General features: G+C 37.6%; 2 protein-coding genes across 3 annotated transcripts; one reads left to right on the forward strand and one right to left on the reverse strand.

Annotated features, from left to right (window-relative positions):
* Window positions 1-1,904: 1,904 nt before the first annotated feature.
* Window positions 1,905-15,631, forward strand: CLN5 (CLN5 intracellular trafficking protein). Its single transcript, XM_069066840.1, has 4 exons — window positions 1,905-2,193; window positions 6,826-6,991; window positions 9,874-10,099; window positions 12,056-15,631. The coding sequence occupies exons 1-4, from the start codon at window positions 2,045-2,047 to the stop codon at window positions 12,571-12,573; spliced, it is 1,059 nt and encodes a 352-aa protein (XP_068922941.1). The 5' UTR covers window positions 1,905-2,044; the 3' UTR covers window positions 12,574-15,631.
* Window positions 15,435-50,981, reverse strand: FBXL3 (F-box and leucine rich repeat protein 3). 2 transcript variants are annotated; one of them, XM_069066837.1, is made up of 5 exons: window positions 50,848-50,981; window positions 38,687-39,041; window positions 36,309-36,431; window positions 21,595-21,766; window positions 15,435-18,359 (listed from the first exon to the last, which is right to left on the reverse strand). In XM_069066837.1, the coding sequence occupies exons 2-5, from the start codon at window positions 39,038-39,040 to the stop codon at window positions 17,716-17,718; spliced, it is 1,293 nt and encodes a 430-aa protein (XP_068922938.1). In that variant the 5' UTR covers window position 39,041; window positions 50,848-50,981; the 3' UTR covers window positions 15,435-17,715. The 2 variants fall into 2 exon arrangements, with proteins under 2 accessions (XP_068922938.1, XP_068922939.1); XM_069066838.1 differs by lacking the exon at window positions 50,848-50,981 and adding an exon at window positions 42,123-44,656.
* Window positions 50,982-72,089: the final 21,108 nt, after the last annotated feature.

Genomic DNA, 72,089 nt, shown 5'->3' on the forward strand with positions numbered 1-72,089 from the left:
TGACTTTCAGTAAGGAATGTAGTAAAAGGCATATCTTCTGTAGGCAGGAAGGTTAGACCTTTTCAATTCAATTCAATGGGAGGTGAAATGGGTATTTGTGAGAAAATAACTTATAATAACTTCCTGCTTGAAAGGGATTTAGGGACAATATTTAATGTGGAGTCATTCAGTCTGGAATTTCCCCTAAAAGTAAGAGAATTCTTCCTGGGCTTTTAGAGATCCTGTTAACATGTATTATACCACCCTGGATTCTACAAATTTTACGAACTCAGAAAAAAATAGAGACTAGGCAAGAACATGGAGAGATCTGGGATTTCCCTGCTTTTGGAAGTTGAAGAATATATAGCTGATTGATCCCTGAGGGGGGGGAAAAATGGAATGAGATGCCCTGGTAGGGTTGTCCAAAGGGAAAGGATCTGAAAAAGAAAAAAAAGTTCAGTTATGGAAGAGGGCGTTTCCATTCAATTTAAAAAACAGAACTAAGAGCAGAACTGAGAAAGATTAGGATCTCTTTCCCTGTACTTCTGCATGAAAGACCAAAGTCAGCTTTTATGACTTCCCCACTACAAACTACAAAAATCTGTATATTTCTCTTCATTGAAATGTAACCAGGGCTGCAATTTCATTAGCAATGAAAGCTTCTCGAAAGGCCAAAGATTGGCTGTGCATTCGTTTAAGAGACCAGAGGTGCCAGGGAGAAAGAATCACAAACCATCTCCTTTCTGCTGGGAAATTGGGTGAAGGCAATCTACATGTAAGAAAAGGTACTAGCAAGGAGAAAGCAGCAGGGGGAGCAGGATGTCTAGGTCAGGTGTTTCCCAAAGAGTAGAAACGTGTAGTTCCGGGATTGGGTTCAGCAAACTAAGGACTATTTTAAGATGATGAACTTGAGTGTCTGTACTGCTGAGGAGGAATGGACAATACTAAAATGTATATGCCTCTTACTTTATAGATGAAAAAAAAAGTGTTCCAGCCAGGCACCTTTTGTTATGACTTTATTTTAGACTGCTCATTTCTTTCAAATCCAGAATAGAAAGCTGGAAAAAAAAAAGAGAACTAAGTTTACCATATTAGTTCCCCCCCTTTCCTTTCAATTTGGGTTGGCTTTGGGGAAACTAACCTAGCTTTTAATGTTTTAAAGTGATTGCAAGATCTGATTGTTTAAATAAGTTGTTCCCAAAGAATGATCTTCCAGGTTACTGGTACCTGTAGGCTGGTCTTTTGTGCAATAAATGTTTATAAGGGTAATGTCTACACTTGTTTCCAGCCGTCAGAGATGATTTATCTGTCATACTCATCAAAAAAAAAAGCCATACATAGACCGTATATTTAGTGCTAACGGATCTAAAGAGATCATCCACTCCAGTCTGCTCATTTTATAGATAAGAAAATTGAGGCCCCAGAGTTGGAAGAGGACCTCATTAGCTCTTGTTCAAATTAGAGCCATTTACTCCCCTTAATTGGGGTTGGGGGGGGGGCGGGAAGGTGTTGGGTGGCCCCTGGGGTTGTGTCTCCAAAATTATGCACCTCCATTCCTTTCTCTCGCCCTTTTCCCCCACCCCTCAACCCTAATCATTTCAGGGGAATAATTGTATTTCACAGCAATTCCAGAAAAAGCATGTCATCAGGCCCCTAGGACTTGAGGTAGCTGGTACTGTGCAAAACGCACTGGCTCCGGAGTTGGTGGACTTGAATTCAAATCCTAACCCCGAACCCTAAATTTCCACTCTCGGCCTCTATAAAGCTAAGAGGCAGATGGGATCCTTCAGGAGCCACTGGCTCCGCCCACGGCGAAAAGAACCACCAGACACCTCCCTCCCCGCCCATCACGAGGAAACGGGGGCAAGTCCCAGACTGACCAGAAGGGTGTGGGAGGAACACGTGACATAGAAACCTGTACAACGAAGTCAGAAAAGCTCCAGACTGAGCATGCGCCAACTGCTCCTCGCATGCTCCGTCGCTCCGGACGCCTAGAAAATCCTTATCTCAGAGGCCTTAGAAAGCCGAGACTCTTAGGGGGGGTGGTGGTGGCAGCAGCACGGGCATGGGGTCCAGGACTTGGGGCAAAGGGAGAGAGGGCAGCGGCCGGGCTCACTGGGCCCTGGCGTTGCTTTGGCTGACGGTGGCCGCTGATTTGCCCTCAACTCGGGGTAGCAGCGGTCCCCGGCCGCGGCAGTGGCCCGTTCCCTACAGGTGAGTGCGCGTGCGTCCGGGGGAGGCCTGGGGCCTCTGCCGGCGGAGGGGGCGGTCACTTGCGGCTGCGCGCGCACGGCATGGGTAGTCCGAGCTTCGGGCTGGGCACTATTTAAAGCCTTGGGTTGGCGTCTGAACGTAGCTGGGACTCCCGCCCTTCTCCTTCCTAATTTTTATGAGACCGATAGTATCTCGGGTCGTGTTCCTAGCGCCCCTGGCCCAGGGACGGGTTCGATGTGGACTAGGGGGTGTGTGGGGAAAGGAAAAAGCAAAAAAAAAAAAAAAGCCAGAAAATGAAGGGTTTATTTCCTGAGCGCCTGTTCCTTTCGATGGTTAAAAAGGAAAAAAAAAATCATACGGGTAATTGAGAGTAATACCAGGTGTTTGTGCAGGAGGAGGTTAGGAGGGACCTGTGTTCCTCCTTGGAGAAGTTCTGTGGCTCGTTAAGGTGACGCCCTGCCGCCCGTGACAGTTTCCCCAAACTTCGAAATAGACAAACCACACCAAGGGTTTATATGGCCGCTGCACTTAGGGGATTGCGGTGAGGCTTAAATGTATACAAAGTACCTTTCAAGCAATATGCAAACATGTCAGTTACAGTCACAGGAGAAAAAAAAAAGCTGACATGATGAATACACAAATGAATAGTTACATGTTTTCACCCTTCTGGAATTCATGGCTTCCCCGACTGTCTAGGAAGATTACAGTACGTGGCTCGGTGGTTCGAGCACCGGGCCGGAGTCAGGAACACCTGAGCTCAAATCCGACCCGACATTTTCTAGCTGTGTGACCCTAGGCAAGGCACTTCACATCTGTTTGCGGTTAATCCACGGGAGAAGGAAATTGCAGACCTCTCCAGTATCCTTGCCAAATAAAACCCCAGAGTCATACATGACTGAACAACAACTTAATAGATTGCTGTTGAAACCACCGGGCTAGTCCTCGTGTGGAAATGGGGATCGCTAATCTGGATGTAAGGATCCCTACGCTGCATATCTGTGTTTTATTTTTATTATTTTCCAGTTGCATTGTTTTTGACACTTCTCTTCTAGAGTATTGCATACCCAGTTAGGTTGGATGCCCTGTAGTGGGTGTGTACGTGAAGTCTTTAGAGCTGGAAGGGAGCTCATAGGTCACGTACTCCAATGGTGTCAAACTCAAATAGAAATGGAATAGATGTAGAAAACCACACACAAAAAAAAACCCAGCAACCCCATAACATTATGTTGTATTCTTACTAGTTTGTAAAACATTTTTCCCAGTTAAATTTTAATCTGGTTCCTGCCACACTGGAGTTTTGTGGACCTGTGGGTTTGATACCTGTGATCTTTCTGAAGATTTGGTTTTTCACTTTTTATATGTTGTTAACTGGCATGCATTACAGACCTAATGTTGTCATCTGGCCTAACAGGGTCAGGGTGGGTGTCAGGCTAAATATTGATGATTCATGGCATGGTAGTGCTGAAAAGAACTCGGAGCTTTTTTTAGTACAGTCTCTTCAGTCAGTGGATTAGAAAAGAGACAATAAGTAGTAGACCCCTTCTCTTGTCCCTAAAAACAAAGCAGTTGGGAGGGCTGGGTGGGGTGTTTGTGTATTTTACAGCACACAAAACACCTGTGTCCTTAATAAATTAGGGAAAGTGGGGGTGGAGAGATTAATATATCCAAGATACAGTGTCTCTCCCAGGAGATAAAATATCTCAACTTGGGTAGTTTAAGTGAAAGGGAAAAGGAATGAGGGTGAAGTCACCTATAATTCAGTTTCCATTATTTAGGAATCTGTGATTTGTTATTTAGGATCATAGATTTAAAGCTAGAAGGCACTTCAGTGGTCATCTACTTCAACTTTCTCATTTTTCACACAGATACTAAGTGATAAAATAAGAATTCTAACTCAGGTCCTCCATATCCAGATGATTCTCAAGCCAACATTTTTATCATTCTACCACATGAAGACTTACTGAACCAATATACATGATAATCCTTTTGTCTCTTGTTTGATGGTCTTTCTGAGTTGCCACAGACAAAAGTTCACCTACTGATCAGGCTTCTGATAAGCCTATAAATTTAACTTGGCTGGTTATAGATATATATTTCACAAAACCTGTCTTAGCAACTTGGTGTAGAGTTGACCAGGATATGTATTTTTTTAAAAACCTAATGTCAATTAATGATATTTAAGGCCACTATATTTGTTCTTAGAGGCAGCATAGAATAAGTAAAGACCTGACCTGGATTCAGGAAGATCAGCCTCTGATACATCCTAGCTTTGTGACCCTACACAGGTGTCACTATGCTTTGGTATGGGAGGTGCTCAGTGGAGCTCCCTAAATCTATGAATTGAAGGTCCAGTCCATTATTTGTTCTTGGTCTTACCTTCTTGGATCACAGTCAGCAGGCTTTTATTTATTAAGTGCCAGGCACTAGACCAGAGGATATAAGGACTAGAGATATAAACAAAGGCAAAAACATAGTCTCTGTTCTCTAGAAGCTTACATTCTAACAGTATTTTTTTTTAACATTCGAACAGTAAATTTTTTTTTCTGTTTCTATACTTTACTCACAACAACCTTGTGATGCTGGTAGTAGAAACAGGGACTGGACCTCTGGTATCGATATATGGAATTTTTCATTTGAGAAAACTACCTATCAGTTATTCCGGGTCAGAATTTTCTCTGTAACCTATAGTCTTTTATTCAATTTTTTAAAATTAAAATATTTTCTTCCCACCTTCCTCTTCAACCCTCCCCCCATCCCCTGTACTCTGTTGGGAAAACAAAATCCTTGTAACACAAATATATGCATAATGAAGCAAAATATATTCCATCATTGGCCATATCCAAAAATGTATGTCTCATTTTCCACCCTGAGTTAATCACATCTCTGTCAGGAGTTGGGAAATTTGCATCATCATCAGCCCTCTGGAGTTGTGGTTGGTCATTCCTTGAAACCTATAGTCTCAGAGAATTCACTGTAACACTGGAGGTAGATAGAAGCAATATTATACCCATTTTACATAAAAAGAAAGTAAGGCTCATATCAGCTACCCATGGTCACACAGCTATTATGAACTAGAGGTGGGATTGAAGCCCTCATTTTTTGACTTCCACATCCAGCATCTCATGGTGTGTGGATGGAGTACCAGACTTGGAGTCAGGAAGATGTGGCTTTGAATTCTTCCTCTGATACTGTCTTCGTGACCAAGTCAAGAATCATTTATTAAGTGCTTACCATGTACCAGGCATTGTAAAGAATTTGGTCAGATTTGGCAAATCACTTAAACTTCTGAGCTTCAGTTCTTTCATCTGTAAAAAGGAGACACTAGATTGCTATGAAGCTCAGAGAGAATCTATAAAGTTTTTTGCAAATGTTAAAGTACTCTTATCAATGTTAGTTATGTAATCTTTAGTGCTAGGTTTTGTGGGGTAGTGGATAGAGTGCTGGATTTGGAGTCACAAAGACCTGGGGTTCATGTCTAGTCCTTGCTATTTAGTGTCATTATGGGCAAGCTGCTTAAACCTCTCATAGACTATAAATAGGTTGCCTTCTGCCTTTTTGCAGAATCTTCCTCTCTGAAAATCATCCATGGGGGGGGGGGAGAAGGCAGGGCAATTGGGGTTAAGTGACTTGCCCAAGGTCACACGGAAAATCATCCATTTTTGAAGTATTGACAGTTAATAGTCCTATAAAGATCCATGAAAACTATGTTCAGATAATCTCAAAAAGTTGTAAGGAAAATATTTTGGAAAGCTTAAGGTACTATGTAGATGTTTTTATTGTTACTTAATACAATAAACATCTTAGTGACTTCCGTGTTCATTACCCAGCTGTATAAATAGAGCTTCTCTTTAAACATGGGTTAGAACAGGAAGAAATAATTATGAAGGTTGTATTTATAGGCTCTTATATAAAAAATTTATAGGCTCTTATATAAAAATATTCACTATAGGCTTGAAGGTCAAATTTCTCTCAAGTTCTTATGCTGAACAAACTAAGCAATGATGTTGGAATAATTAAGTCTTATTTAGCTTATTTTATTATAGCTATATTAGCTCGTAATAATCATATTTATCAACATAAATTCAGTTGGCATGATTTTTTTTTAATCCTAGTATAATGACATTTTTGGAGAATATACATGTTTTCCCCTTATTTCCCTTAAGGAAATCAAACAAAACTCAGAGTGACCTGAGAGTAGTTGGAAATGATATTTTCTAAAATATATAATTATCAGAAAGTATGAATTTATCAAGATATTTTTGTCATTTTGGTATTATAAAAGTTTTGCTCATTGTTTACCTTTTCTTGCCATTTTATGATGACCAAATCCTTTAATGTGTTGCTTTATTTGACCATCATAACAGCTCTGTAAAGAAAATAGTATAAATGTCCCTATTTTACAATTAAGGAAATTGAGGCTTAGAATAATTAAATGAGCTGCCCAAGGTCACATAGCTGGAGGTGTGTTTTGAACCCCAGATCATTAACCTCTACAGGCTTCAGTTTCCTCATATATAAAGAGAGAAGGTTGAATAGCTTACCTAAAATGAGCTCTGAAGGAAATTTGGATGCTTAAATGTCTAAGGTCGCACTAATTCCTTTGAAGTTGATCATTTCTTTTTCTTAATGAAGGCGTTTTGAATTCCGTCCTACACCAGATCCTTATTGTCAAGCTCAATATACTTTCTGTCCAACTGGTTCTCCTATCCCAGTTATGAAGGATGATGATGTCCTAGAAGTCTTTCGATTACAAGCCCCAGTGTGGGAATTTAAATATGGTGATCTTCTGAGACATTTGGTAAGAATTGACCTTTATTTTGTCATGGCTCTGAATTGTTGAGTGTAGTTTGAGTTTGGGGAAACCAATTAAATTCTGTTGTATATGTGTGTGCGCACACTGATGTGTATGAACATATGCACATTTCCACCTAATTTCTTATTTACATACATGTGTGGATATACATATACATAAATATGTTTTTATTATCTTTATATTTATTCCATTTGTAACAAGTAGTAAAAAGTTGTGAATCAAAATACTATGAAATTAATCATTTTGATGGCCCCAAACATTCTAACTTTTATGGCCTTTTTTAAAACATCCTAACAAATTATGGTTAAATTCAATTATTAACCTTATTTTGAACAATTTAACAAGAGCATTGATACTGTGGTCAACAAAATACAATGTACTAGTTCCAAGAAATTTAAGTTTTGACATTCCTAATGTACTCCTGACAGTATGTACATTATATGTAATTTTCAATACCTTGGGTTTTGTATGTTTATGGTACTTACATTTCTTTGAAGTATTTCTTGTGTGTTGAAGTATAGGGCATTTTAAACAATTTTCTGTTAGTTCAGCAAGTAAGGTACTTTTTCCTACTGGGAGCTGGAGGTGGGTTGTCAAGGCAAGAAACAGCATCGCAGGTAGAATTTTATTTTGCAATTTATTCTTTACTCTTTTCTTGTCCTTCCTATTTTCTTCCTGTGTCATAAGATTGAGGGAGAGGGAAGTAGGGAGAGGGAAAGAAGAGGAGGTCCAGACTGTTGATAGTATTATGAAGTAGAATAGTACTTGGTAGAAGCTTCTGAGATTTTAGTGATTGTTGTATTATAGGTCTTATATTATATGAAAAATATATTTCCTACAGGCTTGAAGGTCAAATTTTTCTGACATTCTTAAATTGCATAAAGTGACTAAGGGTGTTGAAATAATTATATCTTATTAGCTACATAAATTGAGTTAGCATGATTTTTTAAAATCCTAATAAAATTACTTTGGTCAAAAATAAGACCAAAATTTTTAGTCTTTACACAGTACCCACCTAATGAGAATTTTTTTTTTTTAAGTCTCTGGGTGGAAAGGGGAACGATTTTTCTAAGTCAGCCATCTGAGTCAAGAAATTGATGTATTGTTGGGTGGCTCCACCTCCCACTTCTGGGCTTTATCTATCCACCACCACCTAGCATTAAATGCCTACTAGGTGCTCACTCTAGAGATACAGAGAATGAAATGACCCCTACTTTCAAGAAACTTCCATTCTCCTTAAGATCTATGCTACTGTATCAGGGTAGTTATTCTAAGGAATCTCTCTTTGGATTATCCACATTACTTAAGTCCCAACAAAAAGTAAAAGATAGAGAACATTTGAAGGACACTATAAAGACTTTAATATTCTCCAGTATGCCTTTTAAAACTATCATAGATAAATCCTATAAACCAAAGTTATAACTATCATGATGTAATTATTAGCAGTGAAAATAATTGTAAAACCAGAACTTCTGTAGTCTTTTAGCTTTTCTGTAATCACATAAAGTAGGAGTATAGCAGTTCTTAATTCTCCATCATTCAGCCTGGACCCACCATTCTCTTAAGTTGGAAAGAGAACTACTGCATTACCCCCTCCCCACTAAGGGGAGAAGTGTTCAGCACCAAGAGCCCTGTCCAGGAGCAGTATCATGGACAAAGGGTAGGGTTAACCCAGGGAATGAAGACCCACAGCTTAGAGAGCAAGAATGAGAATGTGCAGAAGTAAATGAAATGAAGATAGCTCATGTCTCAAGTGCCTTTGCCAGTCTCATTTATTAAGGCCTAACTATGTGTAATTATTTTTCTAGGTAATGGAAATGTTTTTCAAGGAACTTGTTACACTCTACAGTGACAGAACATGTACACAGATAAGTCAGTCAGTATAGCATAATTTGTGGGAAGGGAGGGAGGGGGGGAAGTAGGTGAAATGAATAAGTAGTATTTGAGGAAGAAGTATCTCTCAGGCACAAAGGACAGTCTATAAAGGTGTTGAGATAGGAGATGGAATGAATAGTTCAGGTAGCAGCTTTCAGCTTGGCTGAAATGTAGACTATGTGAAAGGCAATAATATGAAATTTCTAAAAAGATAGATTGGAGACAGGTTTTCAATGCCTGAAGAGTTTGTGATTTAGCAAAGATTTTTTAGCAAGGGAATGACATACTCAGACTTATACCATTGGAAAATTATTTGAGCAGCTCCATGGAGAGTAGATTAAAGAATAGAGAGGTTAGAAGTACAGAGGCTAATCTGAAGGTTTTTTCAGTAGGTAAGGCCTGGGCTGACATAGTACTTTAGTAGTGATGCTAACGGGAATGGATATGAAAGTTGCTGTGAAGGTACAACTGACAGGGTTTAGATACTGATTAGACATAGTCAGTAAGGAAACAAAGACTCTAAGGCTGCAACCAAAAGGGTGACGATACCCCCAACAGGAGAGACAGTTTAGTGGAGAAAGATCATAACTTACATTTTGGATATTTAAGACATATTAAATTTATAATTTAAGTACGTCAAAGGAAGGGATTGTTTTGAAAGTTTTGTCTTTTACTTTTTTGTCCCCTTACCAACAGAATAGGTTCTTAATAAATGATTGCTATTGAATTTGAAATTATGGTGGCACATTTAGGTGGAGATATGGAGCAAACAGGTAGCTACAGGTCCAGGAAAGGAGTTCTGGAGAGAGATTAAAATTTATAGATTTTGGAGTCCTCTCTGCAGAGATAGATGTTTGAATATGTGGGGACTATAGATCACCAGCAGGCTATTAAAGAGCCCAGAACAAAAGCTTTCAGGGACACCCAACCTTAGAACGCAGGAGAGAGTCTCATTTTACAACTATTTTTTGTATGACATTATTTTTATACAGAATATTATGCATGATGCTATTGGATTCAGAAATACTTTCACAGGCAAGAACTACACCATGGAATGGTATGAACTTTTCCAACTTGGAAACTGCACATTTCCCCATCTCCGACCTGAAATGAATGCACCGTTCTGGTGTAATCAGGGAGCTGCCTGTTTTTTTGAAGGTATTGACGATACTCACTGGAAAGAAAATGGAACCTTGGTTCTGATAGCAACCATATCAGGTAGGTTTTGAAGGCATGATAGCATTTGGCTGACAGCATAAAAAGATATTAAAACTGTCTTTCATTAAGAATAGTTCGTTATTTTTCTTCATAGTTTTAGAAGCCACTAGCTTTTTTTTTTGCCTTTTGGAGGACACTTGGGGTTAAGTAACTTGCCCAAGGTTACACGGCTAGTTGTGTGTGTGTGTGTGTGTGTGTGTGTGTGTGTGTGTGTGTGTGTTAAATGTCTGAGGTCAAAACTGAACTTGGGTCCTCCTGACTCCAGGCCGGCACTTTACTCACTGTGCCACCTAGCTGCCCTGAACCACCAACTCTTAAACCAAAATATTATTCATGTATTATATTGGCACTTACTACTAGAAATTAATAGAAAATTATGGCTCAGTACATGCATATTATAAAAATTTAGTGAAAATGGGCAAATTGTTCTTGAGTCTCTGGAATGCTTTATACTTTCTAGATATGGTATTGGTAAGAATTAGACAAATGGCTTGGATTAAGGCCTTTGTAACTGAGCAAAGCTTCCTGTTAAGCTATTTTAAAATGACAAAACAGTTGTTATATATGTAAAGACTTATTTTTCCCAGCCTCTGAATCCAGAAGGCCCTACTGTTTTCCTTCCCTTTCCTGTCCCTTGGACAAGGAGAATCAAAATTGCAAAGGCTATTTGATTTGGACTCTTGAGAACTTGGGTTTTAATCTTGACTACAGTACCTGAATGGCTACAATACTTGAATAGCTTCACTTCACTGGGCCTCTTGCTTTTATAAAATGACTAGGTTAGATTAAGTGCCCTCTTCCATTTAAATATGTATAATGCAATATGATTACAAGCCCAGGTTCCACAATCATGAATGTTTATTTTGCATTCTTTTTGAAGGAGGGAGAGTAGGTGAATTGAGTCAGTGTACCCAAGTGAAATAGTAAATCACTCTCTGAAAGAACTTTTAGTCACACAATCCATTCTTCTTTCAGAGTATACTACTACCTGACCAAGCCAGGCTTATAAAATGTCTTAAAATGTCAGGGATCATGAAAAAGGTGCAGAGAGCCAGATGAAATTAGCTACTGGATATAATGTGTTCTTATAGTTAATAATGTCCTTGAATAAAACAAATACAGGGGTTTAGAGCTGTAGTAGAAATTCAACAGAAACTATTAAGGTCTTTTGGTTTGGCAAGATTAAACTAATTCAGAATTGATCCTAGTAAAGATCCAATGTGCTTAAAGGTATTTAAAAAAAAAAGTAGAGCTTTGCATCAAACCATTTTTATAAATCTAACTGTACATATAGAATTGGTTAAATCTCTCCATCCTTCACGATATCTTAATTCCTGATCATCTTTCCTGACACCGTTTATTTTTCTGCCTTCTACTTTGTCACTTATGCATCACCTCCCATTCCCCTGGCCAGTTTTTTTCTAATTGGTGCTATTTAATAACATTCAGTTAGTGCTTCAGTTTTTGTGAACTTTATAACTTAAAAGACCTGCTAAATGATATTATCACTAAAGTTCATTTTCCTCCTATATAAAAGGTTGGATTAGATTTCTAAATACCCTTCTAACTTTAAATTCTGAGCTTATAATTATAAAATGAATCAGTAAGGCAGTGTGACCTAATGGATTAGATGTGTGACAACATGCAATGTTACCATGAGCAAGCCAACTAACACGAGTCTGTCTCTTCATTTGTAAAATGGAATTTTATGGTAGTACCAAACATCAGAGTTGTTAGGCTTTTAGAATTGTATGTAAAGTGCTATATATACATTGTTATCATCCTTTTAACCTTTCTTTTGTGAAAGATAATTTGAGATATTGCTTGCTTTGACATAGTTGTGAGCATGTATGATTGGATGAGTTTGAATCCCTGCTATGAAATCCATACATTTTCATTTATTCATGTCTCCTGATATGTTTATATATGATTTAATTATAAATCTTTTTTTAATAGGAAAAATATTTAACCAAATGGCAAATTGGGTGAAACGGGATAATGAAACTGGTATTTATTATGAGACATGGACTGTCCAAGCCAGTCCAAAAAAAGAGTCAACAACATGGTTTGAATCTTATGACTGTTCCAAATTTGTATTAAGAACATATGAGAAGTTGGCTGAACTTGGGGCTAAGTTTAAGAAGATAGAAACCAACTATACCAGAATATTTCTCTACAGTGGAGAACCTACATATGTGGGAAATGAAACCTCAATTTTTGGACCTGAAGGAAACAAGACTCTTGCTACAGCTATAAAGAGATTTTATTACCCATTTAGACCTCATTTGTCAGCTAAAGAATTTTTGTTAAGTCTTGTGCAAATTTTTGATGTGGTGCTTGTCCACAGAGAGTTTTATTTGTTTTATAACTTTGAGTATTGGTTTTTACCTATGAAGCCCCCCTTTATAAAGATAACATATGAAGAAATTCCTTTGCCAAACAAAACAGTGGTTTCTAAAACACTGGGACTTTGAGGAGGGAAATGTCTATCTTTTGGGGTATCCAGGGAGTGATTTGGTCCCATTGGTTTTTAAGGGTTAAGGAGGTGAAACTCAAATCAACAAGTCATTTTGCCTGTTAACATCTCTTAGAAGCTGGGTAGAGAGATGTTAATACAGTATTATACTGGCAAATTATAGCCTCTTGGATTATCTGGATTTCAAAGCTGCATTAACTTGGAAGAAGAATCACAATATGTAGGCTATATTAAACAGACTATGTTATGGTGCCTTATTCACAGTAGGTGCTTAATAAACATTTGAATTGAACTATATATAACTACAGTACAAAGGTGACATCTGTTTTGTTCTGCATACCACTGAAGACCTTTAAGTACTATTCTGTGTTGTAATACTTTTACATTCAGGTGTCCTGAATGAGTCCTTACTGTAGTTTCTAAGACTTTTTTTCTCTTTTAAACATGGCAAATGTGAGTTTTTCCTTTCAGTGACAAAGTGCTCATTTATCGCTCACCTCAGACTAAGCTTCAGAATTTCCTGGGGTTTTCAATCATCAAATTTTTAACTGAGTATATAGTGCTTCATAGTTTTGTCATTAGGCATCTGAATACCCTTGGGCACAGCTAATCCTCAAATGTTTTACTAGTTTTATTTTCCCTCTAGCTAGCATTGATATATAGGATAAGTAACAATGTTTGTATTTCTATGTTGTGTTTAACTGTCTGTGTCTGTTGACTCAGATACAGAGAAAAGTCTATACTTGCCATCTTCTGTCACCAATTCACTGGTGCCAAAAATTATTCTTTTCATTCCTTTATCTTGCTCATTAATCAAATTTAACCATAGCCAGTTTTTAAAAAGGTATCCTTGTTAAAAGGGTGGCTGAAAAGTTATTCCACCGGTGGCAAGTGTAAAGCTTATACACAGTTTTTTATTTTTTTTACCAAATGGCACATGTGAAGGAAACAATACACTCTGGGAACATGGTGAAACAAAAAGTTAGCAGACTGCTAGCTCTAAGTAAAGGCATATGTATTATGTACAAGTTGACAATGGAAGGATTATCATTTCATATAAATGAATCAGTTAATTTTATTTTAAATTTATAGTAGGCAAAAAGAAATAGTGTGAAGGAAGGTCACACTGAAGAAAGACTTATAAGTAGTAATAGAAAATCATTTAGATGTATCAGTCATGTACCCTTTAACATGTTGGGAATTCTTGTTTTTAATATTCTATAACTATTATTTGCAAGATATTTGCAAATCCATAATTAATGATTGCCTATTAACTGTGAGATGCTTTTGTGGAGACTGGAGCCATCATTTTAAAATTATTTTTACATTTAAATTTTAACTATTTAAAATATATATACACATACATATATATTTACATATATACATAAAATCTTGAAGAAACAAATTTTTAAAAAAGATTCCTATTTTATGAATTATGTTCTGTAGCATTAATTCTGTTCCGAGGTTTGGTGATTGTACTTCCTTAAAGGGGCATTTGCTTAGAACTAGTTTTGGTAAGTTGGTGGTTAACTGAAAGACCAAGACAAAAATAAGAATGCCATAAGGACTATTACATTTTATAAGCTTAAGAAATAATTCTTTTACTTGCTTCTTCCAAAAGGAAGAAAAAAAGCACAGCTTTTAAATGCCTCAGCAAAGCTTATTTATTACTCTGTTGTGCTACTACAACAAAATCTTAATCTAGTTGTTTGTTTGGTTTATAACTTAACAAATCCTGCATTAGTGGTAGTGCATACCATGTATTTCAGTGGTGACATTCCTACTAAGTAAGATAACTGGGAGAAAAAGATGTCTGTGCAGATTGAGCACATGCAAAGTAGGTGAAACCTGATTTGACAAGTTCAACTGCTTCTCTTAATTTTCTCCCAAGCTGGGACCAAGTGAATTAATTTCTTTTTCTCTCCCTTCTTTAAAAGAAAAGGATTATACCTATTTACACTTGATTGATGTAATACCTTAGTATGAGTGCATTCCATTCAAGGTGATTAAAATCAAACATTTACTTCATAAGCCTTTTTTCTCACTGTAAAATTACAGGCCCTATTAAATTTATTTTAAGTACCAGCAAGTGGGGGGAGGGGATATATTTTGCAAGGATAAAGCCCCTTGTAATTATTATACCTATAAGTTGTAAAGGCACACCTGTGATTTTTTGGTGAGAGGGTGGGAGACACAGGGTTAGTTCACAGTCTGGATAGATTTTTTTTTTTGTGGCATCAAAAACCCAACCCCTGATAGAAAAGATCAAAACCCACTGGATTAGAAGTCTGGAGTTATGTATCCGAATCTTGTTCTGCTTATTACCAGTATGACACTGGATAAGTCAAATTCTATGTGCTTCAGTTTCCTAATATATAAAATAAGTGTGTTGCCACTGAAATACATGGTATACTACCACTTACGTTGGGATTTAAGTTACCAGAACAAAATAAAACCTGAAATACACAGCTGCCCTTTCCCAGAAAATTTAAGATTTTACTATAATAGCAAAATAAGAGTAGTAGGTTTCATAAGGCCTTTAAAAGTTGCAATGATTATGAATAAAAGCAGTGCTAAGTGAGAAAGGTTAATGGTTTATTAATTGAAAGAAATTTTAGGAATGATTTTAATAATGCTTTATACATAAAAATTCTTGTTACAGGTCAAACTGACTATTCTCTAGTTCCCCTAAAAACCTCGAAAAAAATAAAGTAAATGCAGATTGATGGAAATTTATTTTGGAATTATAAACATGAGTAATATAAGTCTTTACAACTGGAGATGAGACTAACATGCTTGAAATGTTTAAGAAGTATGGCATTGCAAAAAGGTGAGAAAGGAAAAAAAATCTTTTAAAGGTACTTCTTACTGATTATTTTATTTAGAGGTTGAATCTTTGCCATTGTCTTTCATATCGCCGTAGGTATCAGTCATTTGTCAATAAATAAGCATTTTTCAAAATAAGAAATTTTTTTTCAAAAATAAGGAATTTTTCTTAAAGTTTTGTATTCATATTAAACTGAGCACATATCAAATAAAATTCCTCCAAACCAAAACCTTATTGAAACTGAGTCTAATTTGAGTTTTAAAGTCAGAAAATAATTTTTAAATGCTGCTTATATAGCTTTTTGATTATGGTAATGTGTCAGAATTTAAAACTGTATTTTCAAATAGAAAAGAGTATTGAGCATATAAAGTATAAGTAAAAATTAATCTTAAATGTTATGTATATTTTTATAAATTGAAATTAAGTATTTCAGAATTATATAAATTAACTTTAACAAAATGTAAACTTCTAAATAGAGCTTTGGTTATTAGAATTTGTTTTGTCAAATCCATTTACTAAAGGTGTTCAAAGAGATTTATGCATCTAATATTTAAAATACCACAAGTACTTAATTCTCATTTCTGTTAAAAGTCAAGCTTATGAATAAAGGGGTATGTGTGTGCACGCAAAATAACCACTATTCACTTGTTATTAATTTTTAAATTTGGGCTATTATATTTTGTGCTTTTTTACATATGGCTGAAGATTAAGTTCTCATCATTTCAAAATCCTAAGGCAAATCAAAATTTTAAACTATTAAATGGCAATCTTATTTTTAAATAGATAAACAGCACCCACAACTGCTAACTGAGATAAACTGTTTCTGAACATTGATGAAGTAATTTCAAGCATTAATTTATAATATCAGGAATAAATTACTTTTTAAAAGTGGATGGATAGTCCCCTTTGAATTTCTCCCAAAGAGGGAAATATTTAGCATTAGTCTCCAAAACCAAAGTTTATATAGAGAGTAGGAATTCAGATATTTGAAGATAAAACAATATTTTTATGAACAATATATCATTACGTTTGTATAGGTGGAGGCAACCTAAAATGACACAATTTTAAAGTGACAAAAAATTCATTTAGAAAATATTAATTTAACTGTGACTGCTAATTACAAGAACCTACTGAAACTTTTTTCTGTCAAAATTGTTCTATCCACTTAGTAATATTCACTCAAAAATATAATTATAAACTTAAATAGATACCTTTTTAATTTATTATAGTTCACCCTAAAAATATGCATTTGGAGTTTCATGTATGATTAATAAAAACCAAAATATCTTACACAATTTAGCTGTACAATCCTAAAAGAAAAATAAGCCACCATTAAGACTCACTACAATCTGATAACCTTTCATAGAATTTATAAACATTTTAGAGTTTACTTTTAATCATAATTTTGATTTGGCTTTTTAAAATAGTTTGCCATTATGAATTTCAGTTACATCATAACCTCAAAACTAGTTTAAACAATATACAAAAACCAAAGAAAATTGGTTAAAATTCCTTACTTCACATACAAATGCCTCAAGTGCAATTTACAGAATAACATATTACAGGATAGACTTTATAAGGTTAGTAGATTACAAAGCAATTTTCAAAATGTAAATCAAATGCTTTTCCTTATACTCCTTGTGCATTTGCCCTGTGGTAGTTTGATCTTGGCTTTAATTTGTTTTCTTATACAACAGCCACTTTGTTAAATTTACTATCTGCCTAAGAAGTATACATATTTTCCCACAAGAAACATGTACAATAAGGAAAAACTGGGCTGTGTAAAAACTGCGAAAATTTGGCCAATCTTCATGGGCAAAACATACCTACACCCTTCTCCCATAAACCTTACCTTCCTGAGCTGTATTTGACACCTTTACAACAGGTGTATGAAGACCCTAAAAATTGTCAAATTTACATTTTAAAAAACTGCATAGAGAACAAAACATTTTTGAAAATCTATTACTAGGATTTCGTAATCTGTAGTAAACAAGTTTCTCAGACTTAACGTGTTTAAACTTTACAACTGTTGAGTATTCTTATATTTGAACCACTACCAATTTTTCTACTGATAATTTGACTGCTACTGGGCTAAAGAAACAGATTTTTCTGACCAAACCTGGCCCATGGGTCTTCCACATTACAATCAATATTTAAGCCCATTTATTAGTCACTGACCGCAAATACCAAATTTCTATGCCACAGTCATATAATTATATGAAATTACATTAAATAAGCTTTTTTTTTTCTTTTTTACAATATGGTATGCTCAAGTTTAAGGTGCTATTAAGATTGCCTTTTGGCATAAGGTCTTTACCAAGTGGGCATCATGTCTGGAAACCAAACTCTACCAAGATGCTTTGATACTTCCCAATGAATCTGCTCCAAACTATACTTCTGGTCAGGAATTAGTACTTCTTCCATAATGGACAGCTGAGATAGACGGCCACCACACAACTTCACAAACTCAACAAAGGCACTGCAAGAAACTTCACATTCACCTAGTCCAATAGCTGACAAATTTTTGCAACGTTCTGCAATGCGAATTAATTCCTCATCCAGTGGTCGTAATCCATTAGCGCACACTACTAGTTCAACTAAACGAGGGCATGTCATTCCAACACGGCCAAGCACATCTTTACTTACTGATCTGCCAAAGTAAAGATGGGTGGCAGGAATCTCATAACGAAAGAATGGGTCAAATTCTTCTTCATACAAAAAAAAATACATCACTAAATTTACTTTAGGTGAATGTCTCACAAAAGCATCCCAGCTGCTCTTCTGAATTGTATGGAAGTGTGTCTGTCCTGGATTTTCACTGACTACATCAATTCGCAAGTGTTCTAATCTGACATGTTTCTCAGAAGACAAAGCGAGAAGCAGCTCATCACTTAAGAGGTGGTAGTTCAAGGCCAGTTCACGTAAGCCATGACATTGGTCAGCCACACAAAGGATACCTTGGAAAAGAAAACAAATTCATCCAATTCACAACTGACATTATACTTTTTATAATGATTTAATTACATCTTTAAAGATTATAAGACAAATCTACAATACTTTAATGTAGTTTTAATGGGACAGAGTATGGGATAGTGGAAAGATCACTGAACTTGGAAGACAAAAGACCTGGGTTCAAATCCCAGCTTGATCACTTACTAGTTATGTGATTTTGGCCTACTTAGTCTTCAACTTCTGTGACTTTCGGTTTTCTAACGTATAAATTGGGACTAACAAATCTTGTACTACCTACCTCACATAGAGTAGTTGCCAGGCACAAATGAGACAACATATATAAAGTATTGTGTAAACCTTAAAAGTACTATTTGTATATCCCATGGCAAAAAGACAGATTCCATATACACTAAAATATTTATAGCAGTTTTTTGTGACAGCAAAGAATTAGAAACAAAGTAGGTATCCATGAATTGGGGAATGGCTAAACAAACAGGCACATGAATGTAATGGAATATTACTGTATTGTAAGAAATGACAAATATGAATGAAAAGCATGGAGAAATGAATATAAAGTGATGCAAATTAAGTAGATCCAGGAAACCATACACACGAGGTACATGGAAAGGACAACCATAAAACAACTGGAAAAAATGTTGTGAGATTATAAATAACAACCTTGGCCCCCCCCCCCCAAAAAAAAAAGAAATATACACCACAGGGTATAAAATAATACTTCAGATTATTTTTTTTTAATGCTGATCAGTTTTGCTAATTTTTCCCCCTTTTAAAAAATAATCTGTTATAAAGATAAGAGAAAATCCAGGCAATGTAAAAGCAAATTGATCAATAAAATCTTTTTTTAAAAGGGCTATTTCAAACTGATCATCAATAATAGGAACATCAACAGTCTAAATATCTTACTAATAAATTTTAAGTAATAGCTTTGAAATCTGATTATTCAATTTAGCTAATCAAATTATAACCTAATTTCAAAGACTAAATTCTAGAAAATAGGAGTTCTTAAACTTCATTTGTCATTGTAAATACATCCAAATATTAAGAATTACAAATTTAAACACTTAGAGAGACCTATGAAAAATATGTTCATGTATCTTTCTATAATACCAATAACGCAGCTACGTGGTACAGTGGATAGGGTGCTGGCCCTGGAGTCAGGACGACCTGAGTTCAAATCCAGCCTCGGTAAGTTAATTAACCTTGTTTGCCTCAGTTTCCTCATGTGTAAAAGGAGGTGGAGAAAGAAATGGCAAACCACTCCATCATCTTTACCAAGAAAACCCTAAATGAAGTCACAAAGAGTTGAACATGCCTAAAAATAATAAAGCTATGGACATTGATTTCACGTATTTTATTTGGAAGAAATCAGAAAAAGCACTTAAATGTAAGATAAGAAGGAAGCCCAGAGTGGTTTGACACCGATTTTCTTTAATTGTGAACATTTTTCACGGCTTGTTGACAGATTCTTTTGGGTTCTAAAACTACCAAAATCCATGTTGGTGATAATGGGGTTACAATTTGCAAGGTCAATTTTACGGGACCACTTTTTAAACTATTGCTGTTAAAAACACATGTGTTTAATGGTAAAGATTTAAATTGTGGGGTCAGAGCATAGTCTTATGAGGATATGCTAATTTATCAATAAATGGAATCTGATTTTTTTTTTCTTTTCACTACCTTTAGGTGGGGAAAGAAGATAATAGGAAAACTAAACATTAGCTGCATTTGTAAACTTAAATTTGGAGAATGAAAAATACTCTCTCCCTACAAAGATATAATATAAAAAATTTAGATCAAGCAAATAAAGGTATGAGTTAGAACCATCTTTAGTATCAAAAACAAAATCTTCTGTGTCTTAATTTTCTTATTGGGGAAACTCAAATGGGTAGACCATTTGGACATGGGATATGAAAGGAAGGTTAGTCTAGGTTTCCCTTAATTCTCACATATTTATTTCCTCACTCGCCTGGAAGCATAAGAACTTGGGCAAAAGATTTATTTGTTATGCTCTCATATCATTCCCTTCCCCTAGCATGGAGCCACACTGGATCTAATCTAATCAGAAGAATGCCTGAAAAAGAATATTATCATCCATCTGAGTTTCTTATTGATGTTCTCTCTTTTTAACTCTGGGCCAACAGCTGAAATGGTACTCTACTCCAACTCAAGAGAAATACCCTACCAAATAAGCAGACATATATATTACAGCTTTATATTACAAATCTGACTTCAGGTTAAGTAAATTTTTTCTATTTTGACAAAAAAAAATCTATTGTCAATATCCTTTAATATGTAATAGCCAGAATTGAACACAATACTGAAGATGTGGCCTGACTAGCATAGTGTCTAATACTGTTTGTTAAAGCCTTCTGTTCCCTTTTTATACCTTCATCAAGAATACCTCTGGAGGCAGCTAGGTGGCGCAGTGAATAGAGCACATGCCCTGGAGTCAGAAGGACCTGAGTTGAAATCCAACCTCAGACACTTAACCTTGGGCAAGTCACTTAACCCTAATTGGCCAAACCTCCCCTCCTCCAAAAAGATAAAAGAATGCCTCTGATACATGAGTATTTAAAAGAAGTTATAGATATGGGAAAATAGGCATGTAAGCTGATAACATTTTCTCAATCACCTTTTTTTCAGTAATAGACCTGTGATTTCACTGATAAAAGCTGCTTCTGATTAGCAGACTCCCTCTCTCAATTCAGACAGGCACCTGCTCTGCAATTTTAGTCTCAGGGAGGTCTGAGAGGCACTGATAAGAGATTTACATGGATCACACAGCCAGGATGTATCAGAAATGATACTTGTACCCAGGCCTTTCTGACTATAAGGACAACTCTCTATTCATGACAGTATGCTGATTCTCCAGCAGTATAAAATAGCACTTAAAAATTTAATTCAGTTACAGCACCTAGATTACAGAAATAGGCCCCCCATAACACACTAGTCCACACCCAGAATACTGTGTTCAATTCTAGGTATCACTGGTAAGGGATACTGTTGACATATTAGCAAAAAAAAGAAGGGTAATATGTTGAGAAGCCATCTCATAAAGAGATTAAAGTGAGAGAACAGTAGCCTTTAAATAGTTGAAAGACTCATACAAGAGCAAGTTTACCTTACCATGTCCAAAAAAAGTGCAGTTTTTGTAATTTGTTGGTTTAATAAAAACAACTTTTATTCAAACTACAATGAGCAAAATATAATACAACATACCTGCTGGAGAGACATGAGGACAACTGCTCATTTTTAACAATTTGAGTGTATCACTGTTGTTAGCCACTAGTACCTTTAGGGATGGATCATCTACAGGTGTATCATCAATCTTAAGTGACGACAGTGATTTGGAGTTTACAAACACAACGGTCAGTGCAGAGATAAAATGAGACTATGGGGAAAAAATTATATCATTATTTAACTTTTTAAAAAATATTCCTATTCCACAATTAATACAATAGCAAATATGTCATTTCAAAACTTATGCTAAATGTGCTACTTCAATGCAGTTGTTGCCATTTAGGAGGAAAGGGGTTAGTGGCTGGTGTTAGGAAATAGGAGATAAAGGGATGCTATTCATTCTCCCCATTTTTTGCTTTCAATTAGTGAAGGGGTACTTGAGAGGGAGAAGGCTCAGACTGAAGTTCTCTTGAAGTCACTGTAGTCACTAGCAGAAAAAATTCTTTCTAGGAACTTATTACTTAAAACATCACAGTACTCTATTTGGTAACCAATGTTATGCTTAATGTAGTAAAAATAGGTTGTATCCTTTTTTGTTAAATTATACTTCAACACTATAACACTATAAAAAACTTCATCTAATTCCTTACTAGTTAAAAGTATTCCAAATATACATAATAGCCAAATTAAAACCAATCAACTTAGAAGCTAGCAGAAACTAGTTTAAAATGCTAGAATTTGCATCTTGTGTAAAATTTGATTCTAAAAATGAAAATCTTATTAATAAGCAAGGTAAGATTAATTCCTAAATTATATCCTACCAACTATAGCTATCTAAAAAGTAGAAAGGAGGGAACTTCAGAAGCTATCAATGAATATCTTCAAAGGCTAAACAACCACTTAGAGATATTACAGAGATTAATATATTCAGGAACAGGTTAGTCTACATAATGAGGTCATTTCCAGTTCTGAGATTAAAAATGTTTAATATATTTTGTATATAAATATAGCTTACTAAATTCCAGTGTTTATAAGATAGCCACACAAACATTTGTTGGACGCAAATAAATCGTGGACAAATGACTGGGTAGGGAGCCAGAGAGTGTACTATAGCCAAAGAATTAATGTACCCAAAAGATTCCAAGACAAGGAATAAAATTCAGAAGATGTAAGCTCAGGTACAGAGAGACTGACAGGTCCTTACATACTTTTTTCCTTAATTATTTTATGCTTCCACTCAGAATCTTTCAAGTCAGAAGTTACCTCAGCCATCTAATCAAATCAGATCTCATCAAGAATCCCCTGCTGGGGTGGCTAGGTGGTGAAGTGAAAGTACACCAGCCATGGAGTCAGGAGGACCTGAGTTTAAAACCGGCCCCAGATACTTGACACACTTACTAGCCAAGTGACTTTGGCCAAGTCACTTAACCCCAATTGCCCTCCAAAAAGAAAAAAAAAAAGAATCCCCTTCTAAAATATGCTCAGCAAGTTAGCATCTGGCTTTCCTTGAAGGCAGCTAATGTGAGAGGAAAACTACTTTCTGAGGAGATCCATTCCACTTTTTCCCCTAGCTCTCTTAAAATTTTTCTCACATGAGCCTAAATCCATTTTCCACAACTTTTCACCTAGTTTGGGCTTTCTGGAGCTAAACAATGCAAGTTTAACACCTCTTCTACGAGACTGTTTTCCAAACAGTTCCTTGAAGACAGTTCTTGTTACCCTCACCAACCTCTGGGATGAATATATCCTCAGTTCCTCCAACTAAGCCCAATCACACTCCTTTATACATTCTCCAGATCTCAATATCCTTTAAATATGATAGTCAGAATCAAATATTCCAGTTATGGTCTGATTAGGGCAAAACACACAACAAGGCCTCACAATGCAGTTTAAGATTACATCAGATTTTTTTTGGCTGCTGATTCACACAGCCTGCAATCTACTAAACTCCCAGATCTTTTTCATATAAATTGCTATCTAGTCATATTTCCCCCATCTTGTTTTTGAGAAATTAACTGTTTCTTTAACCCAACTGTAAGACCACATTTAGCCTTATCACATATCATCAGCTAGTTTTGGCCTAATTCAGTCTAACATTTCTCCACATGTACATCAAAGAAGTCAAAACTATTTGCATAATAACATCAAAACCTTTTAACAAAGTAAATGTTACAACCCACATAAATAAAGGTCTTTGAGGATTCTTCAATATTTTTAAGGGTAAAAGGGTTCTAAGATTTAAAAAAAAGTTTGAGAACCACTGCTCTAATCTAGTCTCTTAAGATTATTTCTAGATCTTGACTAAACATTAACCCATCAAGTTTTGTGTCAACTACAAATCTGCTAATAATCATTCCATTTGTCTTTCTCCAGGTCAGTGATAAAAAATGTTATTAAACAACAGTATAACAACCACAAATCCCTAGGGCAATCCTCTAGATATCTTTAAAGTTAACATCACATCATTAATGACTACTTTTTGGGTCCCAGTATTCAATCAGTTTGTAATCACCCTATCATCTAGCCCATGTCTTGTCCACAATAACATCAGAAACTATCAAAGGCTTTTTTGAAATCTAGATATATTACATCTACAGCCTTCTAATGTCTTTTAAGTCTACTAACCAAATGAAAAAAGGAAATCATCTGAATACAACTCCTCAGACATTTCTCAATTAGGTGAACTTATTTTGACTTATGTGATAGCACTAATTCTGGACTTCTTTGACTTTTCTACCATGTCCCTGGTGTTGGGTACTTTATCCTCCATCAGAGTGTAAGCTCCTTAAAGACAAGGGCTGGCACGTAGTAAGCTCTTAATAAATGTTTCTTGACTGAAATGAACTTAATCTGGTACGACTTGTCTTCAATAAAACTACACTGGCTCTTTGTGTTTGCCACTGCTTGTTCTAGAAGTTGACTAACTATCCCTTTGATAATGCAAGCTTTAATTTTTCTACCCATTGGCTTACAATACACATACTTACCTCTTCCCTTTAAAAAAAAATGGGACTTTTGTGATCCAAGTATACCTCATAGGGCAACAGACATTTTCTGCTCATTTAATTTCTCCTCTCTGGACTGATAGTACAAGCTCTTTTGAGTTAACACAGTTATGGCTGAAGGAAGCCTGTAATGTTCTTGGGGGTTAGTGTAATCAATACAGTATTATCAATTTTAAAATACAATTAGGTACAACCAGGACCTCACCATTTACATGGAGGCCACTTTTCCACTTGGACAGACACTTGGATATTCTCTATAGCAGTGGCAATCACCTTTGGTGATCATAGATTCTCTTGTCTTATGATGAGCTTTGGTATCAAAAAGATTATTTCAATAGTTACTTCTGATTTAATCTACTAAAGAACAGCACTGATCTTAACATATACAGAGATACTCCTTTATTGGATACAAGGGACTTTAGGGCTACATTATATTCTACCAATTCAAATGCCTTTTTGTAATTAAAAATAATGTACTAAAAGCTGAATGAGCAGTGTGATATGGTAGTCAAAAAAGCTAATATGATCTTATGCTGCAGTAAGAAAAGCAAAGCTTCCAGGAAAAGGAAAATAAATCATAATCCTACCATACCCTGCTCCCATCAGAATTCGTTTGCTAAGTTCTCAGCACTGTATTTTAAGAATACCATTAAGTTAGAGAATGTACAGAGGGAAACCAGAATGGGGAAAGGCCTTTATGTCAGTTGATATGAGGATAAACTGAAGTAACTATGCCCATTTAGCCTAGAAAAGATAATATTCTGAGAAACACGATTTCAACTATCATGTTCTTCTCATCTTCAAATATTTGAAAAGTAGCCATGTGGAAAGTTTAAGAACTTATTCTTCTTAGTCCCAAAGGGAAGAACCATCAAGTCAAATTAACAGGTAATTTTTGGATTGTGCTAAACACTGGGAATATAAATATAAACAAAAAGAAAAGGCAGGGGGCGGCCAGGTGGTTCAGCGAGTAAGAGCACCGGCTTCAGTGTTGAGAAGACCTGGAGATTGAATCCCGGGCTCAGACACTTAGCACCCACCCAGAAACACCTGGCCGTGTAACCTTGAGCAAGTTACTTTAACCCCGATTGCTTAGGGGCGGCAGGTGGCTCAGCGAGTAAGAGCACTGGCTCCAGTGTCGGGATGACCTGGATCAAATCCGGGCTCAGATACTCAGCACCACACCCAGAAATAACTGGCTGTGTAACCTTGAGCAAGTTACTTAACCCCGATTGCTTTAAAAAAAAAAAAAAAAGAAAAGAAAAGGCAGTCCCTGCTCTCAAGGGGCTTATGTTTTAACGGAGAAGGCATAAAAGGAAGCTAAAAAGGGGGAGGGAGGAAGGCACCCAATGTGGAAGCATGACAAGATAAGTCCAGAAGCAGATAGAGAGTACAATTTGGTAGGAAATAAAGAGATGAGTGGCCCGAGTACCCTCCTCAAATGGTTTTGGAAGGGGCCCTCCACCTTCCAATCAGAGAAAGGCACAGGGGTGGAGGGTAATTCTGAGGTTATTGAGTTCCAGGACTCAAGTGATCTTCCAGGATGAAAATGTTTCTGGAGCATGCATGATGTAAAAATCTAGTAAAGTATAGCTTCATAGGAGCCTACTAAAAATGTGTGAGTGATCCTTGAGTCTTCTGTCCATAAACAGGCAGACTATCAGAGTTAATATCAGAATTTATAATAAAGAAGAAAAAACAGTAATGAGAAAATAAAAGAAAGCAACAAATGAATGCTGCAGAGGCAGATTAAAGCCCAAAGTCAGGAAAATCTTCACAGAAGTCCTACCTGGATTCTCCATCAAGGCATGGGAGTGACCCTTTGTTCTTAAAGGTTATGGCAGCAACACACAAGCTCTTGCAGATGCTACCATGCTTAAAACCTGTAAAGGTTTTAAGATGGCTTCAGGAAAAACATTTGGTTTCTTTTCCAAGGAAGAGACTAGCTAATTATCAAGAGGCACATTACCAGGAGTCTGGCAACCTGATGATGAAACTTTTTGGTCAAGGCAACCCATAAAATGGGGAAAAAAATTTTTTTAATGACCCTTAGTCCTTTAAGGCTCTTTTCTACTTTCTATACAGATGGTGGAAGATGGTGAGAAAAGGGGCACAGTGGCCTAAGAATCACATAGTTTTTAGACCTATAATAAAACTTTAATTTGACTATTGGTACTCTAAAGTCTGCTATCCTTGTTCAGTGACCAATACTTGAACATTTTGCTGGAAAAGCTGATTCACATAAACCATTATATTCTTGTAATAAATGAAAACTGAAGGAGGAAGTTGCAGCTAAATGGAAGGATCACACACAGGTACTCCTTGGAAAGGCAAATAAGAGAACTGGAGTTGGTTTTACTATATTCTGAAAAGTTACAAGACACATTATTATGGGACATTTGATCTTCATAAATAACAAAGCTAATTCTAAGTATCTGCAATTTTTAAAAAAGACCCATCATTAAAATAACTACAGCTTACACAAAAATACCATTTGCTTAATATGAAAGGATAAAAAGAAATTCAATGGAAAACCTTGCTAAGACTCTCCAAATTAAATCTCTGACACTTGGTGACTTAAATGCAAAAGTGGGAAAAGAATGAGGATGAGGAAAAATCTATAGAAAAGTATTGCCAGACACCTCACACTTATATGTCATGGAACAATTTCTTCAAAAAAAAAAAAAAAAGGTTATTTGCTGGATATGGCAAACACCAAACACCATTAAAAAAAAAAATAAAACTGACATTTTAACAGACACAAAAAGACTCATTAGAAATGTGTGTTATCCTTGCATCTATTGTCTCCACAGACTATAGACTCACTGGAGCTGAGGTCAGAATTTATAATAAACAAGAAAAAACAGTAATGAGAAAAGATATGGTATGCAATTAAGATTAACACTGAATCACTTAAGCTATTGAAAAATTTTAAATGGGTAATGTGCAACAGAAATTAAAGTGATCCTAATGATTGCTACATGGAGACCAAAAGAGCCCAAGAAATAGTAGATTCTACATTTGATTTACTTGCCAAAGATAACAGTTGCTAAAGGAAATAGAATATAACCTCACCTACACAATCTTGCAAAGAAGGATGAAATGACAAGTAGTATTCTTTTTAAATTAAATTTTATTTTTCAGTTAATAAGCATATTTTTTTCTCCCTCACACCCCCTAACTCCTCTCAAAAGAGTAAGAAAAATAAAACTCTTGTTTACTAATTTGCATAGTCAAGCCAAAGAAAAAAATCTTATTTTGCATATTTAGACTGGGACATCTCTGTCAAGTAATGGCCAGCATTCCTTGCCATTGGTCCTCTGGAATCAGCTGATCAATACAATAATAAGAATTTTTAAGTCTTTGAAAATTGTTCATTTTTATGTTTTGGTTAATAGCAAAAATGTTTCTGCTCACTTCACTCTGTTATCAGTTCATACAAGTTTTTCTAGGTGTGGTAGGAGCAACATTTTAATCCCTTCCTCCCTACAGATATGACTAGTTTTTCCTTAAAAGGTGTTGGGATATTCTGATGACACTACTTCCTCATCAACTGAATAGAAAAGAAACCACAAGGAAAAGAAGGGAGAGGGTTCTCAAGAGGTCTGGGTGGTAGATCATGATAAATAACACAGGCTTTGCTCAGCTGGATCAACTCAAAGTGTCCTTAGTGCCTATCCTCATCAAAAATTCTTCCTTAGCTGGGGATAAGTAAATCTCCTTTTTAAAACTGTCAAATGACTTTGTCCTCATTTTGTTAATATTAAATATAAACTACCAGCAGAAGTGCCTATGTCAGACCCAGCCCAGAATTCCAGGTTTCTCCTGAAATTTTCCCTTTCATCATTTCTTATTATATCCATATACCATAAATTGTTCAGATGTTACCCAATTTATGGACACCCCCTTAGTTTCCAGTTCTTATCCACTACAAAAAGAACTGCTACAAATATTTTTTATAAATATAGGACATTTTCCTCTTTCTCAGATCTTTATGAGGCATACACCTAATAATAATATCATGGGTCAAAGGATATACACAGTTTAGCAACTTTGGGGGGCAATGCTCTGACTGTTTTCTAGAATGGCTGGTCCAGTTCACAGCTCCACTAACAATGTATCAATCTGCCTGTTTTCCCACAGCCCTGAGGTTTGTCACTTTTCTTTTTGTCATCTTTGCCAATCTGATGAGTGAGGCAGAACTTCAGAATTGATTTACTTTATGTTCTTCTAGTTCTTCTTTAGTAATATGGAGTATTTTTTCATGTAGCTATAGAAAGATTGGATTTCTTCTTTTGAGGATCATTCTGTTCATATCCTTTGACTGTAAATATCTGGTAAAGCAGAAAGAAGTTCAGTGGATGGTAAAAACAAGCTAGGGGTGGCTAGTTAGTGCAGTGAATAAAGCACTGGCCCTGGAGTCAGGAGGACCTGAGTTCAAATCCAGCCTCAGACACTTGACACACTTACTAGCCATGTGACTTTGGGCAAGTCATTTAACCCCAACTGCCCTGTCCTCTCCCCTCCAAAAAAAAAAAAAAAACCAATCTGATAAAGGTGTGGCAAGACATTCAATGAAGCAGAGTCTTCTCAAGGTATTCAGGGATGAAAATAGAGGGCTACAAAACAGAAGGAAAAGGGGGGAAATTTGCAAAAGTTATTACAGTTATCTCTATTATGGGCAGTGGAACCATCACAATTGTTAAGGTACTAAAAAGAGGAAGTAGAAGTAGTAGCACTGAAGAAAACAAGTATGGGAAAAGTGGCCAGAATGGATCAAGCAGATATATTGAAAGCAGGGATTCTTAACCTGGGGCCATGGATATCATTTGGAGGGGAGGGGTGTCAGTGAAATATTTTTTAACATTTTGATAAGTGTATTTTAATATAATTAGTTTCTCTTGTAATTGTTACGCATTTAAAAACATTTTGCTCATATATCTTACCATATTGCCAAAGGGATCCATGAAATTTAAAAGGCTAAGAATCCTTGATATAGAGGCTATCTGTGCTGAAAGTGATATAATTATTAAGAATATTGCGCCTACCTGTATGACATTGGGCAAGTCACTTAACCCCAATTGCCCTTCAAAAAGCAAAAAAAAAAGAAGAATACTAGGGACCATTTTGCCAAAGAAACCAATTAATACAATACCTTAAGGAGGGGAAGATATCAAAGGTGTAGGAAAAAAAACCCTCAGAAACATCAGCTACCACCAACCTATATACCTGTCCTACCATCTATACAAAATCTTTATAAGGGTAATCTATACATAAACTACAAACATCCTCCATAAGAATATTAGAAAGGAATATAAGCAGGCTTTCTAAAACAATATTCCACAACAGGCCAAATTTACAACTGACTGAAAGATGCAGAGAATAAAAGATTTGTAATATAAATAAATAAAATATATATGCAAATATATATTTATATAAATAAATAAAAGATTTGTTGATTATAGAAAAAGTATTCAACTCAGTAGAACAAAACACCATCACCCAGTGAGCTGTCCCCAAAGTTGAAAAAGAAGAGCAAAAGATGAATCTTATCAGCAAATGCTTATCTTTTCGATACAATTTTATGAGTGTTGCTGTTTGGCATTAAGCTATATGTCCATACCTAGAACATAAATTCTAATAAACTTTATAGTTATTTGTATAAGCATAACAGAGGACAATGGAAAAGTGCATGGTGGACATGAGAAGGCTACCACACATAACTAACGAGAAATTTTTTTAAAAAAGGGAAAAAATAGGAGCAAAGGATGTCATCAGAGAAATGTATAATAGAAAGAGAAAATGAGTTGGTTATGTGGCAAGAATGAGGGATGACAAGTGGACAGGGCCAAAGTGCTCTACTGGTACCTTACAAATATTGGAAAAAAGCATAGAAGACCTCTAGCATATTGAGTGGAACTATTGAGTGAACTTTTAGGGGAACATGAAGTAGTCTTATGGGATAGATGGATTGGAATCTACATCACTGGAGGAAACCCCTGAATGAACAAGATCACAGATCCATTTGAATATCTGAGAGTCAGAAAAACGCTCCCTATTAGGCCTGGGCAAAAATGGAATGGGCTACCTTTAGAAGTGGTGGATTTCCCCTCCGTGGAGGTCTTTAAGAGGCTGGATAACAGCTTATCAGGTATGTTTTCATGAGAATTCCTTTCACTTAAGGGTTAGACTACATGATCACTGAGGTCCTTTCTAATTCTCAAATTCTTTAACTCTGTGAATTGTGTTTTATGATCAATAAATAAGTACAATAAGACCTTATATTTTCTATATCTTTTAGTAAATGCTGTGATGGTAAAGATGTAATCAACTATGAAATACCATTTGTAAAATCCTGCCTGTTTTCTCTAACACCCCCTTTAAGGAGGACCTCAATATATGCAGATGATTCTAATCAAGAGTATATATAGTTAGGAAATCAGGCCTAAGGGCTGATAGCTGTTATTCTGTCCAATTAACTTCTTCCTGTACCAAAAAGTAAGCCTGAGATTTTTTTTCCTTGTCTTTAGTATCTTTTTTTTCTTAAGGTATCTTATGAATCAATCCCTAGACAGCTCACAATGGTGCTGTCTTCCAACACACCTAATTACTGTAGATGCTTTTTCCATCTTTGTTTTCTTTAGTGCCATTTCTACCTCCTAGATAACCATATCCAAGACTTCATTGTCTTCATCGGGACTACTATTAGAATCCAAATATAGTAGAGTTTACTTGGACTGTCCTTGACAGTGAAAAGGTGGCTATGAAAATCTTTGCAGATACTTTCAATGGAAAATGTTTCGTCAATGAGCAGGTGGATTTCAGAAAAACCTGGAAAGACTTATATGAACTGATGCTGAGTGAAGTGAGCAGAACCAGGAAAACATTATACACAGTAACATCAACACTGAAATGATTAACTTTGATAGACTTAGCTCTTCTCAGCAATACAATGATCTAAGACAATTCTAAAAAGACTCATGATGGAAAATGATATCCACATTTAGAGAAAGAACTATGGAGTCTGTATGTAGGTAAAAGCATACCATTTTCACTTTTATTTTTGCTTTCCATGGCTTATCCCTTTTGTTCTATTTCTTCTTTCACAACATGACTAATGGTGGAAATAGGTTTACATGACTACACATGTATAACCTATGTCAGATTGTCTTGGAGAGGGGGTTGGGAGGGAAGGAGAAAAAATCTGGAACTCAAAATTTTATAAAAAATGAATGTTGAAAACTATCATTACATGTAAAATACTATTTCTCCCTCTCCCCACCAAAAATGTTTGCTGTTTGTTGTCTTCCTTCCATTTTCATCTCTTGGGATAACTTTGGTGAATTGGGTCTCTTGCCAAGTTTTCATTAAACTGCTTTTTTGTTTTGTTTGTTTTTTTTGCTTTTGGAGGAGTGGAAGGTAGGGCAATTGGGGTTAAGTGACTTGCCCAAGGTCACATGGCCAGTTTTTTTTGTTAAGTGTCTGAGGCCAGATTTTAACTCAGGTCCTCCTGACTCCCAGACCGGTGCTCTATTCACTGTGCCACCTAGCTGCCCCCTGCTTTTACTTTCTACTGACTACTGCTGTCATAATTTTCCACTGTCCTCTATAAACTAATTTATATTCTTAACTAGTACTGCCCTTTGTCATCTTTTTCTACTTTATGAAGTGTTCGATAACTAAGGCATTTTCAGAACTCTCATAGTCTCCCTATAGGAACTAATTCATATCAGTTAAACTTTACTATATAAACTTACTGTAGTTTCTATCTAGTTCCTTTCTTTGGTCTATTATCTACTTCCCATTATTAATAACAATCTGAATGAATCAGAACTTAATTGTTTCAACTGCAGGTCATATTTTTATTCTTTCTAATTTTGATCCTCCACAAAATTGTATCCCAATACCTCAGTGTTATGGAGTTCTCGAAGACCATGCCAGCAGAGCATAAGTCTTGGCAGGTTCTACAAGGCTGTGACTACAAATATATTCTTGGCAACAGAACAAGTCTGATCTCTGAGGACTGACCAGACTAAGCACGTATGGAAAGGTTCATTACTAGTAGGCCAGATATTTGGTGGTGAGTTCTTTAACGAGGGCAAGTCACATAACAAAGAAAATTACAAAACCGTCCCAATTTCTACTCAACCACTTTCTGCTTGTGCAGTGACAGTGGCAAAAGGGGGAGGGGGGCACGCAGTGGTTTGAAAGAGTGCTAATAATCAACTTTTAGTTTATCAACGAACTTTAGCTTGGTTGTTAGCAACTTTAAATATGAGATCTTTGTCCAATGACTGACCAGTGGAATTACTACTGGAAAAACTGAACTGTATCAATGTTAACATTCTTTCTATAAAAGAAACCAAAGGATCAGTTGCTGTTGTAGCTTAGTAATTTTCAGTTGTGTCTGATTTTTTGTGACCATCCCTTTTGGAATCTTCTTAGTAAAGACACAAGTGGTTTGCCATTTCCTTCTCCAGTTCATTTTATAGATGTGAGGCAAAGAGGGTTAAGAGGGTTAAGAAATTTACCCAAAGTCACAAAGCATGTAAGTGCCTGAAGACTCATTTGAACTCAAGTCTTCCTGACTCCAGGTCTGGTACTCTATCTATCTATACTGTAGCTAAATTGGAAGGACAGTTCACAGAGTTCTTCTTGGGGAGATGAATAAAAAAAAATATAAGTTATTTATAGATAAAACCAGTTTAACATCATTTGCACATTGTAGGGTTCATGATAAATACTGGTAAAAAGATTACCATGAAAATAAAATAAGGTAGCCTATGGACCTGGACCAATATTGTTTCGGTATATGAAGACGTTAAATTGAACAAGGAAATGGATAAGGCCCTCTAAGTAAAATCAACATATACTTTGATACTTGGTGATTTCAATGCAAAGGTGGGAATAGGTAAGGATAACAAGAAATACAGTATGCTGGAAAAACAAACAATCAGGAATGAGAAAAAACCAAAGACTTTCAGACTACACAGAAGCCTCGAAAAGAATCATGTATGGGACATGGCAAGGACTAAGTTAACATTAGAAAATGAAATTGGGGGCAGCTAGGTGGCACAGTGAATAGTGCACCAGCCCTGGAGCACCTGAGTTCAAATCCAGCCTCAGACACTTGACACACTTAGGAGCCATGTGACTTTGGGCAAGTCACTTAACCCCAATTGCCCTCCAAAAAGCAAAAACAACAAAAAAGAAAATGAAATTGATTTTTTTAAAAAAAGGAAATGACTAGTTACTGTTGTAAAAGTCATTTCTGATTCAATGGTCTGTGTACAATCAGACCTCCAACTTTTTAGAACAATCTTCTATGTCTTTTAAAAATAAAAATTGGGTAAAACTAGCCGTGTAATCTTAGGCAAGTTACTTAACCCCAATTGCCCTCCAAAAGGCAAAAACAAACAAACAAAAAATATAAATTGGGGGCAGCTAGGTTTTGCAATGAATAAAGCACCAGCCCTGGAGTCAAGAGGACCTGAGTTCAAATCCAGCCTCAGACACTTGACACACTTACTAGCCGTGTGACCTTGGGCAAGTCACTTAACCCCAACTACCCTGCCCTCCCCTCTCCAAAAAGCAAAAATATGTATGTATATAAAAAAAAAATTGGTCGATAAATTTCTTGAACATCAAGATCCATTTTTTTAAACATTTCCTTCCACTTTATTTCTCATTAGAGTTTTTCACTGTGTACACACTATTTTATTCTTAAGAGCATCCCATCTGCCCTGGACTGAGTTCTCTAGAACTTTAGGCTCATAGGAGTCTACCTATTCTTTCAAAAAAAAAAAACCACTACAAAAACTACTCTCCTAAAATCCAGATTTTCTGTTAAGTCTATGCCTGGCTTTCATATCCTCTCTACAGAAGTCTAAGCTTGGTCACTTACCCACAAGACTATCATCAGTTCTCCTTCCTTCCCCCACCTTTGCTTTCAGAGTGAAGGAGCAAGAAGGCAAACCTTTAACTCGGAGAAATTCACATCATGGTCATGGTTCTCTAACTTATCTTTCCTCCATTTGTCATCACAAAATAACTGGCTAATTATTACATGTTAACAATTTGATTCATAAAAACACTGACTTCTAGTCACAATTTCCCCACTATTAAGTTTGTAGCTACATCACTGCTTTCCTTTGACTCTCCCCAATCCTTTTCATTCTAGTCACTCATCTCATTCATATCCTCTATGTTTTCCCACTATTTTCATAATTTTTTCTTCTTTGACTAGAAAATAAGAGTAAAATCCTACTTAAACCTTCTAGAAAAACCAGAAGACCAAAGCCAAAAAAAAAAAAAAAAGAATTTTCAAACAGCTGTCACAAAGCCTAACAACATTACTAATCTGAAAAGTAATAAATTCATTCTCAGGCTCTGAGTCTACAGATTTAATTGAACAATTACTAAGGTTACTAACAATAAGCTTAGTTATCTAGTTTTCCCTGGTAAACTTTAGTTCTGACTTAGGTTAAAGGCAAACACAAATCAGAAACATCAAGAGAGGTTGCAGAGAGCAACAAGTAAAAGTGGACAGTGAGGGATCCCACTGTCACTTCCAACTCAACAGGTCTAAAATCAAAATCTCCAGTTATCTATTTCTTTCCCCTCTTCTTTATTACCACTCCCACCAGCCTGGCATAGGTTTCCAGTCTTACCTCATGTTTCTCTTCTCTACCTCCTCTGTAACTCTAGTCAAACTGGCAAATAGCTTTACTGTACCCCATATGTGCCCTATGCCTTCCCACTTCACTGTTTTTTGCCATATTGTATCTTTTGCCTGTAATGATCATGTCCTTTCTCCTCTAATGTATTAGAGAATAAGTCCTGTCCTTTTAAGATTAACTCAAATGTCACTTTGAACAAGCTCCATGAAACATTACATGCAACAATGACCTCTTCCTCACTTCATGTGATTGACATAATGATAAATCATTTTAATAAAATGCTTAAACTCATCCATATATAACTTTATGAAGATGGAAAATTCCAACAAACTGTTAAGCTTTTAACTACCTAGGAAAGATTACTGTCTAAAGAAATTCTTAGTATGTATGCAAATTACCCCAGAGTTTCAAATACTAGTTTAGTCCTCAAGTTTTTATCACTTCAAATTTGACCAATTTGCTTATCTGATAATGCCAAAAAGGCAGCTACATTTAATTTTTCATATCTCAAAGAATGGGGATTAGGAATATTCTAATGGCAAAAAAAGGTTGAACAAGTGGGAAACTAACCTTTATTTGGGCCAGTTTTACCATTTTTCCTATTAACTTATCATATTTCTATCTTCTAACTATTTCATCTTCACTTTACATAAATGATTTGTCAGCAGGATACCCCATCCCCCTTGTAAATTCAGTCAGAATTTCATCTATTCGATGTAGAATCACCATCTAGTGGCAAAACAGAATAATTACAACATATAAAGAAGCTTGTTTTAAAAAAATCATTCTATTCAATAACAATTTTCAAGAAAAAGGAGGAACTGGCTGAAGGTCACGCATACTGCTTTTCTTTCATTCCCATCTTATCAAAAAGATAAATACCACAGCTAGTGGTACAGTGAATAGAGCACTGGCCCTGGAGTCAGGAGGACCTGAGTTCAAATCCAGCCTGTCTTTAGACACTTAACATAAAAACTAGCCATGTGACCTTAGGCAAGTCACTTAACCCCAACTGCCCTCCAAAAAGCAAAAAAAAAAATTTCTATCAATAGTCTAAAAAAATAGTTACCTTTGGTAAATCCATAAAGCTTGGTCGAGCAGTAGAAATAAGTCCAAGTGTTTTTAAAGAACAATTTACAAGTTGAGATAAAATATCACAAGCTGCTTCAGCTGATTCCTTGCTGCTATCCACCTAAAGGAAAAAGTTATTTTAGTACAGTTCTTTACATCTGCAAAAGAAATAAATATGATACATTTTGGAACAATACACATTAAAGAATTAGACTCTATTCTTAGAACCTTTCACCTATATATAAAACTTTAGATTTACAAAAGAAGTCCCACTGAAATATTAAAAGAGCAACTATATTAGTTTCTCAGAATGTTGAGACATACTTTATGGTTGAACAATTCAACATTAAACTGATTTATTCTTATATTACAGTGTAATGAAACAGCAACAACAAAAATGGATGCTGGCTTTGAAAGCAATCAGTTTGTTCTGAATATGTATTTAAATATATTTAGACATTTCCATGCTTCTCTATGGTACACATTTCTGTGTACCACAGGAACTGAAATTACCTCAGTATTTTCTGAGAAAGTCAAGCTGATATACAAAGTTAGGAATTAATTACTAAATCTGTACTCATACTTTCCCTGGATAGAATAAGGATCTCCAATCAAGTTGATCATGGGATCTGATCTCAGAAAACAGCTGCTACAATACCATTCTTCTTGTGACCATTTCTAGTGGAGAAGACAATGCTAAGCAAAAAGCCTCCATAGTTATGGCTTTGGACAAATAGTAGCAACTTCCCCCAAAAAGACTACTCCTGTGCTGGCTTTCTTCTAGTGACAGTCATTAAAAATAAATCAACTTAAAAACAAAAAGAAACTATCTACTGTACTAAAGGCACTTTCACTACCAGCTTAAAGGACTCAGGGATCTAAGAGATCCAGGTAGGTGGTTCTAATACCTATTTATGTTAAAAGTCATTAAAGTATACAGGATCTGAGTCAGAAACAAGGGACTACATGAAACCAGTCTTTGGAAGACCAACCATCCAGGAACTGGGACATCTAGGGTGACAACAGAAGCAACAACTACAGTGCTCCTGCCACTGTCTCTTGTCCCAGTGCCTTACTCTTCCCCAAACTTTTACCAACACAATCTTGGAGCTTCTGCAGAGGCGAGAGAAAAAGTAACAAGTTGGAGAAAGAGCTTCCAAGGCCCTCCGCTAAAATTGGAAGTAAAAATTAGAAACAAAGTCTGGAGGATCATGCTTTTCATGTAATTTTCTTGCCCCAACTTGTCATTCTGTGTTCCAAAGCATCCCTCCACTTCTCTTCCAAAAGTCCAGTGAGGTTATTATCTTTTCCCATGGCTAGTTCCCTAAATCTCCCTCCATCATCCCTTTTTATTGCCCCTTCCTTTCCTTTGACCACTTTTCACATTTACTTAATTTGCATTCCTTTTTGCCTGTCCACTTTTCCTCATTAGGATTCATGGACTTAAGAGAACTGGAAGGGAAACTCATGGAAAAATTATCCTAAGACTCTTACAGGTATCTGCATTTTTAGCAGTTGTCCATGTTTATAGTGGACAGGACTAGAGGAAACAAGGAGTAACTAAGATTCTTAAAACTCTTCTTTTCAGATGACAATAATAATAGCACTAAATAATATAGGGCTTTATGGTTTTGAAAGCATTTTCCTCACTTTACACTTTAAGGAAGAGAGTATAAGTATTATCATCTTCCCCATTTTACAAATCAGTGAAGTATTTCTTAGAGTGCCCAAAGTCAAATACCTAGGACTCAAAACCAGGTCTGACAACTCAAGTTCAGGGTTCTTTCTGCCAAGTTTTAAATTAAAAATCAAAGTTTGGAAGAAATTAAAAGGATTCTTCTGAAGTTTATTCTTGTAAGTATGTCAATGCAGTTCTAAAATTCAATGCTTGTTTCATCTTGTTTTTTATAAAAATTAAATAACCTTTTGTTACTGGTACCATTAAGACTAGGCATTTAGAAATAATTTATAAACATGTTACTACAAAGGTACCAAAGTTTTGTTTAAAGTAAAGGGTTCCACTTCTACAAAAAGTATAAAAACCAATCTAGAGTATTTAACTTAAATACTATAAGAAGAGAGAAAAAGACAATATACTTTATGCCTAACCCTATCAAAACATCCATATAAACAAAATTAAAAGCTTGTGAACATCTCATTAATTTTTTATTTGATCACAGCCAACTTTCCAAGATAACCTCAAATTTAATTATCACAAATATTAAGGAAATATTTTCCAAAGGATTTCTTGGAATTAGATAAAACAGAATTCACACAATTATCTCTTTCCTCATTATTTCTCTACTCCAAGCCTATCATCTGCCAAAAAAATCCAAGCATCACTATTTTTAACAGTAACAATTTAAACTATATTACCTTGAAACTGACATACTGTAGATGGTTTGAATGTTTTTTAATAATCTGCTTTATCAGTTCCGGATGTGTAGCTTTCAAATAAGATGTAGCTGGTTGGTTAAGTTCAAACTCAAAACACCTCCACAAGTCAGGCATATGAAATACCTGATTCCAGTTTCGACAAACTTGTGATGCATGAGCTCGATCAAGAAGGGGTAAATATTTAAATATTTGTAGAATAATGTCCTGAAGGAGATTACCCCAATCACATGTTTGAGAATTCTCATCGGTAGTCCTCCGTTTCTTGGATTCTTCTCTATTGTCCTCCTCTGAAGAAGTTTTGGTTACCTCACTCTCTTTCCCACCTCGTTTCATCCTATTAAGAAAAATACGTCAAATGTTTCTTCAGTCCTGTGGAACTGTTAGACAGAAATCCAAATTTTATACTCTTCTTTCAAAATCATTCCCACTAAAATGCACGAGGAAAGATTATGAACAATAATAAAAATAATGGTACAAAAAATCATCTTTTAATGGAGACCAGCTGCCGCTCTAAAAAAAAGTCTTGGTACAATTATAATTATTTTTTAATAGGTAATTTAATACATTTGGGAAAAAGTTTGTATATATTTTCAAATCCGAGTTGATAGATGATATTTTAAAGTAATAATTTACAACCTACATAGGTAATTGAGGGTCAATCAGTATAAAAACTGGGAACTTGTAGTTATATTTTCTAGAATCCTTTAAAATGTCATGAGGAGATTCTTGGTCTCCCAGAACCATATCAAACCATTCCTTTAAATCTTAGTCTTAAGCTTGATCCTTGAAGGGTTAAGTAAGTTTATTTCCCCCCCTTTCGGAGTCTTTGATCCCCCTGCAAATCCCCTTCATATCCCAATAGCCGCAAGAAATCATTTACTGATGAGAAATCCAGCAACCCTTTTAAAAACAAATACATATGTAGCCCATAGTTCATTTCCTTCTCTGGCTATTTATTTTCTTTGTTCAATATAAAATATCTATGTACACTACATATTAGTTTAGGCTGACAGCTATGCTTTTTCTTTATTCTGAACTTAAGAAACACCATATGTAATTAGTATTTTGAAATACAAAGTGAAAGAAGGGAAAAAAAAGACTTTACATGAAAACTATTTTTATGAAGAACTTGTTTTTCCTTTTAATTAAAAACTGAATTCAAAATATTACTCTGAAAGCCATCCTTCTTGTCTGTTTCCATCTGGTTTTTCTTCAGTTCTCTTCAGTGCCTTCTAAAAACATGTTTCAACTACCTCTTTTCTATGTTTTTTTTTTGCAACCCTTTTGCTAAACCTCCCTCCAACCCCCCAAATTGAGAGAAGAGAGGAAAAAGAACTCAAAACAGGGGAAGACGGGAGGAGAAATAAAATAAAAACAAATCCCTTGTTAACATGTGTTAATTACTATTCCTTTTCTTTTTTGCAACTTCTATCCATTACACCTGTTTCTACCTTTCTTAAGCCCAAGACAAGAGTCTAATCCAGGGTGGGGAACTTGTGGCTTTGAGGTCACGTGTGGCTTTAAAAGGATTGGGTACAATCCTTTTTCCTGAGTCCAATTTTTACAGAATGGATCCTTTCATTAAGGGAATTCCTTCTGTGAAGTTTGGATTTAATCAAAGGGCCTCACTTGAGGACCTAGAGGGCCATATATGGCCTCAAGCTCCCCATCCCTGGATTTCTTGAAGTATGACAAATCTTCAAATACTTGAAAATGGCTTGTTCCCCGACAATTTTCTTCATCCAAGCTACACAGATCAGAGATCGAGAGCTGACAGGAATCATGGAGGTCACCTAATCCAAACTCCTCATTTTATAGTTCAGGAAACTGAGACCAAGGAAAGGCAATGATTTATTCAAGGTCATACAGGCTGCTAGAATCACAGCAGGATTTTTACTCAGGTCCTCTGACTCTAAAGCCAGCCTTCTTTCCAATATATTACATTGCCAGGTCTTTTAACCAATCCACATATGGTCTCAAGGTCCTTTGCCATCCTGTATGCTCTCTCCAGGAAAAGTTATCAGTGTCTAAATTGTCACTAAAAAAGTGACACAAAGAATTAAACATAATATCCTAGATATGATCTGACCACAGCAAAGCCCAAGATTCCACCAGCTTTCCAGGCTGCTAGGTCACAACATGGACTTATTATACTAAGTTTCCAATCCACTAAAACTCCTAGATTATTTTCAGACAAACTGCTATGTAATCACACCTGAATCATTCTGTACTTGTGAAACTTAATTTTTGAACCTGAGTGTAATATTTTACTTTGGGGGAGATGGAGAGGGGTAATAAGGAGAGGATCCAGATACTCCTGATTTCATGGTTGAAAAAAAAACTCTGTTGGTCAAAAACTTCCTCTAAGCATTGCATATCAGCAACTGTTCTGCAACTTATACTCTTCAAGAGAATTGCCTAGGGTATCAAGAAGTAAGAATACTTGCCCAGGGTCATACAACCAGTATGGTAAAAGCATGACTTAAAACCCAAGTTGTCCTGACTTCAGGGGCCTTTTCATTTTTCTTTATTAAATTTTATCTTATTAGAGTCAACTAAATATTCAAGACCTTTCTGGATACTATCATCCAATGCGATAGCTATACCTGTCAACTCTGTGTCACAGTGAAATCAGGGACCAGAAGAGGACATGGATAGTGGAGTGATAAGGCTAAATAAATAATGATTAGAATACAAAGGGAGGTGGAAATGATTTTCACCCCTTGGATTTTGTCTTCTGACTTTTATTCTTCCTATATTACTCTGTATATATATATATACTACTATATATATATATACTATAATATACTACTCTGTATGACATCTAGCTTTATACCTATACTTGCAGCAATTTTCTCCTTCCTCTTTCCATTCTGAACACCTCTTGATAAGATTTCAAGACTGGGAAAAAATTCTCACTCTAGCTCTTGTTAGGTGGCCAGAAACTTTTTATTCTTATATTTTAAGCCATGTTCAGAAATTCAAATTCCACTTAAGATACGTAGCCACTTTTTAGGTATATGACATTCTTAACCAGCTGTTCATCTCCCAAACCGGTCTTTTTCTGCTGAAACCCTTGTTTTCAATTGTCAAGGATAATTTTTTTTAACTACCTATACTACTAAGGTCTTCAGTTTCTTGTTCAAGACTTCATGATTCTTAGCAATGTTTACTAATTCCTTCTGGCAGTATCATTTGTGCCCATGTGAAATCACATAAGAAATAAGTATCAGCCATTAGCTTGAAAAGTCTTAAGAGGTTCTCTGTGACATCCTGGTTACATTCCCAAAAGACATCAGACTTTAAGATAGTTGTTATCAGGTCAACAAATTGGTGCCTCAGAACTCCTTATTGAGGAGTCACCAACTACTACTACTCCTCTTCTTCCACTGACCCTTACTGGATGATCTCTCACCTGCCAGTACCTGTGGGTTCACATCATCATTCCTTGAAGGACAAGCAGATTCTTCTTTCTCCTCAGAGCATCCTGATGCTTCTTCCTCAGAGATTCCTTATCTTTTCATGAAGAAAAAATGGATGAAGTAGCCCAATGGGTCTTTTCTTCTTTTTTTTTTTCCTTAAATAGTTCTACTGGCCAAAAAAATTTAAGAACTATTGCCATCAAGCACCACTTAAAAGATCACTCTCTTCTATGTGTAAAAGCAGATAGTTCTAAAAAAGTTGAGTCGTGTAAGAGAAAAAGAATCAACATATTTATGCTTCCAAAGCAACAAGATCATGTATCAACTGCCCAATTTTTAAAGGAAGACAATAAAAGCTGGAGAATACCCCTACCAAATAAAAGGCAGGAGAAAAGAGATATAAATGGAGAGTAATAGAGGAATTCCCTTCAACCAGGGCACCCCCCTGGGACACAACTGGATTTCCTCCTTAAATTAAACAGCAAAAACATACAGGATTTAACTGTTATAAATCATTTGCCTGGGTCCATTATGTTCAAGTTTTACTTATTTTTGCATGTTGAGCTTGGTAACTAGGTTACATTTTAACATCTAACATCAATGAAGAAAAGTTTCATCAAAGAAACATGGCTTAGCAAGATGACCAACAGATTCAAAAGAAAGAAAATGTTTCAGACCCTGAATACCATGGAGTCAGTATGCCAAAACCTCTGGTAAATTCAAAGAGTATAATGTAAGTAACTTTTTTTTTTAAAAGATGCACACCCCAAGGGATAACTCAAAAGATATGAGAAAACACCCCAAACACAACCTTTCATGAATGAGAGGTCCATGGGGGTTACAGAGTGCACAAGTTTTCAGACTTTTTCAATATACCAATCAGTTGGGCTGATGATTTTTTTTACTCTAAAAATGTTCTACAGGCTAGACTCTCTGAGAACAGACATGGATATCAACGAATAACAAGGATAACATAAAAACAGAATACATCAACAAAAACTTTTTTTTAAGTAGTAGGCTAGAATTCTGACTCTTCTGTTATACTAGAAAATAACTTCTTAATCTCAAAATGTAGGAAGGTGAAGAAGGAAGAAGAAAAATGAAGGGTGAAGAGTAAGATGATACCTTGGGCATACTGAAAATACACAAGTCATTGCAGTAAATACTCATTACATGCAAGACACCATTAAGGTAGAAAACGGGTCACAATAACAATACTGTTCAGATTTTCAAAAAAAGGAATACGGTAGAATTTTCAAAGTATAGGACAATGAACTGACAATTCCTGGAAAAATCGTAAAATATATTATTAAAGGAGCAGTCTGTGAAAATGTAAAGGGAAGCAGTAACTTTGGCTTTACCAAGAAGAAATACTAGAGTAACCTCATTTCTTCTTTCAACAAGGTTGAAATCTCCTGATTGATCCATCAGGAGAATGGAACAGACAGAGGATAACAAAATTTCAGCAAAGTCGTTAGTATAGTATCCAATACTATACCAGCTGAAATTAGAGAGTCTTTAACTAATAGGAGATGAATTCAGAACTGGCTAAATAAACTCCCAAAGAGGAGTCATTAGCAAGTTGAAAGCAAGGTGGAGGGAGGTGTGGTATTCCAGGTACCTCCAGGTAATCTGTCCTTTATGATGTGCTGTTTATCAATTTTACCAATTGACTGTATAGCTATCATGGAAGGCTGAGAAAGGCAAGATATCATAAAGATAGAGAACTGACCTTGGAGAAAGAAAGATCTGGGCTAAAGTCCCATCACTGACACATAATGGCTGTGATACTGAACAAGTCACAACCTCTAGATACAGATCTACATTTGGTATAAGATCATCACCAGAGACCCAACAATGACAAAAAGGTCCAGTTGATAAAAGGAAGGTTGTAGGGATAATTCACAATGGTTAACAGTATTGGAATCCAAAAAGATATTTAAAGTCTATAGAATGGGCTGAATTTAGTCAGACAAAATTTAACAGTTCTATATTTGACCTCAATTGTTCTAACTTTCAAGATACATACAGTACAGATTAAAATATCTTCTTATATGAGCCATTTCCCAATTGATACATGGTCAAAGGATATGAACTGACAGATTTCAAAGAAAAAAAATCCAAGCTCTCAATAGCCATACAAAAAAGTTCTCCAAATCATTAATAATTAAAGAAATGCAAATTAAAGAGACTCTGAGGTTCCACTTCACATCTATCAGACTGGCAAAGATGACAAAAAAGAAAAATTACAAAATGTTGTGGAGATTTCAGATAAACAAATAGTGATGCACTGCTGGTAGAACTGTGAACCAGTCCAGTCATTCTGGAAATCAGTATGGAAGAAGGCCCCAAAAGTCACTAAACTATGCATATCCTAGGCTTATATCTCAAAAAGTTTAAAGAAAAAAGGAATGGAGGAGGGAAATTCTATTTACAAAAATATCTTTTTGTACTGGAAAAGTATTAGAAACTAATGGAGTGCTCATAAATTACATAACTGTTAAGCAAATTATGGTATATAAAACCTGGGAAGATTTGTATGAACTGATGCAGAAGAAAGTGTGTAGAAATTAGAACAATTTATACAACAGCAATAACAATGTAAAAGACAATTTTGAAAGATTTAAGAACTTTCCTGGCACTGAAGGGAGCCAAGTTGTAGAATGAGATACACAGTTTTGGGGATGTCCAATTTAGGACTCTGTTTTGCCTGATCATACATATTTGTTCAAGGATTCTCTTTTTCTTTCTTTTTTTTTCCTAGGAAAGGGAGGGCATAAGAGGGAAAAAAAATAAATTCTTATTAACTGAAAAAAATTTTAAGTGATTTCCCAAGTCATGAAAAAAATCAGTTTCATAAATACAGGATAGGAGAGACATGCATAGACAAAAATTCAGCTAAAAAAATAACTGCAGATTTTAATGAAGCGCTAGCTCATTGAGTCAACAGTATGACATAGCAGCCAAAAAAAGCTATTTTAATCTTAGGCTACATTAGAAGAGGCAGTGTGTCCAGAACTAGGGAGGTGATAGTGTTGATAATCTTGTACTCTGCCTTTATCAGACCACTACTAAAGTACCATGTCCATTTCTAGGCATCATATTTAGGTCACTAACAAACTGGAGAGCCTACACAGTAGTGTACACCACTATATAGTCGTTTCCTGCACTCAAAGTAAGATTCAGAAGAATAGAAGGATGGTTTACTAGCAATAGCTACTGAAAAGCAAGATGTGGATGGGGATCACAATGGGACTAACTGCAACATATCTTTTGCTGATGGCATAGACTAAGAAGTCAGAATATCACACACACATACAAGATAAAAATGGAAGGGGCTTCAAATATTCTATACTGACCTCAGAACTTAATTGGATGGGATAATACAAAATCACAAAATATTTACGAACAGATGCAACATAATATCTTCTGAAATTCAAGTAAGAATCTTTCATTTGAAAGCATAAAATATATAGTGCCTACTACTGTCACTTTCAATACTATTTTATTGTGTCAACAGGGTTAAAAAGGGGTTGTAATAACAGTGTCATTATGACCCATTTTCTACTTTAACTCATCTTTCTTTAATTTTAAAATAGAAGATTTGGGTCAAGAAAAAAACAATTTGCTAGAGTGCTTTCAAATTGCTAAAGATTTTGAGAAATTGATAAACTAGAAAAGTTTTTAAATTTTCTACCTATAGTTCTTTTAATAATTTTCTCCAAACATGAAGAATATTATAAAAGAACCAATTACTAAGTCTGAGTTTCAATTACTTGCTTTTCCTGGAGTACCTAGACATGTTTAAAAAAAAAAAAAAGCACATTATAGCCTAATTCTAGGCAATTAATTATATAATATTCTTGTCCTGAAAATGCCCTTCAATTTGTTTTTTTTCCTATTTAGTACTTTTTTTTAAAACAAAAACTTATTTCAAGGCGCTGTGAGTTTCTAAAAAATTACACTTAGAAAAAGCACACAATCACAATACAGTATTTTCCAGAACGTAGGTACAAAAGGGACACATCACGTGTTCATTTGTTGTTGTTCAGTCGATTCAGTTGTGTCCAACTCTTTGTGACCCCATTTGGGATTTTCTTGGCAAAGATACTGTATAGGTTTGCCATTTCCTTCTCCAGCTCATTTTACAGATGAGAAAACGGAGGCAAATTGGGTTAAGTGACTTGCCCAGGATCACACTGTGTCCTGTATGTCTTAGGCTGGTTTTGAGTTTAGGTCTTCCTGACTCCAGGCCCTATATCACATATTACCAGAAAGTATATTTTTAAAGTACTTTTTTCTGTAAGTGAAAAAATATATTGCAACAAGTTTTTTTTTTATTAAGCTGCAAGATGAACCACTAAATTGTAAATACAATGTTAAACACAGTGGCTAATACTAAGTCACTTAAACCAGAGGTGTCAAACACAATGAGGCCCAAAACACTGTCCAGAACCAATATGTAAAGGAAATAAAAATATAATAAAAGAGACAATATTACACTTTAAAACTAAGTCTGTAAGTGATCAACAGGAATGCTTATATTTTGATTAGTCAGTCTGTTCCTATTTGAGTTTAACATCACTGCTTTTAACCATTCTTATTTAGTTAACAAATTTTATTGTGTCCTCTGGGTAAAGAACATGTTGCTAGAAAATTCAGAAAGTACAAAGTTTAGCTAAAACATGGTCCCTGCTACCTTAAAACTTACAATCCCATACAAAGTTGCCACTAAAATAAATACTTAAGTGCATTAGAGATGTTAAATAAAGGCTATGTGAGGGAAGAAAAGGGATGGTTTCCTACAGGAGGTAATATTTGCATGGACTTTAAAGTATGAATAGGAATTTAACAAGGGAAGAGAGGGCAGGAAGACATTTAAGATATGGAGGTGTGGGGCAAGGAAGGACAGGCTATGTTCAGAGGACAGCAGCAGCAATATAGTAGTAATCCAGTGTCCCTCTGTAATACAGCTATCGATGACGGTGAAGTTAAAAAACATGGTCTCTAAAGCTATAGATGATGGAGGTGAGAGAGCAGAGGTGTTTCAAATTATAAAGTGTCTTGAATACTAGTCAAGCGTCTGAACTTTTATTCTGCAGGGTAACGGAGCTAATTTTAACTTCTGAGCAGGAGTGACAAGACAAAATCTATGTGAGGAATATTCGTTTGGCAGTGCCATTGTGGGGGAGAGGGAGGAATTTATTGTTAAAGACAGGAATGAATGCCAGTTATAAGGCTATGCTACAACAGTTCAGACAGGTAGTCAGGAGGGTCTGTGGTAGAAGTGTAGCAGTGGGAAGGATAGACAGAAGAGAAAGATAACTGGCTAAGTATATGAGGGAAAAAACACTCAAGAGTCAACAGAAGAAGGGAAAAATAGTGACTGATGCTAAACAGAATAATTAGTGGTAAAAAAAAAAAAATAGGGGTGGCGAGGTGGTGCAGTGAATAGAGTACCAGCCCTGGAGTAAGGAGGACCTGAGTTCAAATCCAGCCCCAAACATTTCATACTTACTAGCCCTGTGACCTCGGGCAAGTCATTTTGCCCCAACTGCCCTGCCTTCCCTCCTCCAAAAAGAAAAAAAAAAGTGAAACTGACTCAATATGTGTCTTACATGTGACATGGCAGGAAAAAAAAATACTAATGTTTTATTAGGCTGCATTATGAACATACTGTCCAGAATTCAAGTAATGATCCCTTTATATGCTGGCCTGGCCAGACCACATCTAGAATACTGCATTGACTTCTGGTTGCCACATTTTAGGAAGGTAAAGTTAGAGTATTTTTAAGGAGAAGCAACCAGAATACAACCAGGACATAAAACCATGCCACACAATTGTTGGGAGGAATGAGGGATGTTTAGCCTGGAGAAAAAAACAAAAACAAAAAAACTTAGTCAATTAGATAGCTATCTTCAAGTATCTGGAAAGAAATATAATCTGGAAGGATCAATCTTGCTTTTTGCTGGTCTTGGGAGCAGAACTCAGAGCAATGGGTAGAAGTTGGTAAGGTTTTGGCCTTTTGAGCTGGACAGGAAAAGTCATCTAGTCTAACCCCCTTCTTTTACAGATGGTTTTTCCCAACCAAAATGCTCAAATTACTTTTCCAAGGTCACACATATAATAAATGGCAGAGCTATTTCAACTCAGGTTCTCTGCCTCTAAACAACAGTACTCTTTCTACAATACCCTGCTACTTCCTATTTGCAGCAAGAAAATATTGGCTCCAAATAGTCAAGAAGCCTTGATTAAGCATCTACTATTTGGCAGTCACTGGGGCTACAAAGAAAAGGCAAAAACCCTGTTCTCAGTGATCTCACAGTCTACTGGGGAAGATAACAAGCAAACTACCTTGTATAAACAAGGTATCAGAATAATGGGCACTATATTAATTTATAGGAGCAAGGCGAGGTTGTTAATCAATTAAAAAGTCCTATGCCCAGAACTATAATCTAAAGGACCCATATAGCTATTTTAGAGATCAGAGTTAATATCCAACTGAAATCTTTTGCTTTAGTAGCAAAAGTGTAGTCTTTCTTCCAGTCTCTTACTCTATGGTAAAGGGAGATAGCAAAGGTAGTAAAAACAAACCACTCTTCTTTTTCTGGTCATCTACATACATAATATATAGAACTTTCTAACAAGTTTTGAAGCACAAGACTCTTTAAGGATAGACTGGATAATTTATTGGGAATGGAATAGAAATCATTCATGTCAAAGCATGAGTTAGTTAGACTAGATGACTGATTTAGGAAAAAAAAATAAGCATCTGGATTATGGGTGTGTTAACAGCCATACAGCATATAATTAAGCTCTTAGTGTTTTTAAATAAACTTTTGTCAAGTAAACCCAATTTATTAATCTATTTACATACAATAATTCAGATCATCTTCAAAGTTAATTATTTAGCCTAATTTACACACAGATCTGTATTCTACAAACTTATTGATGCTTCAGGGATATTTGCCTGTCTGCAGTTCAGTCAATGAACTATTGATCACCCACTCAAACTGAGAAGAACTTACATATCGGAAGAGAGGGAGAGAACAGAACCGAAGAATAAAAGTCAAGACTTTTCCAGAGTGACAAAAATCAGGCCTCTCCAGGTGGACTTGTTAAATGTCAAGTTACCATAATTTCTAATTACAGATGCTCCAATACAGTGCTTTCTTATATAAATCAAAGTCTTTGGATTTAAACTAAAATCAGCAAGTAAAATACAAGCTAAAGAAAAGGTTTTGCTGTACAAAGAGTTACTGGGCAAAATTCTAACACTCCCCCAAAACTACTGAAACTAGAAAGTTAACTTCATCATCAGCAACAGTACCCAAGACTGGCAAAAGGAATAGCCCTGTGATTTCACTGGTAGAGAACTCCCAGATGGAGCAACCCCAATTTTATTAATGAAGGTTCAAAACTTCTTGAGAACTGCCTAAAGCAGAAGTGTCAAGCTCAGGGCCAGAAAAATCCTTCCAGAGTGCTTTGCCCCTGGAACCAAGTTAAAATGTAATTAGGAAATGTTTAACAAAATACAAATGTAACATGTTAACTTGTGGTTTTCTGGGTCTACATGCAGTGCATAGATGTTTCTACTTGAGTTTGATACCATTAGCCTAAACACTAAAGGTTAACTTTCCATGGTCAGAGAGCCATTATGTGAGAGGCAGGTTAACTCAGTCTTTCTGCCTCACATATACTTCCACTATGACTATAACCCTAACTCTGGACAGAATCTCTCAGACAAAAGCTTCGCAGAGAAGAAAGGTACCGACGTGCTCGGGTAGACGGAGTTTACTCATCCAAAAGTTCTAGATACCTGTTCAATTCAGGTCTGGCACCAGCCCCTAGTCCAATATTAAAATTAGTGCATACTTTCCAAGTGAGAAGATAAGAATAGAAGTGTAACTCAGATGGTGCTAAAAAGAAAAAAAAAAATCCAGATAAAGACACCAAAAGGATAGCCCACACAAAGAAAACTGGTTGACTGTATTTTAATGAACTTTAATGGATAACAGAAAGTGTCAATTTCACAAACAAGAACCAAAGTAAAAATCTGGGCCCTCCCCACCGAAGGCATATTAAACAACGTTTAATTTTGCACCATTTTCCTTACTTTGGAAACATCCCTCACAACTTGTTTGCCAGTCCAGCATAACTGAAACAAAACCAAAGCAGGGCGAAAACCGGGTTATTCGTCATTAGCTAATTTCCGCTTCAATGGACGATCCTCCCCCTACCACCCTGCCCGCCAAATCTCGTGCCTTTCCCAGAAACAGACTGAAACAGCGTGCGTGGGCTCCCGGAGCAGTCCGTGTGGACATCTTTAATGCCACTCACCACTCACTCATTCCAAACTCCACGTTCAGGGGCCCTCCCCCGCCAGCGCGCCCGGGTCCCACTCCTGAACCCTGGACGGGAGTCACCCGGCCGAGCAACAACAACCGGGCCCGCAGCGCAGGGGCGCGGTCAGCGTCCCACGCCTCCCGGCGCACCTGGAGGACGTTTTCAGGGGAGGGGGGAGGGGAGAAGAGGGACGGACAGTAGCGACCCCCCTCCCACTCCCCTCTCCAGCTCTCGGTTCTCAGCCGCCGGGGTCGGCCCCGCGGGGCGCCCCGACTTCCCCTCCCCCAGACCTCGGCAGGCCAGACCCTCCCTCTCGGGGTCGAGGGGAGGTTGGGAGGGCGAGGGGCGGCCGGGACGCCGTGGCTCCGTTACCTGGTGCTGGTGGCGGCTTCCCTCACACGCCACCCCCGGCTCCGGAGGCGGCGGCGGCGGCGGCTACTTCCGCTGCTCTCACGTCAGGCCCGCCGGGGCCCCCTCTCCGCACACCGGCCGCCGCGGCCCCTCGCGCTCCGCCCGCATCCGAGCCCGAGGTTCTGGCGCGGCTGCCCAGGCTGCTCCGCCTCTCCGGACCCCGGGGCCCTCCCCGAAGCCTCTCCGCACCCCACCCTCCGACCCTCCGAGGAAGCCCTGGGCTTTGATCACGCCCACTCCGAGTCTCCCTGGCCTGGCTCCCCTGTCCAAGCTCCGAAAGTCCCCGTCAGACCGCCGCGGCCACAGCCGAGCTTCCCTTCCCTCTCTGTGCCTCTTGGCCGCCCTGACACTCAGTCCAAAATGGCGCTCGCCGTTGCGGTCGCGCGCCTCGACTTCCCCCCACCCCCACTCAGTAGCGCAGGCGGGCGGGCAGGCGCGCGCTCGCCACGGGAGGCCAAGGAGCCTCGGAGCCGAAACAGGCAGTCCGAGGAATACTGGAGGCCCCGCCCCCCAGGCTCGGCGCATGCGCCGTGCTGCGCCGCGGTCTGATCCGAGCTCCTTCCCCGAGCCTTCAGAAAACTCCAGATCACTGGGAGGGAGACGTGTTTACTGGGCTTTTAATTTTCCACGGGGAGGGGAGGAGCCAGCGAGAATCTCTCAGTTTTCTTACCCAGGAAAGAGCAGGCTGATGGTGCGGAGTAAGAAAAGTAATGCTAGCGGAAAGGAGGGAGCCCTTGGCCGGGGTGGGGGCGGGGGCAGTGAGGGACCTCCGGGCTCGGATGACAGGGGCGGGGGGATCAGCTGGGATCTGCTGTCAGTCCTGGGCCCTGGTCTGGATTCTCTACTCTCTCTACCTTCATATGTGCGAAGATAAAAACACTGATGAGGTGACTGTCTAAAAGAGGAAAACCCCGGGCGAGCCACTTCTTAGACAGAGGCTAGCAGGAATTATTCTCAAATTCACCTGCTTTTTTTAAGTTTGCTTCTGGAATTTTCGTAAGGATTGAAAAAGTAACCAAATCATGGCAGAAACATGTACTTGCAAACACAAGGGGCTTCCCCTGAAACAGCTGTAAGACGTTTGGGGAAATGCTGGAACACAATCTCACCAAAAACATCCTTCAGGAAACTGGCAATGGAGCTCACTTGTTTGCGATGTGAGCATCCAAAACCCGTCGTGTAGAAGACGGGAGGTTCAGGAATTGGAGGATTTAATGATTTGTCAGCAGAGTGATGCAGTGTTGGGCCCAACCGTGGGCAGAGAACTTGTAGCCTCGAGTTCGAGTTTTACAGAACAGATCATTTATTAAGTGGATTTGTTCTGTGAAGTTTGCATTCAGTCACTTGAGGTCCCAAGGCCACAGGTTCCCCACCCTTGAGATTCCTAAACAGTTAAACTGAGTCCCCGAAGTAACAATGTTATTTGAACTGCTCCACTGAAACTGGAATATTTTACCAGGTTTTTTTTCTTGAATTTTCCCAAGTGTTAGTACTCCCTCCAGTGATTCAGACTATTATCTTTCCATTCTTTATCAGGTTATCTGGTGATTGAAATCAAACACCTTGGAAATAGGGATTTCTTTTTTTTAATTATTTGTAATCTCAGTGTTTAGTACAGTGACTTGCACATGTTGTCCTTTGTGACCCCATTTGGAGTTACCTTGGCAGAGCTACTGGAGGTGTGTACCATTGCCTTCTCCAGCTCATGTTACAGATGAGGAAACAGAGGCAAATGGGGTTAAGTGGCTAGTTGAGTGTTAAGTGTCTGAGGTCACATTTGAACTCAGGTTCTCCTGACTCTAAGGCTGGTGCTCTATTCACTGCCATCACCTAGCTGTCCCCATGTTGTTTATTCCTTTAAAGCTAGAAGCTAATTCCTGCTGCCCAGAGTCAAAACATAAGTTCTGATTGTCTGATAAAAGAATGAAGAGCTTTAAATACATTTTGGGGCGTTCACAAGTCAGGATGTTTGTGTCCCTCAGATTTATGGTCTCTATATGTGTTTGACTATACCATGACAAAGGAAATTTCTTCTTGAATATAAGTTGTAAATATAAATTGACAAAGTAGTGTCAGTTGGAAAATATAATCCCAGGATATCTGAGTTTCCCCCATATAGCATATGACCCTGGGATACCAAGATGAGAGAAGTCAACCTTATCTGGTCTTTGAAGTTGCTGACACAGGAAAGGGCATTTTTAGAGTAAAGCAAAGCAGTTAGTTTGTTTAGTTCAGGCTTTGGCCCTTATTGGGGTTCAAATGATCTTCAATGATTATCAGTCCTAAAAGCCTGACAATCTATCCAGTGCACCACCCAGCTGCCCCAGCTGGTACATAGTAGGCATTTAATAAATGCTCTGGATGGATGATTAAGTAAACTCCTCCTAAAGCAACTCTTCTGAAAATTAGTTTTAGAAAGTTGTATACAACACTGAAAAGGTAAGTGACTTGCTCAGGGTCATATAATCATTATAAATCCCTATATCCTTGACTCCAAAATCATCTCTCATCTACTACCCCTTGTCACTCTTCACAAAGTAGGTACTCATATATATTGTTGACTAGCTAGCTATTAATGGGGTAGGAATAGGGAAAGGGATAGTGCTAACTATGTGCCAAAAGAACTTTATAAACCTTGTCTCACTTGAGACTCATCACAACAACCCTGTCACATATGTGTTATTTTCCCTATTTTATAGTTAAAGAAAATGAAGCAAACATGTTAAGTGGCTTGCCAGGATCACATGGCTGTTAAATGAGGTTAGATTTAAACTGAAGTCTCTTGACTCTGAGCACTGCACCACTTACTTTTCTTTAATGGAATGGATTGTCTTGTGGAGTACTGAGTACTCACTCATTCTGTGGAAGTATTTAGTCAGAAGTTATTCAAGCCAAAGATCACTTTTCAGGGATGTTCAGAGAATCTTTGACCTGGAAACAACCTTAGAAAACATCTAAACCAGTCCCTTCACTTTATAGATAAGGTAACTAAGGGACACAGTTAAATGTCCAATGTAATGTAACTAATTGACTCTAAAGTTGAAACTAGAATCCAGGTATCTTGATTTCAAGTATGACTTCTAAGGTCACTTCTAGCTCTAGGAGTCTGTAATTTTTTTGTATTAATGTAAGTTGTCAAATCCAAAAAAACAGCTTCCTTCATTTTCATAAGGAGTGTTAATGTTCTTTGTAAGGTAAAAATGTCCAGGTTCACTGAGTGAATTTAATCAGTTTTCATTATTTTTGCTTTTTCTGATCCCCAGAGGTTTAGAAGATTAAGAAAATAACAGCTTTTAGAAATGAAAACATGACTCCTCAGTGAGTTAAATGAAAAAAGGATTACCTCATTGGTTGCCATGGAAAACAACCCTGTTCCTTCATAAAGAATCCATTCCTTGGTTCCTCTGCAGGCTCTTGTGGAACTGGGTGGCCCTAAATTCTAAGATATAGCAATTATTAATTTGGGGTAACATTGTGTAATATCCTGAACTGTTAATTTTGTGACCATAATCTATAATCACTGGAGTAGGAGGATAAAGCCTAAGCCTAAGAGAAACCTAAAAGGATCATAGTATTCACAGTTGGAAGGGACCTGAGAGATCATCTATTGCTCTGGATGAATCCAAGCTCTGCTTTTGCACTTGTATAAGTTGTAGGACTTTGGATGAGTAAGCCTCCCCATACTGAACTACCTTGGGTCTTTTCACCATGCTTGAAGATTCACCATCCTATTGGGATAACCTCCTCATCATCTTGAAAGATATCAACCTTGGTACTCCATTTCATCTCTATCCTTTGCCTCTCTTATTAGATGGTAGAGCCTCTGAATTCAATATTCAGTATGTCCCAAATGTTTAGTATGAATAACTACAAGTATTTAATGCACAAAACTATTGCTCAGTTGTGTACAACTCTTCACGAGCCCAATTGGGGTTTTCTTGGAAGAGATACTAGAATGTATGCCCTTTCCTTCTCCAGCTCATTTTACAGATAAAGAAACTGAGCCAAACAGGGTTATGTAACTTGCCCAGGATCACACAGCTCATAAGTGTCTGAGGTCAGATTTGAACTCAGGAAGAGAAGGCTTCTTGACTCTAGACTTGGCAGTCTATCCACTATATAACACCTAGCTGCCCTATTATCTCAGAATAATGTTTGTTGCCTACATTCAAAATTGAAAGATGCTAAATTCCAAATTTTCTGCCCATCTCTCTCTTTCCCCCTGCCCTATGATGGTACACATTCTGATTACCCTGTTCCCCGATATGCCCTCCCTTCTATCACTCCCCCCCCATTCCCTGCTTCTCTTATTCCCTTCTGTTTTCCTATAGGGCAAGCTAGATTTCTATACCCCATTGCCTGTGTATCTTATTTCCCAGTTGCATGTAAAAACAATTTTAAACATTTGTTTTTTTAAACTTTAAGTTCCAAATTCTCTTCCTTCCTCCCTCTCCACCCACCCTCATTGAGAGGGCAAGCAATTCAATATAGGGTGTACATGTGTAGCCATGCAAAACACTTCCACAATAGTCATATTGTGAAAGACTAACTACATTTCCCTCCATCCTATCCTGCCCCTGCCCCCCTCCCATTTATTTTATTCTCTCTTTTGACCCTTGTCCTTCCTCAAAAATGTTTGCTTTTGATTACCCCTCCCCCAATCTGCTTTTCCTTTTATTCCCCCCTCCCCTTATCCTTTCCCCTCCTACTTAAGATCGATTTCCATACCCAATTGAGTGTGTGTTTTATTACCTCCTTAAGTCAAATATGAGGAGAGTAAGGTTCACTCATTCCCTCCACTGTAAAAGCTTTTTCTTGCCTCTTTTATGTTAGATAATTTACCCCATTCTATCTCCCCCTTTCTCCTTTTCTCAATAATACATTCCTCTCTCACCCCTTAATTTTATTCTTTAGATATCATCCCTTCATATTCAACTCATCTGTGCTCTCTATTTATAGTCCCTCCAACTACCTTAATGTAATGGAAATGGGAATTTGAAGATCTTCCTTGCTCCTTAATAGGCTGAATGTAAACACATGGAGACTGTAATGGGAGGAGTTGGTTGAATGGGTGGAGCAGGAAGGGGTGGGGCAAGAAATGAGTCAGAGCAGTTAGAAGGAGAGGTTTCAGGCAATCAGACAATTAGGATTGTGAATGTGTGTTTGTGGGAAGGTCTGAGGGGAGAAGGCTTTGGGATGGTGTTGCTTCCTACAGTGATAATATGTATTAACTTCTTTGTTGCTATGATGGATTCAGTTTTCTGGTGTTGGGAGTTGGCTTCCTGGTATCCGAATAAATGTTTTGCTTCTGTCTTCTATATGGAAAGTCTGTTATATTTTTCAATTCAGAATATGCCAGTGTATTCATAGTTGCTGTCAGTGCTGTGAATATTGCCTTGGTGATACACCTAATAATGAGAAACGTCTCACAAGTTACAACTATCATCTTTTCATGTAGGAATACAAACAGTTCAACTTTAACAAGTCCCTTATGATTTTTCTTTCCTATTTACCTTTTCATGCTTCTCTTGAGTCTTGTTTTTGAAAGTCAATTTTTAAGGTTTATAAGAAATTTAACCTGAGCATTGGCCAGATTCTTAAGGAATCTGAGCAAGTTAATGGGGGAGCAAGATGTATCTTATATACAGAAAGACTTGTGGGAAGGATCTAGGAGTGACCAAGTAATCTTTTGTGACTGGGAAGTAACAGAGAAGGATCCGGAAGGTCTGGGTACCCCAGGAAAATTGCAGGGACCTTGGCCTCATGGAAGAGTACAGGGTTTTTTTTTCATTTTGGGGGTCAAGATCCCAAAGACGTGATCTTTTCCTTTTAGGGATTCAGATCCCATCCCCATCATTCCCCCCTCAAACAAATGGGACCCAAATTCTTTTGGAATAAGGGACAGAGGTCTTGGCTTCTGAAACTGCTTCCTGCTAGCAAGGGACATAGAGAGGTCCCTGCCTCCAGGGAGTCCCAGAAGAGGTTGATTGGAATCAAACAGAGGCTACATCCAGGGGATGATGGGGGGAACATTGGCTGGTACCAACTGTTTGCTACCAACTGTAGGTGAATGACCTGTAGTCTGGAGGACACAAATCTGACAAGTCTTCAGGGCCCAAATATAGGAAGAAGTAAAAGTGCAAGAGCCCCATTAAAATCATTTACATCTGACCTGTGGATTATCTGATCTTGTTACTTTCTCAAAAGTTTAACACTTTTGCAGGTAGGAGTTTTCCACCCTTGGCCAGGGACTGACTTTTACCCCAATTATAGCAAAAGACTAAGGAGGATACTTAAGTAATGATTAGGTCAAATAGGTTACCTCCCTCTAAGAAAATTGAGTGCATTGAAATTCTCTTCCCCAAACCAAACTGAAGGTGTTTCTGATTTAATTTCGGTTATTTGGGGTATTAAATGACTACACATTCAGGTCAAAACAGCATGATCTCATATACTTGCATTGTGCTTATATCTTTTACTGACTACTTGCTCTGATTATAGAAATTTGCTATAAAAGAATAAAGCAGGGACAAGATTTATACAGGACAAAACATCCTTAGAATTCAGATAATTCACAGTTTTCCAGTCATATAGTATCAATTCTACCTCATAGCCAGATTCAGGAATAGCCAGGTGAGTAACATTCTTTTCAAAGGAATACAATGGGGAAGCTGAATCAGAAGGATCATATCTTAGACTGAGGCTAAAATTGTCTTCTCATCTTTCCCAGATGCAGACCTCCCATCTGTATCACATTCTCTCTGAGTAGTTTATGGCATTTATCTCAGATGGTAGAGTATTGACTATTGACTATGGATGGATTATTAAGATCCATCAGACGACTCAAAATCAATTATGGTCCCAGGAGCTTCTACCTCAAACAGTAAATTTCACTAATCACAAATTAGGGAAAAATTTTCCAGGATTTACCTATCAAATTTAAACTTGTCTTTGTGTAAAAGCCAATCATTAGAGATCATTTCTATATACTTGCAAATTCTCAGCAAGCCAAATTCATTGTTTAGGAACTCCATAACCCAAACAAGCTTGTTGAGAAGCTTACACATTAAAACAATAACCAACAGTATTAAAATTTTAAACTTCAGATGACACCAATGGCATTTCCAGATCATATAAAAATTATTAAGGATGGGTTTACCAGTTGCAGAATCTGCTAAGATGTTTTTAGCTATTCTATCTTTTCACTGTAGTTTTAGCCCGGTCAGAACCAAGACTACAGGAAGAAGAATCTTAATTTTTTTTTTTAATTTTTACAATGTATCTTGGTCCTTTAGATCAGAGAGGCCAGGCACAAAGCTTTCCTTTTCAAGGTCTTGGAGACTGAGCTTTTTCTAGTTCTAACCTAGGGGCAAATCTCAAGAGAAGTCCCACTGAGCCCAGCTTCAAGAGTTGGGTGGCCTGAAAGTGGGAAGAGAAGAGGGATCCTGCAGGTATGGATATGGGGACAGGGGGTCTTGGGGTATAGAGGGAAGGGGGTAGGCCTCAAGAAACCAAAAAGCACCTGAAGTTTTCCCAATTCCCTAGTGCTAAGAGAATTGAGATAATTGGGCATACAATTCCAGATAAGGTTTCCATCCTCTTCCTCTGTGCTTTGTAAGGTGTACCCAGGTCCATGGCTTTCAGCCAAACTACTGGACCTAGAGCCTGAGAGCATCAAGTGGAGTTTGAGACAGCCTTGTAACTGACTGAAAAGCACCTCCAAAGCCTTCCCTGGTACTTGGAGAGCAACCCCAACTGCAGAGTGAGAAAGGGATAGGGAAAGAGCTTACATACCCTCCAATTTTGGCTGGAGAAGAGCTTGAGATTTTCCCTGGTCTCAGGGAACCAAAATGTTGAGGTCTAGAGTTACTGGGGCCCCAAAATTCAAGGGCAAGCAACAGTAGGTCCTGCCTCAAATGAATTCAACCCAAGCCTTCTTTCAGCCAAAGATAAGGTTTATTAGAACACTGGTTGGAGTGGGCGAGATTTTAAGAATCTGCCCTTTTGGCCAGTCTTAAGGAATCTGAACATTTGTGACACTTGAATTGACAAACAGGCCAGATTGAATCTAAGCAATGGCCAGACTTTTAAGGAATTTGACCATTTGTATCACTTAATGCAAACAGGCCAGATTCTTAAGGAATCTGAGCCCCAACTTCACTCTTTAAAAAAAAAATTTTCTGGGTGATTTTGTTTTATATGCATGACTTTATATTGAAGGCAAGGGAACAATGTGGGTTGAATACAAACTAAAAATATGGGGGGAGGGGGGAAAGGAAGGGGAGCCAGAAGACAAATGTAATGATGTCATTCTGCATAAGAGGTCTGCACAAAGAAAGTTTTGTTTTTATCCTCCCAGGAACAGCAATGGGACAGACTAAAAGAATCTTGCCAACTCCCTCAGGAACAGTGGAAGCAATGCTCTCTCTAGGTTCTCTATTGCTTCCCTTATTTAAATAAAAAGCAATTAAAATATCAGAATAAGGCAAACAAATCTATGTTCTATGTTTCCTGAGCCTGCTGTAGTCTATTCCCATTCAACAGACCTGCTGACCTCCAAGAAAATGTGGTTCAGGTGGACTTATGATCCTAGTGCCTGGCCAGTCATCAGTCTCCTTTTCACTATCCCCCTTCCTACATCATCCCTTTCCAGAAATTCTTGGGTTCTAAACCATATCTTCTACCATCTACAAGTGATTAGTGGTAACTTACTGCTCACATGGAAATAACATATAGAATGGAAATCTTGTATAGAGATTTCAAATAAAGTACCTATGTGCTTAAACTAACTTGCCATCTCTTCTCACTTTGGTTTAGGGTTGAGACCACACAGCACTTTAGTATCTTTCCCAAGAAAACCCCAAATGGGGTCATGAAGGGTCAGATAAGACTGAAATCACACAACAATGAACTTATGTAATTTTGCTGGGTCACTTCTCTTTTAATTCCATCTTTATGATCTTGGGTAGAACTTTGACCCGGAAGTACTATCTCCAGGTTTAGTCACCCAGGTTATGATTTTCTTACTGTTAGCCAGACCATTTGACAATTAGGCCTATGATCTACCCAGAGTAAGCTGATCCTCTCAAGTAAAGAAAACAATATTATTGTACCAATAAGAAATGATAAATGTGAACTCCTGTTTTCAGGAAAGTAGAAAAGTATGAGTCAATAGGATTATAGCAAAAATTTGCTGAGTTTGTATGTGGAGAAATTCTTTCAATACATTCATGACTCTGCTTCTTTCATTCTTCTCATTGCTCCTACACGTTCACTCGGGGACAATTCGATGTCTCATGAGTCCCTCAGAAATGTTATCAAGACTTAGGTATGCTTTTCAAGAGCACCACAGGAAACATCATGCCAACCTCACTTAAAATATGTGAATGCTCTCAATAATGAATGTTGTCCATTTGGATAATTTTCCTTGTCTTTTGGTAAAAAGAAGTTAAGTTTATTGGACCATTGTCCATTAGAATGGTAGAAGATCTGCTTCATGTGGGACCTCACAGGGCTGGTATGATGATGAATGAATAAATGTTGTAAATAACTAAGAACTAGTCAGAGCACAAAGTAACTAAAAGCATAAAGGAATATTGTTAAATTTCTTAAGATAAAAAAGGTGGGAAAATTTAGACTCTGCTATGACAGAACAGCCTTCTTTCTCCTTGAGACAGCACTTCCTCCTTGGCTTTCTTACATTAGAAATCCATGCCATTCCTGAAGCCCTTTACTAATTTAAAAGACAATTTTAAAAATAATTATATTTATACTCAGCTATACATTGGTAGATTGACTTCCAGATTTTTACATATTTTGTGGTTATTTTATTTTATTTATTTTTGGAGGGGGGAGGTAAGGCCATCAGGGTTAAGTGGCTTGCCCAAGGTGCACAGCATTGCTTGAAATAATGCTAGAATATGTCAAGTGTCTGAGGTTTGATTTGAACTCAGGTCCTCCTGACTCCTGGGCTGGTGCTTTATTTATAGCACCACCTACCTGCCCCCAGCCTTTTACTATTGATAAGGTAGATGGAGTGGTTGAGGCTGATGGAGCATGCAGGCTTCAATGCATAGTCTTCTTTGATCACTTTTTTATTCTCTGTTCTTGGTTGTGCAGGGCTTGGGGGAGGGGGAGGCAAGAAGGTGAATTTTTACAGATTGACAAAAAATAAAATATAATTAAAAGAAAATTTAAGTCTGACTATGACATTTCCTTACTCAGTAAGCTCCAGGGGTTCTGTATTGACTCCAGAATCAAATATTATTTCAAATTTATCTCATTCTCTGAAACATTTCTCCTTTGTATGTTTTATAATATGATTATAATATAACATATAATTATTAGTATAATAGTATTCTATATAATTTAGAAATCAGTAAATATACATATGTAAGGGGTACATGTCCCCCCAATTTTTATTTATAGGGTAAGTGATCAAAAAAGTTTGGTCTAGGTTATAATATACTATTGATTATGATTGACAACCAACAGAGCTCATTCATCTCCTAGACAAACATTGGAAGATGACAAGAAGTTGGGCCTAGAGTTGAAAAGGACTACCTTTAGTAAAATGCAGAGTCCTATTAATGACCTCAAGCTCTCTGAAACAAAGGCCTATATTTTTAATACCAATATTCTTCAGAGATATTCTGTGGCTATGAATCATGTAACACTACTACTTTCAAAGAAGTGAAGTTGAGGATCACTTAAAAGGCAATGGAGATGGCACATGGTGGGTGGAATTTTCAGAAATACATTAAAAACAAGGAAAAAGAAAAGAGAAAGCATAAAAGTCATCCAGGCACTATACAGTTAAATGAGATAAGCTGTTCACAGTGACACCAGGGACAACTAACTGATAGCTTGCATATTCTTTGGTGTCCTTGGTGTTGGGAGAAGGTGAGGGAGGTCTTCAGAGCATTGGGTAGAGCTCTTATGATGAATACATAGGAGGACAGTGTTACAGAGGATGGGCAGGAGTTGGGTAGCTTGTGATAGTCATCACTGGAGAAAATACCCAATTGAGCAATTCATAGATCTACTAGAATATATTTAAGTACAAGTACCAAGTCATATTCCCTCTAGTAGATTATATGCTACTCTAGGACAGACAGGGACTTAATCATTTTTCATTTTTGGATCCCCCAGACTCAGCACCAGTACCTAATATTATTCCCTTTTGAACTTGTGACCTCAAACTAACCTGCCATGGTTTACTCCAGAAGATGTTGATCTTCTCTTACTGTAAGGGATATTCTTGTATTCTTTACCTTTGCTTACAGACTGATCAGTTTCAGTTTATAAGATGTAGTGGGGAGGAGGAAAAGCTCTGAATTACAGTTCTCCAATTACTAACATTGCTACCATAACCTTCCCCTTCTTTTCTTCAGGCTCGTTTCTTCTCTAGTATTATTGAACAGATGGTTCCCGAGCATTTGGAAAGAGAAATGATGATCCCTAAGAGATTAACTGGTTTCAGCATGGACAAGACAAGCTAAAATTACCAGATTTGTTTCTTCCCTTTAAAAAAAAAAGTTATTAGCCTTGTAGATTAGGAAAACATGGATGATAGAAAGAGAAAACATGTATCAAGTGCTTACTGTGTGCCATGCTAAGTGCTGGGGATCCATATGTGGGTGAAGACACTGGATAACTCTCCCAGAACTAACTCTTCAGTTAATAACTCCCAGAACCTGCTCTTCAAGGTTCTAAGGGACCCTGAGGGGGTTTAGAGTTCTCTCTTCTTTATTGCCATCAGATCAAGCTCTTACAGACCACATTACACTCATTGTTATTAATGCTCTAATTCTATTTAACCATTCAACATCAATTAACTTTCATAAAGGTATATTTACTTGAAAGGTATGGTGCAAACACAAAAACATGTCCGTGCTCACATTATGGGGAATCCTCTCCCCATTATTCCCTCACCTGGGGCAGGGGAAGGGTTTGGGCTCAAAACTTAGCACAGTTGCTATCTAGTGTTAGTTCCACTGAGTTCATGTCTAGATGCAGCATCACTGGTGAATGAGTCCTTGTCTCAGCTTCTGCTGACCAGAGTTGAGAAGGTCACTCCCAAAGATTGCTTTTTGCTCCTTGGGGCATTGATGCTTGGCTGCCTATAAAAATCTGGCCAGGATTTTTACTCCCAGATTACCATTGCTTTCTTTCCTGACCCCTCAAAGCTCACAGTGTCAGAGACTGTGCTCCCTTCACCTAAAATGGCAAAGAATAAACACAGAGGTCAAGGATTAATTCCCATTTCTAAGGACCACATGGTCTCAGTGGGATGGAGGACCAAAGCTTTTCCCCTTACCACATTGTATCTCACTGTAAGTCCTGAGTGGAATCCCACTATGAACAGAAAAGTCAAAGTGACTGAGTAAGAGAGACATGAGTATATTAACTAAGACCTTTTGGACGCTCCCACAGCCAAACAGCTTCCCACTCATCAAGTGATTAACTGACCAGAACTAATCATAGAATGTTTAAGCTTCACAATGTCTCTAAGACCTTTCCCTTACACTGTCATTGTGACTCACTAGGAAGCAAGCTCCTCATTTTAGCCATGTGGAGAAAAGGTGTCCAAGGCACTCTGCTCATGCACCAGACCCTAATTAGAAAAGCAAAACAGATAGTTTAGGGGAAGACAACACATAAAGAAGACAGGATGGGGGAGGGAGTAGTGAAGTAAGGAAGACTAGGAACTGTTATCGTGGCCTTGTTTGCATCTAGAGAAAGTAAAAAAAAATAACTTATCTATATCAACTGAGAGGATTTAGTTTCTGGTGGGGGTAGTAGATATAGCATATCTATATTTCACAGTCTCAGAGGATATTCTTGTGGCTCAGTGCACTTACAAGTTCTGGGGTTACATGGATTAGGTTTGATCTTGGTGGATGACCCTAAAAGACCACCTTCCCTTTGACTTATTATTCTGCTACTCAGTCTTCACTCTGGGAAAATTTCAGAATATGGCTCTACATATTTAAGTAAAAGGGATCTGAGGAAAAGTAATATTGTTTATTACCAGTATTGCTCTGTAACCCATCCAATTCCCCATTTTGTCAAATACCATTTTTTAGCCTAGCACAAAATGAGACCTTTCCCAGGCACAATTGAGGAATGTGATCACTCCTGCCTCCTGGGGCATTGGCTAACCAGTTTGAAGTGGGACCTTTTCTTCTGTTTACTTACACTTTTTTTTTTTTGCCTTTTTGGAGGGCAATTGGAGTTAAGTAACTTGCCCAAGGTTACATGGCTAGTGTGTGTGTGTGTGTGTGTGTGTGTGTGTGTGTGTGTGTGTGTGTGTGTGTGTGTGTGTGTGTGTGTGTGTGTGTGTGTGTTAAGTGTTGGAGGCTGGAACCGACCTCACTTGGGTCCTCCTGACTCCTGGGTTGGCACTTTACTCACTTTGACACCTAGCCGACCCATTCTGCTTACTTACAAACAGAAGAATCAGCCTGCTTGGACTGAGTCTCTCCCCAGGGGATGGCTCTCCTGTCCTTGCTTTCCATGTCAATATCAGGATGTCTCCAAGGAAGGCTAAGAGTGGGAAGGATCCTGATTGGCGTGGCTCTGTTTTTCTAGCCAAGATTACTAGAAGCAGCTGAGTCTCATACAGAAATTAGCATTCCTTATTGTCAGAGAAGGACATGATCCAGTCTACTTTTCCCCAGATGCAGCTAATCATAAGGCTTTTCTACTACCCAAACCTCCTCCCTTGGGGTCTCAAAAATATGATCTTTTCATTTCCTTCAGGGTCCCTGACCTGAGGGGGGACAATTCTACCTATTTTATTTACAGTTATACAGGTCATTGTTAATAAACTGTTATCTTGCCTAGAAAACTTGTCTCTGTTTACCTTTGTTATATTTTTACTCACTACAGACCTAGGTCCCATACAAGAATTGAAGATAGATGCATATATTGGCTACAAGATAGCTTCTATTCTACCCCCAAAACATAAAATGACTCATGTTAGCCCATAAACAATGTAGCAAAATACATAAAAGTCTCATAGTAGCAAAGAAATGACCAACACAATCTTCTTCTCTAGAGTCTCACTTTCTACAGTCACAAAGAATTTTACACATAGGTATGTGCATTTGTGGCACCTAGGTGACACAGTGAATAAAGTGCTGGGCCTGAAGTCAGGAAGACTCTTCATAAATTCAAATCTGGTGTCAGACACTAGCTGTTTGACCCTGAGCAAGTCACTTAACCTGTTTGCCCCAATTTCTCATCTGTAAAATGATCTGGAGAAGGAAATGGCAGACCACTCCTGTATCTCTGGCAAGAAACCCCAAATGGGGTCCAGAAGAGTCAGACATGATAGAAAAATGGAAAAAAAAAACAACAAATATGCATTTCTGCAACTCATTGTGTCACATTGTGTTTTGGAGTGCCCTCAGAAACAAAATAAACTTGGGGTTGCTAGACAGTCAACACTGCAACATATAATGAGCTTCACTTTCACTCTATAGAGATCCACGTAGGCAATTAACCTCATGGTATTACTCTGAGAGCTTGGCCTCACCTTAAAAGTGAAATGGACTTGGGACTGCTGGACCAGCAACCAACTCCCATAAAACCTACATCATCCAAATAATTCACAATAATAGCAGAGCACAAATTACAGAGCCCTTGCCCCCTCATGTTGTACCTTTAGCTTATTGATGTTCTTGGCACTGGTCACCATGTATGTGATTCTGTTTTCTCTCTGAGAGACAAACTGTCTAAAAAATTACTTATCCCTTCATATATACCTGGATTCTCATATTCTTGAACTTAAGGTTACCTAATAACAACCTCTGAGACTGTTACTGCCCAGGAAATCCCCCATTTTTGTTAAAAGGTTAGATTTCAGGACTGCATTGCCCAGGAATACCCTTCTAATGATACAAGATTGGGGTCTAGAATCTCCAAGGACCAATTACATGAGATTCCCTTCTCATTGGTGGAGATCACTGCCCTGTACTTGCATGAGGGGTAGACCAGAGTTGGTGAGAGTGAGGGAGAGGAGAGATCCTGCACTCTTCTGGCTTCCAACTTCAAGAATGAAGATGTACTTGCTCTACTGGAAAGCTGGGGGGGGGGTGAAAGGAGAGGATATAAGAGAGAACAGATTGGGGAAGGGGTATTCAGTAGGTTTGCTATTTTGGGGTGGGAGGTAGGGGAAAGAAAGGGAGAGAAAAAATTGTAACTCAAAATCTTGTGGAAATGAATGTTAAAAACTAAAAATAAATTTAAAAAAAGAATGAAGATGTATATTTCAACTTCTCTTCAGATTTTTGAAGGTAGAGAAAGTTTCTTGCAGAAGCCAACATGTAGAATGATCATATATAGTCCCATTCCCATCTTGCTACATTACAAACTTCAGTTTGAGACCTAGGAATGAATGAATCTCTCTCTCTCTCTCTCTCTCTCTCTCTCTCTCTCTCTCTCTCTCTCTCTCTCCCTCTTTCTCTTGCTTTTAATAAGTTATCTCACTACTTATCTCTCATGGGTAGAGCTCCTTTACTCTGTATTGTCTGGTATATATTCTCTTATGTAGGTTTTCTCTGATTTCTGTTTCATTATCAACTTGGATAAATGGATTTCTTTATTATTTCCTACCTGTGTTCATTATGGAACTGATGGGGGCTGGCAATAGGTTATACAGGAACTCTGATCCTTATCAAAGACCAGAATGCCTGCTACTCAGTCTGGAAAGAATTCAGTAGGCCCAAGCAGACTTGAGTCAGAATTGTAAAAGTTTATTGTTACACTTTACAGCGGGCAAGGGTCCTTAGGGGACCTGCAAGTTTACTGTTACGCTGTACATCAGGCAAGAGTTCTTAGAGAACCTGAAAATTTAAAGATGACATAAACATAGTTTTTAAGGCAATTAATCATATGTCAATTACGCTAACTAGATGAGTTAGGGTGGGATTAGAGAGGAGTTAAGGAGTGGTCAGTGCTTAAAGAAACATGCATTTTTGATGTCAACTTCAAAGGCGTATTTCCCACTGGGAAATAGCCCAAGGGGGGGGGGGCTACCTGGAGGTGTGGTTTTAGGCCTGAAATGGGCACTAAGTCAGCTATTGGTCAGGGCCGACTGAGAAGTACCTAGTCTGCCACCCATCAGTGTCATGTTTGACAAGATAGATTTTGGGAACCAAGGCTAACAGAGACTCAGTATGTGTATAATTGGCTAAGGAGTTAACCTATAGATAGTACCTTAAAGGATTCATGGGTCCAGCTTGCCATTATACTAAGGGGAGATAACATTTGCCTAAGCTAAAATGTTTATAGATAGTTTAGTGAAGGATTGATAGGTGTAGCTTGTTATTGTTCCAAGCAGAAACAAACAGTTCATGAGTTGTTACTGGGCAGAGTTCAGCAGGGGGAAGGGGCAGTTAATGCTCTGAGGCTGGCTTGGGGTGGGGGCAGGGGGGGCAGGGAAGAAGTGTGATTTTACAGACTGGTTTTACAAATTGATTTTACAAACTGACATTACAGACTGATGTTACAAATTAATATTACAAACATAGATCCCAAGCAGCCCATCAGAACTGCCCTCTGGTAGGAAAGGGGTCAAACCTTAGATTTAGAACTTGAGGCCCTCCTTTCCCCATTAAAGAATAATGATCAACAGTTTAGCCTGACTCTAAGAATTACTTCCCCTAGACTAATCATAGTTAAGGCAGCAAATAAATATAATTTTGTCCCAAGTCTCCTTTGGAGAAAGAAACATTAGAAATGTCTATTCTTGCCTCCTTATGAGACATATTGAGACAGCCAAGCTGCATTTATATCCTCTCAGGACATCTGGGTGAACACACACAACCCCCATATGCCTTCCCCCTAATGAAGAGGTTACCCATAAAGAGGGTTAGGATTACTCTGGAGACCCTAAAATACCAACAAGCTGGACCCTGCCAAATGATTCAACTTAACTCTTCTCTCAGCCAAAGAAAAGTAGAGTTTATTAAAAGTTCGATTGCATTAGATACAAAGTAAGTCTGTGCTAGATTATTCTATGGTGCTCTCACAGACATGGAGATAAGATGGGGTCTTATAAACAGAAAGTTGTGGAAGGCTAGAGGAGGAGTTTGGGGAAGGGTCTTCTGGAGGACTTAATGAGGTCAATAAGTAATTAAGGGTGGGAAGTTGCTGGAGGCTACCTGGAGACTACAGACAATGGTGGGCTAGGCTAGTTGAAGAGTGGATTGATATTTTGATAGGCTCAAGGGTGGGAAGTCTAATAATAGAAGAATGCCAAAGGGAGGTTTGGGCCCACAACGTAAGGCTTATTGCCTCGTGAAAATGCCTCATCAAATGAGACAATTTAATCAGAGTTCAAGGGGGATTCCCAGAGCCTATACCTCATCACTGAGGCAGTCCTTAATGGTCCTGCTTTTAGCTTTGATGAACTCCCAGAATTACCCCATAAGGAAGCAAAAGGAAGGTTCCTTTTGGGGAAGATGCAAAAATGTCATCTAAAATTTACTGCTCAGACAAGAGGGGTGACCCTTCTTATAAAAGTCGATTCTATGTAAATGAGAGCTTAAAAATTCATTTTGAGGACATCTGTCACTGAAACTCAACCTCTAGAAGGTGCCAAGGGGCATGTCCATGACATTTATATATAGAAAACAAAATCACGGCAAAAGGCTAATCAAGTTGTATATTCCCTGTAGGATAAAATAAAAACATGTAGTATGAAATTGCAAAAATTTTGTGAATTTCTACCTGGCAAATTGGATGATGGTACCCCAAAAGTAATGACTAATACATTAATGTTAACCCAATTCATTGGCATTTGGCATAGCCTTAAATTTTGGCCTTATATTTTTCAATATTTTTAATCTGCGGCTTTATCCTTTGGAAAGTCATTTAACTAATCTCAGTTTCTTCATCTGTAAAATTAGGGGATTAGACTAGATGGTTTTAAGATTGTGTCTAGTTTCAGCTCCTATCATCCTGTAATTTGGATGAGATCATAGAATTCCTATTTATCATATCTATGAATGATACAAGGTTGGAAAGAACAGCTACAAGAGTATATGCCTTAAGAAGGATTCAATAAAGACCCTAAAAGACTTTCTGGTTTTCCAATTGGCCAAGGCTAACACTATGAAAATGATATGGATAAGTCTAGAGAATGGGCATCCAGGAAAATAGAGGGAATTTTCTGGAAATAAATGATAAAGTTAAACAAAATGGGGTAGAGAAACTTATTATTTTTGTGCCTCCAGGCTTAAGTCTTACAAATAATCAGTTTTTCACAGTAGATTCCTAGGGTTAACTAAGAGAGCCAACAAAAAAGACGAGAATGGGCTGTAGAACTTGATTAAAGTAAATAAAGGGGGCACAGGAAACTGGGATCTGCAGAGATAGTGATGGGGTATAGGCTCTGGGGAACCCCTTTAACACTGATTGAAACTTCCCACTTGATGAGGTATTTACCTGAGGTCACAAGCTTTCATTATTGCTAGGCCCAAAACTGTTACTAGCCTTCCATTGTCTAGTTACTTCCCACCCTTGATTCTATCAAAATATCTACACCCAAATCTGTTAACTTTAAACTAGCCTAGCTCTCCATTGTGCTGCCATCTCCAGGTACCTTCAGCTATTTTCCACCTTTAATCCCATTCCTGGAGTCTGACCTCAGCGCAGTTAAGATCTTCCTTAGTCTCCTCCTCAAGACCCTCCCGTACTCTAGACCACTCCTAGATCCCCTCCCACAATCCTTCTTACCTCCATGAAGGTGCTAAAATTAATCTAGCACAGACTCAGGTTGTATTAGATTATTCTGACCTGCTTGTCAATATAAGCTTCACAAATACTTAGGCCCCTTAAGAGTCTATTATGGCAAATCTTTTTTTGTTTTTGTTTTGCTTTTTGGAGAGAGGAAGGCAGGGCAATTGGGGATAAGTTCCTCGTCCAAGGTCACATGGCTAGTGTTAAGTGTCTGAGGCCTGAGGCTGAATGTGAACTCAGGTCCTTCTGACTCCAGGGCCAGTGTTTTATATATGTACCTAGTTGCCCCACATGAGAATGGGGCAAATCTTTAATAAGCTTTGCTTTACTTTGACTGAGAGAAGACTTGAGTCGTATCCATTTGGCAGGACCTGGCGTGTTGGTATTTTGGGGTCTTGAGCGCCCGAAACCTCAACAATAATACTATTTTTGTTTTTGTCAGTACCATACAACACTTAGAAGAGAAAGCTAAAGGGTTGAGAAATGCATTTCTACTTTCCAATTTCTCAGGGACAATGAAGTGTTCATAGAAAGTGTAGGCATAGAACGTGAAGGGCTAGACTGACTTGGCTATCTACTGAGTCAGCAGACCTATTAAGCACACTTGTCCAATTTATTCCTCCTGTTTGTGTGGGTGGAGTTTCCCTAGAAGCTCACTCCTTTCAAGTGGGTGACTTTAAACCAACTCACTGTTCTCTTTAGTATTGGGAGTCATAGGGTTGCAACTGCTGTTGTCCCAGGTAGGAAGAATTGTTTCTCATACTATCTAGCACGTAACAACTGAATCTCATAATTTCTCTCCCAGTTGGATAGTTTGGTCAGATCAAGTTTACCTAATCAGAGGATGGTTATGGTGGGAGTATTATTGCTTCTGACTCCAGGGAGCTAGCTAGACAGCTAAATGGTTCAGAGGATAGTGTGCTGGGCCTGGAGTCAGGAGTTCGTATTTGAACTCAGACACATACTAGCTATGTGACTAACTTCTGTTTGCTTTACTCTCCTAGAGAAGGAAATAGCAAACCAGTATCTTTGCCAAGAAAATCCCATGGACAGTATGGTCATGAAGAGTTGGACACAACTGGACAACAACAACACAGAGGTAAAGCCACTGATTAGGGAGCCTGAGAAGGAAAGGAGTTTGTGGAAGGAGTTAATGAGTAATTTCCCCATCTCTGATGATAAGATTATTTGAAGCCTTGAGTAAATGGGCAGCACTATCAGTAGTTCTAGTGATAAGAATTGTAGTTTGTGTTCTAAGATTTTGCTTAGTATATACTTCCCAGCAATTCATTTGAGACATAGTGTTTTGATCTAGATTAGAAATCTGGGACTAGAATTAAGATTAAGATTGTGGGGGCGGCCAGGTAGCACATCGAATAAGAGCACCTGCTCCAGTGCTGGGATGACCTGGGGATCTAATACGGGCTCAGATACTTAGCACCACACCCAGAAATAACTGGCCGTATAACCTTGAGCAAGTCACTTAACCCCGATTGCTTTAAAAAAAAAAAAAGATTAAGATTGTGGGATGATCTTTTATGAGGAAGAATGTTATGCTCTGTGGGAAATTAAGGTTTGCAATCAACTGGTTGGCTTTGCCATACAGTAAATTAGAGAATAAGTTTCTTGGTTTTAAAAAAGCACACCAGAAGGCTTTTTGTTGGTGACATAGTGCCTGCCAGTTTCATGCAGATATAAAGGTCCCTAAACTAGCAAAGCCCTTGTCTTCTTGGATGGGTTTAGTCATCACCTTGTTTGGGCTGCACAAACCACTGTTTTGGGAGGAAGGCAGAGGAGGGGAACTAGAACCAGAAAGTCCATACATTATATTTCAATAAATCATAAATGAAAACTGCCCAGCTTCTACTATAACTGAGGAGATCTTGAAATACAATATTTCAAAAGGTAAAAGATATAGGTCTCCAACTGTTGGGCTACTAGGTGTGTGTTGAGGTGTTGTCTCAAAAGAATTCACTCAGGCTTCCTCCCTATCAAAGAAAGACATTTATTTGGTATGACGCCCCCCGAGAGCCTTTCTCTTTAAGGGAGACTGAAGCTTAAAGGAGATGACCCCTTAAGGGAGACTCCCATTAGCCTGGAGAAGCTAGGGATTTTTTTCTGAGGAACTATGCCCTGTGGGGAGAGAGATGGGACAATCAGAGATATTCAGGGAAGGGATGGTAATTCTGAGTTTTAATTCCATTGTCCAGCCCATTTACCCAAGGGCAGAGGATAAAAGTTAATCTCATCATCTCCAGAAAAGCTTTAGCATACTGATCACAACTACATAAGAATTTACCTTGTAAAGGGGAAAAAAAACGAATCTTTAATGGAATATAAGATTTTTTAAGGAATTTCTGTCAGAAAGACTAGAGTTGAATGAGAACTTTGAAATATAAATACAAGTCAAGAGAATTCTAGAATGGTACATTTATTCCAGCAATTAGATAAAG

The sequence above is a fragment of the Petaurus breviceps genome, unplaced genomic scaffold (assembly GCF_028583685.1).
Source record: "Petaurus breviceps papuanus isolate PSGF00001 unplaced genomic scaffold, PetGlider_PUasm1.0 90730, whole genome shotgun sequence".
NCBI classification, from domain to species: domain Eukaryota; kingdom Metazoa; phylum Chordata; class Mammalia; order Diprotodontia; family Petauridae; genus Petaurus; species Petaurus breviceps.

Excerpts from the sequence above, each read along its gene's own strand:
- CLN5 (XM_069066840.1), top strand. The coding sequence starts at position 2,045 with ATGGGGTCCAGGACTTGGGGCAAAGGGAGAGAGGGCAGCGGCCGGGCT. Across the intron at positions 6,992-9,873 it reads GTGATCTTCTGAGACATTTG|AATATTATGCATGATGCTAT; the intron begins GTAAGAATTGAC and ends ATTTTTATACAG. Across the intron at positions 10,100-12,055 it reads TCTGATAGCAACCATATCAG|GAAAAATATTTAACCAAATG; the intron begins GTAGGTTTTGAA and ends TTTTTTTAATAG.
- FBXL3 (XM_069066837.1), bottom strand. The coding sequence starts at position 39,040 with ATGAAACGAGGTGGGAAAGAGAGTGAGGTAACCAAAACTTCTTCAGAG. Across the intron at positions 36,432-38,686 it reads TACAGTATGTCAGTTTCAAG|GTGGATAGCAGCAAGGAATC; the intron begins GTAATATAGTTT and ends TTTTTCCTTTAG. Across the intron at positions 18,360-21,594 it reads TCCTCATGTCTCTCCAGCAG|GTATCCTTTGTGTGGCTGAC; the intron begins GTATGTTGTATT and ends TTCTTTTCCAAG.